The 72,089-nt window shown below is 34.2% G+C and overlaps 3 protein-coding genes, 1 long non-coding RNA gene, 1 other non-coding gene and 1 pseudogene across 7 annotated transcripts in view; 2 read left to right on the top strand and 4 right to left on the bottom strand.

Annotated features, from left to right (window-relative positions):
• The window catches only part of LOC132190847 (wall-associated receptor kinase-like 1), a 4,151-nt pseudogene extending 2,810 nt beyond the window's left edge, over positions 1-1,341 (bottom strand).
• Positions 1,342-13,144: 11,803 nt separating this feature from the next.
• On the bottom strand, positions 13,145-17,751 carry LOC132190848 (wall-associated receptor kinase-like 1). 2 transcript variants are annotated; one of them, XM_088510387.1, is made up of 5 exons: positions 17,587-17,751; positions 16,937-16,944; positions 15,903-16,666; positions 14,766-14,918; positions 13,145-14,325 (listed from the first exon to the last, which is right to left on the bottom strand). In XM_088510387.1, exons 1-5 carry the CDS (start codon positions 17,740-17,742, stop codon positions 13,145-13,147), a joined length of 2,262 nt encoding a protein of 753 aa, XP_088366513.1. In that variant the 5' UTR covers positions 17,743-17,751. The 2 variants fall into 2 exon arrangements, with proteins under 2 accessions (XP_088366513.1, XP_088366512.1); XM_088510386.1 differs by lacking the exon at positions 16,937-16,944 and having other exon boundaries at positions 15,903-16,709; positions 17,583-17,748.
• A 10,368-nt stretch (positions 17,752-28,119) lies between these two features.
• LOC132172064 (uncharacterized) lies at positions 28,120-30,883 on the bottom strand. Of its 2 annotated transcripts, none has more exons than XR_015909121.1 (4): positions 30,636-30,883; positions 30,242-30,523; positions 29,199-29,452; positions 28,120-28,729 (listed from the first exon to the last, which is right to left on the bottom strand). It is a non-coding gene; the product is annotated as an uncharacterized LOC132172064 (long non-coding RNA). The 2 variants fall into 2 exon arrangements; XR_015909120.1 differs by having other exon boundaries at positions 29,199-29,496.
• A 13,970-nt stretch (positions 30,884-44,853) lies between these two features.
• Positions 44,854-44,926, top strand: TRNAR-ACG (transfer RNA arginine (anticodon ACG)). Its single transcript has one exon. It is a non-coding gene; the product is annotated as a tRNA-Arg (tRNA).
• A 320-nt stretch (positions 44,927-45,246) lies between these two features.
• On the bottom strand, positions 45,247-48,518 carry LOC132190285 (sequence-specific DNA binding transcription factor). Its single transcript, XM_059605227.2, has 3 exons — positions 48,337-48,518; positions 47,219-47,789; positions 45,247-45,896 (listed from the first exon to the last, which is right to left on the bottom strand). The coding sequence occupies exons 2-3, from the start codon at positions 47,697-47,699 to the stop codon at positions 45,439-45,441; spliced, it is 939 nt and encodes a 312-aa protein (XP_059461210.2). The 5' UTR covers positions 47,700-47,789; positions 48,337-48,518; the 3' UTR covers positions 45,247-45,438.
• Positions 48,519-71,288: 22,770 nt separating this feature from the next.
• The window catches only part of LOC132189659 (gamma-glutamylcyclotransferase 2-1), a 3,340-nt gene continuing 2,539 nt past the window's right edge, over positions 71,289-72,089 (top strand). The window contains exon 1 of the mRNA XM_059604420.2: positions 71,289-71,547. The gene's annotated coding sequence lies outside the window, so the exon portion shown is untranslated. The remainder of the gene's footprint in view (positions 71,548-72,089) is intronic.

Genomic DNA, 72,089 nt, shown 5'->3' on the forward strand with positions numbered 1-72,089 from the left:
TTCTAAGTATGACAAAATTAATTTGAGATATATGTGCTTGTTGATCCAACATTACAAAATTTGTCTTCCATTGCAGAATTATGCCAAGGATTGGCAAAGACAAAAAAATCAAAGACAAACTATCTTATTGATAGATTAATTCGTCTTATTTTGACTTTTTCAGTGTTTACAGCAACTACCAAACGACCATTTTCAGCAATAAAATTTGTTAAAACATGACTTTACAACAAAATGGAGGATGGTTTTTTTTGCAAATAATTTTGTTCTCTATATTGAAAGGGAAATTGCTGAGAGTTTCAATTTAGATTCAATACTTAATATTTTGTACTTCTAAGAGACCGTAAAGTGCAGTTCTAAACTTTTTTTTTTTTTGTATTTCTGTCTTTCTGATATAGTGCCGACATGTTATATTTCTAATATATCAATTTAAGTATACATTTATGAACATTTATAGATATTTTTTTGTGATGCATATATTGTGTGAATTATCAAATTTTTAGGGTGGAAAAAACTTTTTACGATGCCAAAATAATTTTGGCGCGCGGCACCCCCAATATAAACTATCTGGCTCCGCCACTGGTTGTCGTAACATTTGTTTGAAGAACTTGTTCTTCAGTTTAATCTTCCTCCTTTTCTTTACCCCTTTGTAGGACCACCATCCACCAACAAGTAGAATTAATAGCCCAAGGCCACTACTAATACCTGCTAAACACAATGTAATAGGAAAAGATTACTCATTGTAGTAAAAGGTTATAGCAATAGTGTTGAGAACGTTGAATTCAAGACTTATAGTAAAAGATTGGGATGTGAGCATGCACTTTAAGGTATAGGAGTATATCTTAGTGCCATAAGTTTTAGAAAATGTAACCATGTGGAGCCCATTTTGATCCCTTTAAATTTGTTCGAGAAATGTAATATAAATGTTTTTCTCAAAACATGCGTTTTAAAAGTTTTCTCCAAAATATAATATTAATTATCCTAAAAGAAAGTATATCCAAAACAAGTGGAACCAATTAAAACAAGCAAGGTGAAAGAAAATCAATCAAAACAATGTGGGACAAAATATGAGATTTCTTGTGTGCATGGGTGGTAGTTTTTGGAAAGAAAAATAAAACAGGAAGCTAAACACTCCTATCCAAATAATATAAACATACCTATAGGTGGGGTCAACTTCCCGACTGTGGGGTCAATTATGGTCAACCTAGCCGAAGGCTTGGTGGGGTCAACTTCCCGACTGTGACACAAGAATGACCCATTAGTATTTTCACAGTATATACTCTCAGATAATCCATTATTGAAACAAGGTGACTCTAGGCTCTCGCATTTGTTAATATCTGGCATGTAAGAAGATAAACAAGGTTAGTGTCTAATAAATCAATAGAAAAAATTCATAGTTATTATTAAATCTCTAATTATTTAAAAAACAAAATTAAGAAAATAAGAAACTTAATCATTTAAATTAGAATTATAACATTTTTGTGGGTTCAAATTCATACTCAATAAGCAAAGTTTGACAATGTCGTGGATTATTCCAAAAGTTTAAATTAATAAAAATAAGAAATTTAATCATACAACATGTGTTGCACATGTAGCTATTTAGCACGGATTGGAAATGATCTTCCCGGATTTCATTATTAGAATTTAAAGTTGATGCATCTAATGGTTTAAATGATTTTACATTATTTAAATTTTTAAAAGATGTATTAACATTGACTTTATATATATAGTTAAATGTATCAACTTTAAATCAATTTCATTTAAAATTGAAAGAATCATATTCCATCTAATATATATATATATATATATATATATATATGGATAGCAAGTGGTTGGAAAAAAGCAAGGAATTGTTTTTAAAAGGGACCATACGTAAAAAAATATATATATATATATATAGCAAGTGGTTGGAAAAAAGCAAGGATCCGCCTTTTACGTAATAGGTTAATATCTAGTTCTTTTCAATACATTTTGTACTTATCTGAAAAATAAAAAATAAAAAATAAAAAGACTTGTAAGATATTTAATGATAAAACATAAAATAGGAAAAAAAAAAAAAAAAAACAATAATTAAGTACAAAGCTTCCCTTTGTCTAACTAAATTTCAGAATGATCTACCAAAAAGATATTTTATTATATCATCAAATTTATACTTGTGGTCTGCGCACAAGGCACATGTATATATGCGGGGACATTGCTGTGAGCATGTGACGCTTACATCATTACATGCACACGTACGTGTTGTACAAGTGTTAATTAATTCATAGAATTAGCTATTTAATAAACACACATAAAAACGAAAAAAAAAAAATTTAAGAGATAAATAGAGTACGTGGTACAAAAAAGTTTACCTTGGCATCCATGAAGAAGATAGGGATTTCCCGTAAGAATTCAATATATAATTAAATGCTAATTGACAATAAAATTAGCAGCGGAATGAATAATTATATAAATACCTCTAGCCATGCTTTGCTCAAGCTAATTGAAGAACAACTTCACAGAAACAAATCTGGAAAATGAAAATAAAAATATTGAGAGGTTCTTCTGACCTATGCCTACCAGTGAGTGCCAATTGATGGAATAGACAGGCCTTATTTATAGGTAGGTCAGGGACCCTCAATTAGAGCTGTTACCTTAATTATTCCTCCCATCAAGGAATAAAAATTAAATAAATATAACTAATTGATTCCACAAAATAAAATCAGTAATGAAATCAAATACTTATTCCATAAGAATTAAATCAGCAATTTAATTCAGAATATTTGATTGAAATCAAATACTTGTTCCCCAAGAATTAAATCAGCAATTTAATTCTGAATATTTGATTTCACATAATAAGCTTTAATTGGAATAAATTACTGAATACCGTAATACAATAATATATGTGACATAAGGGACATACTTTAATGGAATTTCTTACATTCTCCCACTTGGCCCTTATGACACATAAATTCCTTATGGTGTTCAGTTCTATGATATGACTAATACTTTATTTATTCCAACCATTCATGGAATTCTCCCACTCACTCAAGGAATACTACACACGAATCATGGCGGTAAAGCTTTTATATGATAAGCCGTCCCTTCCATGTATCACGATGTGTAATACCTCCCTAAATGAGTACTTTATGGATAATGTACTTTATGAATAAACTTCCTATAAGTCATTCGGGTCCAACTTTAATTTTATCCCCACGGATAAGAATAATATATGTGCGCACAAAAATCTTTATAACATAACCTTTATGTCTATAGACCAATTAAAGAGAAACTAAGCACAAATGAATTAATGAATCCTGTATATTCCACATGACTTTATACTTTCTTTACCGGTAGACCTTTAGTCATAGGATCCGCAATCATTAATTCAATACTTATATGCTCAATAGACACTTATTGTCACTTAATGCTCTCTTTCATAGTGATACTTTATGTCGATATACATACTTCTGCTTCTACTCAGTTTATTCTTAGAAAAGATAACTGTAGTAGAATTAACTCAGAAGATCTTTATGGGTCTAACTATAAAATCGACAATCTTGAGACCTTTAACAAAAATGTCTCAACCATAATGCATGTGTAATTAATTCATAGCATGTAATGACTTTTGCTTTCATGGTAGATGTAGCAACTGTAGTCTGCTTACTGCATCTTCAGTACATATGTACTGAAGTTGATTATCTACTATCTACACATTTAGCAAAAATCAAACCTGAATAAACACCACCAAATGGTAAGTGTATCTTTAGGTTAAACTGTAGTTCTTGGTTCATTGCATATTCCATAATACTATATTGACCCAATAGTCCAACTGCTATTTCAATGTCAAGTCTAATGTAGACCTATGCATACATATGGAATATTTTTCATCTGTCTTTGTTCCAATACATTTTGGGACATTATCCCCTTTAATAATAGGTGCTACTGAAGATTCATAGTTCTTCATTCTGAATCTCTCCCAAAACTTTAGTGAGAGGAACTTTATGTAGCAAACCTAAATTAATGCTTGCAAGCAAAATATTATCTATATACAGGACTAAAAGAAATGTAACTTTACTCCCATTGACCTTAAGGTATATTCAATGATTAACAAGGTTCTCAATAAACCTATGTGAGGTAACAACCTTGTATTATATACCACTAGTGAGAGGCCTATCTTAGTCCATTAATAGATATCCTTAATTTGCAAGCTTTCTGACCGTTATTAATAAAACTCCTTAAGTTGTCTTATGTACATCTCCTCCTTAAGATCCTTATTCAGGAAAATTGTTTTTCACATCCTTTTGATATAGCTCTAAAACAAAATGAGCTATTCATACCATGATAATCAATGCCTTCCTTTTGAGTAAGATCATTGGCTATAAGTCTAACTTTATATCGTTCAACATTACCCGGAAGCATCCTTTTAGGTTTTATAAACCCATTTGCAGCCTATGGCTACAACTCCCTTTGGTAAGTCAATAAGATTGCAGACTTGAATTTTAGCCAAAGATTTCATCTCCTCCTTCATGGCATTGAAACACAATGTGAAGTTATCTCCACCCAAAAAGATGTGAAAACAAATTTTGGATCGTCCTTAGGTCCGACATAAAAATCAGACTCCTGGAAGTATACAACATAATCACTAGAGATTATTGGTTGCCTTATTCTAGAAAATCTTCTTAATCCTACTTCATTTACTTTTGACAAAGTCTGAGTAGGTTCATTTGGAACTTGTTCCTTATGAGTTGACTGTTCTGAAACCGATTGTGGTTGAAGATAATCAATTTGATTTTTCTTAAGCACAATCAAACACCCTTCATGTGAAGGGGCTTCAGTCAACTCTTGTGCTTCCTCTAATTCAATCCCTTGAGGATAAGCACTTCCACTAAGTTTAGCGTCCTCTAGAAATTTTGAATATTAGACTCAACAATTCTAGGACTAAATGAAGAATAGTAAAGCCTAAACCCCTTGGAGTTTACTGTATAACCTATAAAATTCCACTAGTTGTCCTTGAAGCTAATTACCTTAGGTGTGGATTATAAATCCTCACTATAGCAAGACAACCTCATATGTGTAAACAATTTGAACTTGGTTCCATTCATTCTTTAATTTAGGTGTCTTATGGACAATCCTGAATGGAATCGAGTTAAATGTATACACAGCGGTTTTCAAGGCTTCACTCCATTAGGAGAATAGAATATTAGTATTACCTTTCACGTCCCCTTTTCATGTATCTACCATAATACTATCTACCTCTATCAGATCTTACGATCTTGATTTTCTTTTGTTTTGTTTCTCTACTTCTACCTTATAGGTACTGAAAGCATTTAATGCCCCAACCTTATGATTTAGAAGATAGAGATACATAAACCTTATATGGTTATTACCGAAAGAGATAGGATATCTCTAACCATTTAGGCAAGAAGTATGGAAAAGATCTACACTTGTACATGATCTCAAGAATCTCAAAAATCCTTTTGTTAGCATATTTAGTGGTATAGTTGGTCTGCTTTTCCTTAATGCAGTCCACATAAATACCAAAGATAGTAAATTTCAAGAGTCGTAAAAAAACTCTATCATTTATCGACATTTTATTCTTTATAGAGATATATTCCAATCTCCAATGCCATAACATAAAGGATTTCCTCATTCATAAGACTCTGCTTTATGTCAACATTTATATGCAGGGATTAGTTTTCAAAAAATTGGGATCTAGATCAATTTTAAATAGACCATCAATTTAATATTCTACCCCAAAAATTTTCAATAATGTTCAAACTTGATTTAATAAACTAATATAGAAACTAAATTTTTAAAAGAATTGTGGAATATATAAAAAACATTATTAAGGTCAAAATAACATAACTGAATTTTTTAAAATTAATTTATAGATCCCAACAACCTCCAATTGTAAACAAGTATTATTTAGAAAACCCTGTATTATGTTGACAACGTGGACCGCTAAACCAAATTCAATCCACACAGTATTTAGAAGAGTCAATAAAAGAGATTCATGACACAGTAGATGTATGAGATCACCTTTATTTCAAGTCATTTATGATACTTTATGCAATCATTCTTTATATGCCCATAATTTTTCTTAGTGTAAGAGAAACAAGTATCTTAATTGCCATAACACTTTGTTGGCACCATTCATTAAGTATTGGACATGATTGCCTATCAAGGTCTTTTTTTGTAACATGAGTAACTTCTGGATTCTCATGTCTTAATCTCTCATCTTCTTGAACACACGTGATCAGAAATTTCTTTATTGACCAATTATCCTTATGTGTGCCACAAGATATTTTGAAAAAATACCATATTTAGATGAGAGAAAATAAAATTGACCAAAATGACTCAAAATCTCAATATTTAGAGACTTTATAATGAACTGTTATGTCCTTCATTTCCATAATGTGCTCAGGCACATTTTGAAACTGTAAAATGTTTTACTTTAAAGCTTTTCCATTAGGGTGCAAGCCAAAGCCTTATTGGAACTCACTAAATGTTCCTCAACGACCTTTCTTTGGCCCTAAAACATTAAGGAATAAAACCCTAATGCTTTCCTTGATATGAGATTTCATGAACGTTGAAACTTAAGTGATTTAAATCACTACAATCGTTCATGTTTAATAATCTCATGTGGCGTACTTGATTTTTCATCCATACGAATGGCCAATTCAGTCTCCAAATACCCCAAAGTGAAAAGCATATTTTCTTTTCAGTCATGAAAGATTACCACTAGGAATTATTGGAACATAAAATACTAATAATTAAGGCAGTAGTAATACATCCAATAACCAAGAAAAATAATATACTTTTAATGCTATGAAATAACCTTATTTAAATTAACCAATGTTAATTTAATAGTAAATTTCAACCTACCTGTGAGCAAAGGTTGCATCACGCTTGAAATTTACTCTTTATTAATAAGACTAATAAATTTAGCATTAATAAATAAATTTTTCCGTATCTATGAGCCTAAGAGAAATTTTATTTTCAATGTTAAATTTACTATCTTATTCTAATTAAGTCATAAAAATAAAAACGTCCCTGTGGGGATTGGCAAATTAAATTTATGAATTAATTACAGCACGATGTTAATTTTCTTTATGAAGTTCTCATATATAATCTTGATGTAATTATCATTATAAAATCGGGATGCTGAGGCTCTCCCAAAATTATTATGATAATTACGACTTCATTAACATCGAATTTATTTAAATTAACCAATGCTAATTTAATAGTAATTTCAACCTACCTGTGGGCAAAGGTTGCATTACGCATGAAATTTACTCTTTATTAATAGGACTAATAAATTTAACATTAATAAATAAAATTCTCCGTACCTGTGGGCCAAAGAGAAATTTTATTTTTAAAGTTAAATTTACTATCTTATTCTAATTAAGCCATAAAAATAATAACGTCCCTGTGGGGATTAGTAATTAAATTTATGAATTAATTACAACATGATGTTAATTATCTTTATGAAGTTTACATATATGATCTTGATGCAATTATCATTATAAAATCGGGATGCTGTGGCTCTCCCAAAATTATTATGATAACCACTACTTTATTAACATCCAATAATTGTATAGATGCCAAAATAAAGTTCGTAAGAATAAAAGACAAAACCAACATGTCAGTGGATAAACAGTATTTTTCCAAAGTACAACCGGATAGTGTCCCAGGTAAGTGAGGGGGTGCACAACGGCACACTTAAGTCCCAAGACGCCTTGCCAGAGCTTTCCGATTGCAATTTTGGATAATACCATAAATATTCACCAATATATGCGGCTTAGTTAATTATTCTCAAGTTCAAGCATCAAACAATTTATATTGAAACAATTAAAAGAATAAATCTATCCTTAAGTTCATGCATTAAAGAAACAATAATTTAATACCGAACAATTTAAATCATAAGATAAATAAAAATGGAACATTGAAACATAATAAACTGCATAGCCTAATGGTCTTAAGAACCCAAGTTCTAAACCCAGATGAGCCCCATTTTTTTTTTTTTTTTTTAAAATCCGGATGGGCCACTTTAAATGGATTGGGCTTTTGGGTCAGCCCACTTAATGACCCAAGACACTGACCCGGTTCCAATATGGGTTTGAAAACCCTACCCGGATCCTTAACTCCCCAACCCGGAAATACCCCTAACCTAGCCACCGCCCCTCCACCTTCCTCATGTGCCGCCGCCGCCCTTTAGCCTTCCTCATGCGTCTGCCACGCAGGGCCGCCGCTCAATGGCCAAACGGCCACGGTGATCGGCAAGGGGGCGGCGTTCCGTCCAGCACCACCGCCAAAAACAACGCTGCCGTCGCTCACGTGCATCCGAACTGTGATGGGCTGCCGGCTTCATGCGGCAGTCAATCAGGACTGCCGCACAGTAGCCCCAGATGACACTGACCGGCGGGGATCAGTGGCCCCGTCCAAACCCACAGGCAGCCCGTGCAGGGCTGCCGTTGCTTTGAGTCACAGGCGGCCCGATGTGGGCTGCCGCTCACTTTATGCGGCCAACGCCGCTGCAGGAGGGTAAAAAACGGTCCTTTATGCGGCCAACACCACTGCAGTGAGGAGTCGGCGAGCTCCGGTTCCGGTGGGCGGTGGGCAGTTTTCTGGCTAGCTTGTCTCTCGGTTCCCAAGTTGTTTTGTTCCAAGATTCACAGAAACAAGAAGGAGGGCAATTTGGTCACAAATAAATCAGTAATTGGCTATGGCCTTTCAATTAATTTCAATAGAAGCAAAACAAAAATATATCAACATGGCCGTGGGTTACATGCTTTATGCTCCTCACCATAATTTTGTTTCAATAATCGAATAAACAAAATAAAATATTATTGAAACAAAAAATTAAAATTTTATAACTGGCATATCACAAAATTAAACTGAGCAAATATGGCCTAAAGGAGGCTCTGATACCACATGTAAGAATTCAATATATAATTAAATTCTAATTGACAATAAAATTAGCAGCGGAATGAATAATTATATAAATACCTCTAGCCATGCTTTGCTCAAGCTAATTGAAGAACAGTTTCACAGAAACAAATCTGGAAAATGAAAATAAAAATATTGAGAGGTTCTTCTGACCTATGCCTACCAGTGAGTGCCAATTGATGGAATACACAGGCCTTATTTATAGGTAGGTCAGGGACCCTCAATTAGAGTTGTTACCTTAATTATTCCTCCCATCAAGAAATAAAAATTAAATAAATATAGCTAATTGATGCCACAAAATAAAATCAGTAATGAAATCATATACTTGTTCCATAAGAATTAAATCAGCAATTTAATTTAGAATATTTGATTGAAATCAAATACTTGTTCCCCAAGAATTAAATCAGCAATTTAATTCTGAATATTTGATTTCACACAATAAGCTTTAATTGGAATAAATTACTGAATACCGTAATACAATAATATATGTGACATAAATGACATACTTTAATGGAATTTCTTACATTTCCTTCGAAGCCTTTTTTGAAAGAACATGTATAAGTCCAGTTCCAATTATAACGCCATGACCAAGAATCGTATTGAGTAATATTAGAACAAATGTAGCATGGGGAGCTATTATTAGCTGTGGAGGCGAAGCCATTATTGGATATTGGAAGTGAGTAGAATGATGCATCAGGAATCCTCCATTCCAACACCACAAGAACGTACAACATAATGGAGCTCATATTAATTGAACCACGTTTTTTGAACCACTTTTCTTCTACCAAGAACGCAGACTCGCATCTTCCGCCGTCGTAGTAAAAGTTGGTATTTACTGGTCTCATACTTGTATTGAAGGCATTGAGATGTGAAGGAATTGTGGTTTGGCAGCAGTTGATGCCATTGCAGCTACTTGCATTTATCACTTCACTGTAGTCATCGCCACAAATTGGCATGCCCCCACCAATAATAAATTCAATAGGCGAAAAAGTTGTATTTGGACCAAATGCGTACACTATTGAGGCAAAGTTGTCGCACTTTGGGTGTTTATTAGGTATATGTAAAGAGGGTTGTCCTCAGTTTGGTTGCTGGGAAAAGGAAAAGAAAATTCACTTCGGAATCGGTACTGTTTTCCTTTTATATTGTTTTTGGATATGCCTTATGATTTCGAATAGAGTAAAAGTGAAGTCGTAAGGATAGATGGTTGTATTTTTGGCTTAGTTGAGTGAGGGATTATGAATATAAATTAGTTTTTATTTTTACGTTTATCAATCCTCTATTTTGCTTGGAAATATTAATTTCAGCATTGGTTTTGGCCCTAGTATGCTGTTGAGCTGAAGAGAATTCTCTTCATCTTTGAAGCACACCTTTCTCTGCGTTTTGGTTGATCTTTGAGTCGGTGGATGTTCAATTATCAACTTAAGTAAACCTGTCTCTCTAAGCATCTAACTGGTGTGGAAACTGTCTCAGATATCTGTCACATTATAAAATGCACATGGATATCCACATTTGATAATGTTTCTCAAGATAATTATCTCTTTACTCAAATGGTACTTCCTCCCTCTGTAGCAGGTGGAGGGTGAACCATGAGTTCAAGTCCCACCGAGTGTTTGTGTAACTTACAATTATTAAAAAAAAAAAAAAAAAAAAACATTTGTGTCGTCGTCTCTAATTGGCAATTCAATTTAGGTGTTGGTGGTGATGGTTGAATTTTAGTGATTGCTGCTCGTATTGGAAGGCTTGGTTATGGATTTTCTTTTTGGTGCTTAGTCGTAATTTCCAAATATTATGTCGAGAAAAGTTATAGGTGTTTGGTATGGATTTGCTGTGTAGGTGTTTTATATATGTAGGGTTCACTCTGTTGTGATGATGGGCTGAAATACTGCAGGAAATAAGGAGAATATCCAGAAAACCTCTCTATCTAGGTTTAAGCACGATTGTGGTTCTACTTTGAACGTTTTGGTCCGTATGGAAGGACCGGTGAAATTATTTAAGTGGTGTGTGATGTATTTAACCAAAGGTGAGGACCTCATGCCCTAGAGCATGGGATCTGTAATTCTTGTGTTATTTAGATTGCAGTTTGATTCTTGTCTTGTTTAGATTGCAATTGGTAGGGCAGGTTGTTGGTATGTTGTAATGGACGAGTAATGTTTGAAATTACATATTTATTTCATACCTATCTCACAATATTGACATGGCACTCTGAACCAATTCTTAGATTTATTTTTTTACAAGTGATCCAAGGGTTTATTGGAACCGCCATGTCAGTATTGTAAAATAATTGTATAATAGAAATGGGTGTGCATCTATTTATATTAAGTCACATAAGAAGGGTCCAAGACACTAGATTGTTAGAAGCTAGTTTTGTTGAATGAAGGGGAACACATGATGTGTGGACATGTTTACCTGGTTACTAAGAGATGTTGATCTACTTTGCATCAGACTTGGTTCTAAATTGGGTGAGTTTCGAATGGCGGTGGGAGTAAGAGTGCTTGCCAATTTTGTGTGACGATATATACAAGAAGGAAAGGAGAGAGCAAGTTCAAGTAATTATCATTGCCGTGTAAATGGGCTTTGGACGCCTACACTTAAGAAACTTCTGTTTTTAATTCAATATATTTATTTTTTATTTTTGAAAAAAGTAAAATTTTGTTGGAGTTCTGCTACAAGTACCGTACAATTTACTACAAGTCTTGTAAAAATTAAATATTTTGTTGGAGTTTTACTAAATTTATGTACAATGATTGGTTGTTTGTGTACCCATAAAGATGGTAAGTAACTTAGGATAGTGAAATTGGGGTCTAATAATGGTTATGGTACCAAATAAAGCGATGTAGCCTACAACATTGCATTAAACAAATACTGATTCATACTGATTGAGAAGATAATAATGGTTGGGCTGTCTACATATGAGTTTGACATTGTTGATGTTAGAACATCCTCCCATGGCTCATACATTTATACTCAAACATATTCAATCTCTTCACAATTTGGCTGAAGGTTAGAAGTTTTTTGCAGCATTTGAATTGCCTTCAACTCTATTGCAACTTCTTTCACTGTAGGCCGTTTCTTCCCATTTAAGTTAGCACATTTTCGCAAGGTGGTGACCGCAATGATATCTTCTTTCTTGCCTTCTTTCAAAAATTTCAAACCAATTGTTCTCTTCCAACAATCGAATGAAATATGTAGTCTAGGACTTCTTGTGTCTTTGTTGAAGAGATCACTTTTTTGCCAATTAACAGCTCAACAAACTTTTGCTATATTTTACTTGTATATATGTGTATAGGTAATACATCACGTTAATTAATTTGGAAACAACACTAGTAGCACTTCAAAGTACCTCCAATTAATTACCATAGCTAATTCATTTTGGGAGCGTTACATGAGTACCCCTTTTAGTGGGGGAGGCTTCTGGTCCAAATTGATAGCATGGATTCCAATAAGGTATCTCATTAATGACCATGAGTGTAGATAGTTTCCACTTGGGAATAGCATCCTCTCCCGTTCATGGCTAGGATTTCTTCTTAGAAATCCTAAAGTCACAAATAGGACATTTGTCTCACTAACAAAAAATAATAATAAAATATTATTTCAAATTTTTTTTAAAAAAAAAAATCATAAATTAATAAAAAAAGTAAGAGATGGCAAGCCACCCATATTGGCCATAAGGGGTGGCTGGACCACCGCATTTTAGCTGGGGGTGGCCTGAGAGCCACCCCCAATGGTCGGCCAAGGGTGGTCCGGCCACCCCATTAGTTTTTTTTTTTTAGTTTGGCACTATGGGATGGCCGACCACTCCTTAAAATATTTTTTAATTTTTTATTATTTTAGTTTTTAATTATTTTTAAAGTATAAATAATATTTTATTATTATTTATATTAATGGGGCAGATGTCCCATTTATAGTCCTAGGATCTCTCTAGAGATATTTTGACCATTAACTGGAGATGATCCTATTCCTTCAACTTGGTAAATATCATTGATTTGCTTATCTTATAAATGTGGTTGTGATATGCGAGTCTAGTACTAGGGTGATTATTCAATGTATCACCAACAACAAAATTATATCCTTGAACATGGAGCTTTCTACTATCTTATACTATCATTAGAATTGGATATGGTTAATCCATGTTCTTAAATGATTTTTGAAATTACAACGTAAACAGAAAATTATTTAGCCTATAAAATGGCATCAAACAAATACTGATTCATGCAAATTAAGAAGGTAATAATGGTTTGGCGTCTACAGATGAGGTTGGCATTGTTGATGATGGAACAACATCCCATGACTCGTACATTTTTGCTTGGACATATTCAAGCTCTTTGTAATCTTGTTGAAGGGTATGAGCTTTTTGCAACACTTGAACTGCCTCCAACTCCTTTGCTACTTTTTTCATTGTAGGTCGTTTCTTCCCGTTTAAGTACAAGCACCTTTTTGCAAGGTTCGCAACCGCAATGATCTCTTCTTTTTTACCTTCCTTCAAAACTCGACTATCAAGAACATCAAACAAATTGTTCTCCTTCACAGATTGAATGAAATATGTGGCTAAACTTCTGGATTCTTGCGTCCTTGCTAAAGAGATTGCTTTTTCGCCAGTTAACAGCTCAGCAAGGACAACACCAAAACTATAAACATCACTCTTTTCTGTAAACTGACTTGACTGGAAATACTCAGGGTCCAAGTATCCAAAAGTGCCATGCACTAGGGTGGTTAAGTGAGTTTGATCAACAGTAATGGATCTTGAAGTCCCAAAGTCAGCTACTTTAGCTCTGTATTTTTCATCTAAGAGTATGTTTGTAGACTTAATGTCCCGATGATAAATGGGCGAGGATGCTCCTGAGTGTAAGTAGAAAAGAGCTCCTGCTACTTCAGTTGCAATTCGTAAGCGCATATCCCATGTTAGTGGAAACTCCTCTGTTTGGCCATTGACGTATTGGAAAAGAGTTCCGTTAGGAACGTATTCATAAACTAGTAGAGGAACTTCTGTCTCCAAACAACAGCCAATTAGCTTAACCACATTCCTGTGATTAATTTGTGAAAGAATGACAACTTCATTAATAAATTCTCCAAGTTTTCCTTCATCAATTACCTTGGACTTTTTCACTGCAACGATTCTTCCATCTGCTAACATGCCCTTGTAAACAGTGCCTTGTCCTCCCTGCCCAAGTATTCTATTTACACTAAAATGGTCAGTAGCCTTCTCCAAATCTTTTGAATTAAACAATTTGGTGTGCTCAACATTGGCTTCATGTGAAGATAATTGTTGTTTTAACAATAAACCACCATTTCGTTTGAAGAACTTGTTCTTTAGTTTAATCTTCCTCCTTTTCTTTACCACTTTGTAGGACCACCATCCACCAACAAGTAAAATTAATAGCCCAAGGCCACTACTAATACCTGCTTAACACAATGTAATAGGAAAAGATTATAGCAATAGTGTTGAGAACGTTGAATTCAAGACTTATAGTAAAAGATTGGGATGTGAGCATGCACTTTAAGGGATAGGAGTATATCTTAGTGCCATAAGTTTTAGAAAATGTAACCATGTGGAGCCCATTTTGATCCCTTTAAATTTGTTCGAGAAATGTGCTATAAATGTTTTTCTCAAAACATGTGTTTTAAAAGTTTTCTCCAAAATATAATATTAATTATCCTAAAAGAATGTATATCCAAAACAAGTGGAACCAATTAAAACAAGCAAGGTGAAAGAAAATCAATCAAAACAATGTGGGACAAAATATGAGATTTCTTATGTGCATCAGTGCATGGGTGGTAGTTTTTGGAAAGAAAAATAAAACAGGAAGCTAAACACTCCTCTCCAAATAATATAAACATACCTATCGCAATTATGGTCACCTTAACCGAAGGCTTGGTGGGGTCAACTGCTACCTGACTGTGACACAAGAAAGACCCCCTAGTATTTTCACAGTATACACTCTCGGATCCATTATTCAAACAAGGTGACTCTAGGCTCTCGCATTCGTTAATATCTGGCATGTAAGAAGATAAACAAGGTTAGTGTCTAATAAATCAAAAGAAAAAATTCATAGTTTTTATTAAATCTCTAATTATTTAAAAAGTAAAATTAAGAAAATAAGAAACTGAAATCATTTAAATTAGAATTATAACATTTTTGTGGGTTCAAATTCATATTCAATAAGCAAAGTTTGACAATATCGTGGATTATTCCAAAAGTGTAAATTAATAAAAATAAGAAATTTAATCATACAACATGTGTTGCACATGTAGCTATTTAGCACGGGTCGAGAATGATCTTCCCGATTTCATTATTAGGATTTAAAGTTGATGCATCTAATGGTTTAAATGATTTTACATTATTTAAATTTTTAAAAGATGTATTAACATTGACTTTATATATATAGTTAGATATACCAACTTTAAATCAATTTTAAATATTTTAAATCAATTTCATTTAAAATTGAGAGAATGATATTCCATCTAATATATATATATATATATATATATATATATATAGGGATAGCAAGTGATTGGAAAAAAGAAAAAGCAAGGAATTGTTTTTAAAAGGGACCATCCGCCTTTACGTAATAGGTTAATATCTAGTTCTTTTCAATAAATTTTGTACTTATCTGAAAAAAAATAAAAAATAAAAAGACTTGTAAGATATTTAATGATAAAACATAAAATAGGAAGAAAAAAAAAACAACAAAAATTAAGTACAAAGCTTCCCTTTGTCTAACTAAATTTCAGAATCATCTACCAAAAAGATATTTTATCATATAATCAAATTTATACTTGCATGTGGTCCGCGCACATGGCACATGTATTTGGGGACATTAATTGCTGTGAGCCTGTGACGCTTACATGCATACGTACGTGTTGTCCAAGTGTTAATTCATAGAACTAGCTATTTAATTAACACATACAAAAACGAAAAAAAAAAAAAAAAAAAAAAATTAAGAGATAAATAGAGTACGTGGTACAAAAAAGTTTACCTTGGCATCCATGAAGAAGATAGGGATTTCCTTTAAAGCCTTTTTTGCAAGAACATGTATAAGTCCAGTTCCAATTATAATGCCATGACGTCGACGAAGAATAATATTGAGTAATATTAGAACAAATGTAGCTTGGGGAGCTATTATTAGCGGTGGAGGCGGAGCCATTATTGGATATTGGAAGTGAGTAGAATGATGCATCAGGAATCCCCCATTCCAACACCACAGGAACGTACGACATAATGGAGCTCATTTTAATTGAACCACGTTTCTGGAACCACTTTTCTTCTACCAAGAATGCAGACTGGCATCTTTTGCCTTTTTTGGAATAGTACGCGTCGTTATTTACTGGCCTCATACTTGTATTGAACGCATTGAGAACGGAAGGAATTGGGGTTTGGCAGCAGTTGATGCCATTGCAGCTACTTGCATTTACCACTTCACTGCGAGGGTCACAAATTGATATGCACCCACCAATAACAAATTCATAATGAAAAGTTGCTCTTGGACCAAATACGTCCCCCATTGAGGCAAAGTTGTCGCAACCGATGACGAGGAATCTGTTCTGGGACTGGGAGAAGATGAAAGGGCTTGTTGCTAACTCCGTATTTAATTGGCTCCATGAACCACCAGGTCCAGAATCAGTACACTTAACAAATGTAGGATAGTTGATGCGAACTGTACCTCCTAATAATGAAATGTTGAGCACCTCCAAGTCGAGCTTCTTCAAAACAGGTTTGGGAGAGGCCCCATAGTCGTTGAAGCTCCTCAAGGAAGGTTTGGGAGGGCTGGAAGAGTTGTTGCAAACTACTTCTGAAAAATTCTAAATAGATAAATATCACAATTTTATGCGGAATTAACAGATATATATCAAAACAAACATTCACCAAAATATGAATAATCACACACAAAGATTTTGGTGACGAAGAGGAAACCTTTTAGAAAACGTTCTAAAAGTAAAACCTCTCCGGGGCAGCCAAACCCAGGAAATCACTATCAAAAGATTATCTAGAGATTACAGACACTAGGAACACTTACAACCCTTTGCAAGACCTTGACTCTGTAAGATCGACAAGCCTACAACTCGTCTCCACGCTCACAATCTTCTTCAACGTGATTCTCCTTTACCGGACCCTTCCGATAGACTTCTCAACCGTAGATTTATCAAAGGAATAATTAAAACTCTAAGAGATTCACTTTAACGCTCACCACATATGATCTCTCTTAGCACAGCCTCCGACGAACTCTCTGGGGGTGAAAATTCGTACTTCTATCTTCTATAATGATGTATATATACCCCCGACAAAACCCTAGACTTAAACCACTTAAAATCACGTTTTTGGGCCTCAAACTTACGGGATGTCCGGACATGTTAATGGGCTGTCCGGACACGGCTTTGCGGAGCAAAATTTGAGTTTCTGGAAATGAGGTCCGGACCCGGGGAAGGCATGTCCGGACATGGGTGAAACAGCATTCTGAAAATGCTGTCCAGTCTTGATCAACAGCCCCGATCGATGGGCGTTTGTGGTCCGATTGAGCTGAAATTTTGCAGGGGCGTTCATAACACATGAATCTACATTATGAATGGTGGAGATTGGATTCTGAGCATTCTATATCAGTGTTTGAGCTCGTGAACAGTAGCCTCTGCATTTTGGAACTGAATTAAGCCAACACAAGAACTAACAACTTCAAACCACTCATCAACGAAGCAACCAGCTCCTATCCCAAATGGAAATGGGATATCGCTAACATTCCCACAGCTTCTTTGACATGAACTATTAATTGCTTGAACAGATATTGCATCAATTGAACACAACAGCAAAAGGATCTGAAATACCATTTGCAGTTGCACCACCATCTCTCTCTATGATGATGATGGGATTGTGAAGCAGCTATAAGCCCAAGCCCCCGCCTTTTATAACCCCATTACGTACACCGTCCTTTTAAAAGTCGCCGAGAAGACAATGGGTCTGTATACGTAACAAAACTCATTTCATTTTTGTCTCACTCTCACCTCCAAGGATGAAAACCTTTTTTTTAACCAAAACATTAAAAAATTGTCTTTGTCTTCTGTGCATGAATCTAGTAGCCATCAGCCAGTATTGATCTCCCCTAAATCCCATGTGCATGGATTGTGGATGGTGCACAACTGTGACTTTTTGGGCGCCTCCACTTACTCTGCAAATTTACTCTACATTTTAATTAAAAAATCACTTTTATTTTTTTTATTTTTTTAATTACGTTTTTAAAAATCACATTTTTAAATCGTTATTTTTAAATCACAATACTTTTTAAAATCGCAAACTCAAACGAACCCTAAATCACCAACATCTAGCTCAATATTTTGTTATTCACTTTTACTATTCTATTTAAATATTATTTTTCAATGATATCTTTATTCTTACTATAATAATCATATCATTCATTGAAAATTTGTCTTTTTCAATGGTCATATTTTTTTAAATTTGTTTTTTTTTTCTTTTTAACCGTCATATAGAAATAATGAAATAGAGAAAACAAAAAAATTGAGAGGAAAGAGAATGTCTCGTATTTTCTTTATGCTTTACTTTTACATTTGGTGAGTTGATAGCACTGTTCACACTCAAAATATTTCAACAATTTGGTGAGCCTACTACAGAGCATTTTGGACCAATTTGAACATTTTGGCTAGTCAAAATAAACTTTTAGTTATTTTAGCAAACTTGATGAGAATGCTTTATATCCCCAATAGCAATTAGAACATTATTAGCAGTTTCACCAAAATAATCAAAAGTACACCTTTTCTTTTCTTTTTTTTAATTTTAACTACTCACTTTTTTAGAATACCTCCAATAGCCTCACCATTATAACAATCAACTTTTACTATTCTATTTAAATATTATTTTTCAAAGATTTGTTTATTTTTCTCTAACTATTAACAGATGAGAGAGAAACAAAAAACAAAAATGGAATGAGAGAAATTACTTTTTTATTCAATAGGTGAGTAAACAGTACTCACAATTAAAATGGTGAGTACTCTTCACTCACCTTTTTTTTTTCTCATTAAAATTGTGAGGCTGAAAATGGGAGTTTTTAACCACTTTTACCGTATTGCCTCACCAAATATAACCCAAAAATGGTTTTGGTGAGGCTACACCAAATTTACTAGCCAAAAATAGCTAAAAAAAAAAAAAAAAAAATCATATTTCTTTATATATTTTAGCTATTCACTTTTTTTCAAAGCACCCATAGCCTTAGCATTTTAGTTGTACACTTTCATTATTCTATTTAAATATTATTTTTCAAATATTTCTTTACTTTCTCTAACATTCATATTTTTAAATATTTTTCTTTTCCTAACGGTCATATTTTTGGAAATTCATCTCATTATAATGTCATATTTTTGAAAAATTTTGTTTTCTTGATAGTCATTTTTTTACTATTTATCTTATCGCAACAATGATATTTTGTAAAATTTGTCTTTTCCTAACATTCATATTTTTCAAAAATATATACATTTTCCCAACGGTTTCAATATAAATAATACAATTTCTCCTCAAATTTTCATTGAAATAGAGTATATGTGAATAAAGAAATTAAAAAAAAAATGAAAGAGAGGAGTTTTATTGATTTTTTATTGGTTTGTGAGTGAATAGTGCTCATCAAAGTTGCTTAGCACTAAGAACACTGTTATATTGGACTTAACAAAATAGCTAAAAGCTAACATTGTAGCAAAAAATGCTCTACATTAGACTTAACAAACTATCTAAAGATTTGCTGAAGATTTGCTGAGCTGTTCCAGTACTTAACAAATTTGTTGAACATTGTAACTTAACAATCTATAATTTATATTGTTTAATTTATTCGGCTTTGTTACTAAATTGTTAGTGTGGTGCCTTCTAATTGATATTGTTTAAAGCATAACATTTACAATAACCTCACCAAAATAACTTCTTTTCTTTTTCTTTTTTTTTTTGTTAACTTTTCCGTGTTTTCCACAGATATTGGATTTATAAGAATGAACTTTTCGTCCAACGTCTATTTGATCCACAACGCTGTAATAGGAGTATAAGATGGTTCCTTTTTATGTGATACATATCTTATGGAAAGTATTGAGTGAAGGTATAGAAAATACCTTGTCCATGAGCCAATAGCCAAAGGTTGGCATGTACTGCACCGCATACATAACAGCAAGCACAGGCTGCACGAGATAACCAAAAGAGTTGGGTTTTTACATAAACAAAAAAAAAAAGAAAAAAAAAAGAAGCCTGTTATAATGACAATGTACAATCATTTGGTTGAATATTCTAACAAAGAAGAAGAGTATGTTTACTATACTTGTTATAAAAAGCACTAAAATAAGGAAATTTGGAGTACCGTGCACAGCCAGTCTTGTGGTTGCAATCAGAAGTTAATGATTTCATATTTTTGAAGTATACTTTATTGTTATCTAAATGCTCATATTGGCCATTCATCCAATTTCAAGATTAAATTATATTCAAGATAGAGGTGATTCAGACCCCCTAAAACTCATTGCATTGATGAAAAAGTCTAATCTCCAAGTCTTCGTAAACATCGATCCTATAAACCAAAAAAAAAAACGAACGACCTCGTTTGGTAAAACTCTACACAATTCCCTCGTCCTATCAAGATGGGGATTCTTTACTTTATAAATTAACTCAGTGCCATACGGATTCTACCTTCTTCTTTAATTAATTGCAAAGCCCCATGCCCATAAATGATGTTTTCGGTGTTGTTTGTTAAACAACATCCATTACCATCACACTCTTCATCTCATTTTTTTAAAAAAATTAACATCAAAATATTCTCACTTTTTATATCACATTATTCACTTTTTATATTATATCATTTATTTTTTACTATTATTTAAATTAAAAAATTACTACAAACCAAAATTTTTCACTTTTTAATACCACTATTTTACTTTTCTATACCAATCATTATTTTATTTTTTAATTTTTTAAATGTAAATAGTACATTGGAAAAGGCCTTGTTGTTTAACAAACAAGGCACTCTTTTAATTTTGCACCTCTCGGCGTTCCTTTTCACTTTTTTCATTATTTTTAACCCCAATATTAGGTAGATTTTTATTTTTTATTTTTAAATAAAACTCTTTGATTTTATCATATGTTTAGAAATCCTAAAAGAAGAACTATAGTGAACTATTTCTTCGGATCCTCCACAATTTTTTTCTATCTGGGCCGGATCCTCTAGAAACTAGTAGAAAAATTATTCTCTATGAATTTGCTAAGAAGGATGAAATATCCTAAAAGTTCATGAACTTGCATAGCAACTCCTTTCCTTCTCCCTTTTCTGCTTTCCTTATTTTCAATTTTTTTTCAAAAATCAAATCAACATCTTTTCAGAACTTTTCTTTTCTCTTCTTAAAAATCAATATCTTATTTTATTTTTATATCACATCAATTATATTTTATTATTATTAAAAAAAGCCACAATAAATTTATCTGTGAGCATGTGAAGCTCAACTGTCAAGAAAGTAGGGCGAACAGCCTGCAGGGAAGGAGGTCAAATGAAAATTTTTAAGTGAAAAAGTTATTGAGGCTGGTGGACCTCATAGGGTAAATTCATGTCGGTCATCCATGTCACGCGTGCATTGGCTTTTTAGTCACGAAAATGCCCCACCTTCGCTTCTTCGCAATTTCGTAAACATCCTATCGGAAAAAGATTATCCTAGACCGCATAAATGGTCATAGACAATAACTAATGACCATTTACGACCACAAATCCTCGATATTGCCACTCTGGTCATCATCAAAAAGTAAAAACCACCTTCATCGTGAGCTACACATTGTTGCTAAAAAGAAAGAGGAAAGGGGAGCGGTCAAGTGCTCATCGACCTCATACTTTATCTCTCACTTTTATGGGTTTGTGGAGGGGGGTATGCGCTTTTGAGAATAAAAAATGAATATTGAAGATAGAATAAATTTTTTATGGGTTTGTGTGTGTTACAAAAGAAAATAAACTCCATTTATCTTTTTCAACTCATGGGCGAGAGATTCAAGGCCCGATGGTTGGAACAATGGCATGTGCCACAGGCTATGGATGAGATCTCGGCCCCCACTCCTCGGATCGTGAAAGCAGATCAATATCCGTTTCTCAATATATCTATCTTGAGAATAAAAAATAAAAAATGAATATTGAAGATAGAATAAATTTTTATTTAAATAAAATATAGTACAATTTTAAAAGTTTATTATTTACTATTTTTGTCTTTTGCATAACTGTTAGTTAAACTAGAAAAATTGAGTTTTTAGCCAAATTTTAATTAATTAATAAAGAGTTTATTGATAATGCTCTTAGCGACAATTCTTTGCGGTTGTAATTGTCATTGCATTTAAGGTCACAAATAATTAATTTGTTTAAAATACTATTTTAAATAGTAAACGAAATATTCATATATAAGTTTATAAAATATTTACAATGCTTCACTATTTAATTAATATTTCACAATATATCATTGTAACGATTACAATATTGTCCAGCAGAATATATATATATATATAGAGAGAGAGAGAGAGAGAGAGAGAGAGAGAGACTACAGTGGGTTCATTATCCTGATAAAAAAAAAAAAAAAAGTCAATGACTTAATAGAATAATTCTATAAATCACTCTATCATTCTCCTCCCATGTGCCGATTCTATGTAGCACATGATCGAGGGATGGGAGGAGGATGAGGAAAAGGTGTCTAAAATTAATAGGGTTGAGTATGGTAAAACCGTGAAAGGAAGAATAGGGTGAGAGATATGGGGAGTTTCAGAAGATGGAAGGAAGGAGACACAAAAAAATTTATTGAAGATAGAACTGAAAGGAGAAGGGAAGACTGTTGACAGGGGGCGTAAAGCTTGATGAAGGGAAAATGAAGGGCGTGGATCAAAGTAGCGTAAAAGAGTTGTCATAGCTAGCAGCAGTTAATGTGGCAGGTGTTCAAGGTTGTTTAGACATTCCTATAATTGTTCTAGCATTAAAGGGGTTAAATGAATCAATGGTTGCTCGAGTATTTTAGAAAGCCACAAAAGTTAATTAATTGGTATTTGGTAATAAATCTTTTACGTAGAGAAAAGATGAATACCAAGTTAATAACAATTTGGGGTCAAAATTAGAATTTACAAACCTGAATGAACTTTATTTTCTAATTCAGAAATCTGTTTAAATGTAGTGTTGTTCACCTTCTATTATGCATCAAGCAGTATCATTAAAAATGTCTGATAGAGCCGCAACAAGAAGCTCAAATGCATGAGCTTACCTCATCAAAATCAAGTTCCCATTTCGAAATACTAGTTAAGTCATTTTTGTTCTTTGGATCTATTGGATAGGCATAGGCATACCATCCTACAAGATCTTGATCTTTGAATCCTCGGTAGCTAGCATTCATATTTTTCTTCTCCCTCCATTTTGAAAAATTTACTACAATAATTAGTTGTCTATATATGGAACCCAGAGGATGGGTAACTGAGATAGGAGAGTAAAATTGGGGTCTAATAATGCGTATGGTACCAAATAAAGCGATGTAGCCTATAACATTACATTAAATAAATACTGATTCATACAAATTGAGAAGATAATAATGGTTAGATGTCTCCAGATGAGGTTGACATTGTTGATGATTGAACAACATCCCATGGCTCGTACATATCTGCTCGGACATATTCAAGCTCCTCGTAGTCTTGTTGAAGGTTAGGAGCTTTTTGCAACATTTGAACTGCCTCCAACTCCTTTGCGACTTCTCTCATTGTAGGTCGTTTCTTCCCATTTAAGTACAAGCAGCTTTTTGCAAGGTTCGCGACCGCAACGATCTCTTCTTTTTTACCCTCCTTCAAAACCCGACTATCAAGAACATCAAAAAAATTGTTCTCCTCCATGGATTGAATGAAATATGTCGCTAAACTTTTGGATTCTTGCGTCCTCGTTGAAGAGATTGCTTTTTCGCCAGTTAACAACTCAGCAAGGACAACGCCGAAACTATAAACATCACTCTTTTCTGTAAATTGGCTTGACTGAAAATATTCAGGGTCCAAGTATCCAAAAGTGCCATGTACTAGGGTTGTTAAGTGAGTTTGATCAACAGTGATGGATCTTGAAGTCCCAAAGTCAGCTATTTTAGCTCTGTATTTTTCATCTAAGAGTATGTTTGTAGACTTAATGTCCCGATGATAAATGGGTGAGGAAACTGCTGAGTGTAAGTAAAAGAGAGCTCCTGCTACTTCAGTTGCAATTCGCAAGCGCATATCCCATGTTAGTGGAAACTCCTCAATTTGGCCATTAACATATTGTATAAGCGTTCCATTAGGAATGTATTCATAAACTAGAAGAGGCCAATCACCTTAACCACATTCATGTGGTTAATTTACTAGCCAAAATAAATCATATTTCTTTATTTTAGCTATTCACTTTTTTTCAAAGCACCCATAACCTTAGCATTTTAGTTGTACACTTTCATTATTCTATTTAAATATTATTTTTCAAATAATTCTGTACTTTCTCTAACATTCATATTTTTAAATATTTGTCTTTTCCTAACAGTCATATTTTTGGAATTTGTCTCATTATAATGTCATATTTTTGAAAAATTTTGTTTTCTTGATAGTCTTTGTTTTACTATTTATCTTATCGCAACAATGATATTTGTAAAATTTGTATTTTCCTAACATTCATATTTTTCAAAAATATATACATTTTCCCAACGGTTTCAATATAATAATACAATTTCTCCTCAAATTTTCATTGAAATAGAGTATATGTGAAAAAAGAAATTAAAAAAAAAAATGGAAGAGAGGAGTTTTATTGATCTTTTATTGGTTTGTGAGTGAATAGTGCTCATCAAAGTTGCTTAGAGGTGATGTACGAACTCCAACCATTGCAGAAACAAACTTTGGCGACACAAAGGAAGGACTCAAATTATTGTTGGGAGAAAATGAACGACTACTGGAGGGTGATGAATGAGGAGAAGCCGTGACAGGGAGCTTGTATAAGCCACCATCATTCCGGCCTTGAAGAAGAATTTTCCCCGACCCTTGTTCCTTCACAAAAAAAATGCCATGGATGAAATTCAATGTAAGTATTTGTTTCAAGAGTGAATTTGTGAACAGAAAGCAAATTTTTGGTAATTGAAGGAACATGTAAAACATTGTGTAACAAAAAAGAGGCTTTGGGAGATGAAAGTAGAGTGTCACCAATATTGTGGATGTTTAATCCTTTACCATTACCCATGTGAACTTGGTCAGATCTATTGTAGTTTGATGAACGGAAGGTCAAGTTTTTGAGATCAGATGTGAGGTGATGGGTTGTTCCTGAGTCAGGGTACCAGTTTGGATCTAGGCCACTAGACGGTGCAGAGAAATAAGCCTGCATTGGTTGATCACGGTTGGAAGGTTGATTAGGATTGGATGGCTGATCATCATATCGTTGATAACAATCCAAAGCGACATGGCCATTTCGGTTGCAGATTTGACAAAGGGGCCGTGTAGTGGAAGAACCACGGCTTGATGATCCATGACTAGAATATGATGAATATTGTCGCCCCCTGCCACGATAATTTCTAGATGGGCCGTTGAAGTGGGATCGGCCAGATGAGTGGTAGGAGCCACGTCCACCACGTCCTCCACGATGGCTGGAATTTCGAGAGACAAAATTCACACCAGCATCGGAGATGTCAAGAGTGGGCTGTATCTGTTCTAGCCGCATCTCATGAGCCAGTAAATGGCCATAAATTTCCTCTATAGAAAGAGGTTCAACTCTGGTTGTAACAGAGGTGATAAATGGATCATATTCGGATCCAAGTCCTCCGAGGAGGAATGCCTGTTGCTCCAAGTCAGTGAGCGGTTTATTCACGGCAGCAAGAGCATCACTGAGCGTCTAAAAATAGTGATAATAATCAACAATTGACAAATTTCCTTTCTTCAAAGTGGATAATTTTAATCGCACTTGTAGGAGACGAGCATTGGATTGAGACTTGAACAGGGTTTCCAAGGTGGTCCAGGCATGCTTGGATGTGGTGCAGCGCGTGATGTGAGAGATCATCTTGATTGAGAGGGCAGAAGTAATAGCCCCAAGAATGACCTGGTCTTGCATGTTCCAATGGAGAAATGCTGGATTTGGTTCAGTGGAAGAAACTCCATCTTTTGTAATGGTTACAGTAGGTGGTGGGCAGGGAATGGTGCCATCGACATAACCAAACAAATTGCCACCTTTAAGATGAGGGACAATTTGAGGTAGCCATGTAGGGTAATTGTCTTGAGTGAGCTTAATGGGGTTGAAATTTGTGAAGGTGATAATGGTAGAAGTTGTAGGAACAGTGGAAGCCATGAGAGGTGAGGTGTGCGGAAGAAAAGAGAAAAAAACAGGAAAAAAATTTGACGTTGGTCTTTTAGAGCTCTGATACCATGTTAAAACTCAAGAATTTCTGCTTTGCTACCTTACCTTCAATTGGTATAGGCAGTTTTTATATATAGATAAAATCTGTTTACAATGTAACAGCATGATTACAATCGTATCTTTAACTAATTACAAAATGATATTATCTTATCTAAAGAGGTTGTATTTAAACACTCCTCTTATCTTGTGTATCTTGAATATTTAAATTCAAAACTGTTGATGAGGGATTATCCTTTACACTTAGCACTAAGAACACTTTTATATTGGACTTAACAAAATAGCTAAAAGCTAATATTTGTAGCAAAAAATGCTCTACATTAGGCTTAAAAAACTACCTAAAGATTTGCTGAGCTGCTCCGGTACTTAACAATCTATAATTTATATTGTTTAATTTATTCAGCTTTGTTACTAAATTGTTAGTGTGGTGCCTTGTAATTGATATTGTTTAAAGCATAACATTTACAATAACCTCACCAAAATAACTTTTTTTTTTGGTTAACTTTTCCGTGTTTTCCACTTAGACTAGAGTCGAGTGATTTCCACAGATTTTTTGAAAGTTTGATAAACATTAAACAGCCAATTAAGTTGATGATATTGGTCATTCATCCAATTTCAAGATTAAATTATATTCAAGATAGAGGTGATTCGGACCCCCTAAAAGTCATTGCATTGACGAAAACGTCTGATCTCCAAGTCTTCGTCAACATCGATCCTACTTAAAAAAGAAAAGAACAACCTCATTTGGTAAAACTTTAGATGATTCCCTCATCCTATCAAGATGGAGGATTCATTACTTTATAAATTACACAGTGCCATACGGATTCTTCCTTTTTCTTTAATTAATTGCAAAGCCCCATGCCCATAAATGATGTTTTCGGTGTACCCATTACCACCACACTACTTATCTAATTTTTCAAAAAAATCAACATCAAAATATTCTCACTTTTTATATCACATCATTTACTTTTTATATTATATCATTTACTTTTCACTATTATTTAAGTAAAAAAATCACTACAAACCAAAATTTTTCACTTTTCAATATCATTTTTTACTTTTCTATACCAATCATTATTTTATTTTTTAAATTTTTAAATGTAAACAGTACATCAAAAAAGGCCTTGTTGTTTAACAAACAAGGCCTTCACTCTTTTAATTTTGCAACGCCCCGGCGTTCCTTTTCACATTTTTCATTATTTTTAACCCCAATATTAGGTAGATTTTTATTTTTTATTTTTAAATAAAACTCTTTGATTTTATCGTATGTTTAGAAATCCTAAAAGATGAACTATAGTGAACTATTTCTTCGGATCCTCCACAATTTTTTTCTATCTAGGCCGGATCCTCTCGAAACACTACAAAAAAAAAGGTCATTTGGGTCGCCGCTAATGAGGTAAAAGTGGCCGCTATTTACAAATAGCGGCGACAAGTGGCCGCTATTTAGTGGCCACAAGTAATTGGCCACTGATGCTAAATAGTGGTGACTTCTAGGGTCGCCGCTAATGACTTTTTTTGTCGCCGCAAAAATAGTTTAAAATGGGCTGTGGATTGCCGCTAATGAGAGGTCATTAGCGGCGACATGGTGTCGCCACTAATTCTATGTCATTAGCGGCGACCATGAAGTCACCGCTAATGGGCTATCATTAGCAGCGACCTTAAGTCGCCGCTAATGAGATAAGAGAATTAAAAAAAAAAATTAAAAAGATCAATAACAGCGACCTAGAGTCGCTGCTAATGATATGAGAATTGAAAAAAATAAAATAAATAAATAAATAAATTCAAAACAAAAAAAAAAATTTTTGCTAATAATATTTGCAAATTGATAAAAAAAACAAATAGCTTTTATTATATATAAATTATCGGAAATCAAAATAATGTTCATGGAACACACTGATCCCCCAAATAGAGGTAAATAATATTAGCAAGCACAAACAATGGTGCTAGCAACCAACTATCAATATCCAATTGTGTATGGTAAAAGAGAAATAATAAGCATCCACTGCAATTCTGCATCTAAATAATAAGCATACCAACTACCAATATCATATTTCATCACAAAATACCTCGTCACATTGGTAAATATTGAATTCCTCATGATGTACCAATAGATTTTAACACACAATGCCCACTTCATAAGCAGGTAAGCTACAATTTCTCAGCAATTTCAGTATGTAAAAATGCATGAAGAATCTACAGGACTTTAAGCGAACAACAAAGAGTGAGAAATTCTTGTACCTAATATACACCACAAAACTAAGAGTTAGGAAGACAATACATAAAGAAAGAACATCATAGAAAGTACCTTGCCCATACTCTAAATACAGCAGTACTCAAAGCAAAAAAGATATGCTGTTCCTGAACAGAAGTTCAAGTGACTTCAAGCATATATCTTTGTTCTTCTTCTGTTTACTACCAACATCTGATTGCATTTTCACCTAAAACACCATGGAAGCAGTCGTTTAGTCATGAGTGTGCTGCCACATCAATGAAACTAACTTATGTGAATAATCTGGAAAAAGACATGTTACCACACTCTCACACTTTCTCTGAACCACTATTCAATTCCACCCAAAGCCTAAATTGAACCATAAAGCACTAATATGCTTAAACTGAATAAAGCTCAATAAAGCCTAAATTGAACCATAAAGACATGTTACCCATTAAAGCTCTAGCCTAAACTTAACTCCCTCCAAATCATGAGAGTGCATCTTTCCCTCCAATCCCACCAAAGAATACCCACGAAAACTAGTTCACTCTCCAGATCAACCAAAACCTGAGATTAAAACCAAAACCCCGGAAAGCATGACAATCCCAAAACAACAAAACCTGAGATTCAGACCCAAATTCAACCCATAAAGCAGAACAATCAAACCAAAATGACTGAGATGAAGGATTGAGAAAAACCTGAGATTCAGAAGCTTGCAAGTCTCGTTGATGTTGGTATCGAGTGATAAAAATACGAAGAGCAAGACTTTGTATCAATCTCAAGTGCTGAGGTTGACTAGCTTAATAAAGTCACTCGCCAATTCTTCAATCCCAACAATTAGGAACAATAGGTCTGGCTTCAAAGGAGATCATGTGGCTCTCTTATCAAATGCAATTAGGAACAATGTTTGGCTTCATGCGGCTGCTTCAACATTCTTCTGCTACTTTTTTCCCTGTTTGGCCATGATTTTAATACTAATACTACAACTCTCCTTTCCTAAGAAGAAGAATCTCATACAGCATTGACCAGGATGATAAGAAATTATCAATATCATGAATAGAAGACAATCATGGAAACCATGTTAAAAGCAGGATAATTCCACTACGTAGGATAATTCACAACCGTAGGATAATTCCACTACGAAAACTTTTTAATGTAAATTGCTAGTCAAGAACATGTTGTGGCTCAATGGATACTGAAATCAGCTTAAATGCTCTCCATAATTTTGGTGAAGCATCAATAAACTTGTATACTTTGTATACTTGATTGTGGATGGACAAATTTGCATAATCTCAACAATTTAGAATATGATCAAAATTTATAATCTTTCCAGGCTACCAAATCAACTCAAAAAGAGTGAAAAAACAAAGCTAGTAGTACATATATCCTATTATCTTAGTTTCAGTACCAAGAAAAGCTACCAATACACAACCAAATAAGTTGTAATTGTTAGTGTAGAATAGAATTGAGATGTCAGCGACTTAGAGTTGGCCAGTTTCAAGTTTCAAATCACAAATAGTCCTAATTGTTTGTGTGTTTGCGCAGGCATTTATTGTTTTTCTATTAGAACAAAAAGGAAAAGTTAATATATTATTTATTGTTTTCTATCAGGCACTAACATTATTTGTTGGGTGTACATGTAGTTTTCTTCACTCACAAATGCAGAAGAACGAGAGCAAACAAAAAACAAAAACAAAATCTAGGAAAACCAAACAACAGGAAAGAAAAAACAAAAAGATACCAATCCCGTGTAGAAACCAATCTGGGCTTCGTCCCACCAAACAACGCCAATCGTCCTGTACCGTACAACTCGCACACCATGGTGTAGGGCTGGGCAAAGATCTTGATGAGTGACTTGATTTACTGTCTTTAGATTCAGATGATAGCTGTGAGGCGGTGGGAATAGGAGCTAATTGTTTTTCCTGATATGTGAAGAATCATGATTCCAACGCCCTAGATTTTTTGAATATGCTCCAATTCCTCTGTTTCTTCTGTGCTTTAGCCGGTTCTGCTACTTTTGCATCTGAAATTTAACAACAGAGAAATACTGAGAGAGAAAAATGAAGAAAATAATGGTGAAGAAGGTGGGTATTTAAATTTCTATAAAGGATTAAGATAAAATGATAAGTATATACCTGGATCAATCGAAGAAGCTGGAGTGTTTGAATTTTCACTCTGTCGAGGCGGATGCGACGGAGAGACAGCTTCGCTGGTGGCCGAAGACCTGGCCGGAATGAGAGAGAGGGTGAGCTAGGGAGGGAGAGCAGCGGGACCGAAAGTTGGGAGAGTAGCGGGAGAGAGATCGAGAGTGATGAGGGAGGTGAGTGAGGGGTGTTAGGGATTTTGGCGTTTTGAAGGTTTGGGGAAAAACAGACCCGCTTTACGAAATGTTTGGTCCGAAAATTTTAGAAATTCCGCCACTGGATGGCGCTCTAATTTTCGCACTCAATAGCGGCAACCTTAGTTGCCTCTAATGAGCCTCCAATAGCGGCGACCCAAGTGTCGCCACTATTGAGGCTAATTTTTATTTTTTTTAAAAAAAAATTATAGTTACAATTTTTTAATTTTTATTTATTTTATTTATTTTTGTTTTTCTTTATTTTCTCTTGTAATATGTTTTTATTATTATAATATTAACTAATAATTTCCATTTAATAAATTTTTATGATAAAGATCATTAAATTGATATTTATCTTATAATTAATTATAAGATCAATACAAAGTCCAAAGATAATATAAGATCAATATAACTAATGCACTAAGATAATATAAAAAGCTTATAGTTCAATTGAATGTTCGATTTAACCTTTAATTGTATCCAGTTTGATTGATCAATTGATCTTATCATGATCAATCTAACTAATTCACTAGGATCAATCGGATGTTTAATCAATCAATTGATTCTATTACGATCAATCGAACAAATTCACTATGATCGATTAGATTTTCGATCAGATCTCTGATCTTATCACGATCAATCGAACTAATTCACCAGGATTGATTGGATGTTTAATCGATCAGATTTTCGATTGAACATTTGATTGATCATTTGATCCTATCACGATCAATCGAACTAATTCACTAGGATCGATCGGATATTTGATCGATCATTTGATCCTATTACAATAAATCGAACTAATTCACTAGGATCGATCGGATGTTCGATCGAACATTTGATCCTATCACGATCAATCGAACTAATTCACTGGGATCGATCGGATGTTTGATCGATCATTTGATCCTATCCTGATCAATCGAACTAATTCATTAGGATCGATCGAATGTTTGATCGATCATTTGATCCTATCACAATAAATCGAACTAATTCACTAAGATCGATCGGATGTTCGATCGAACATTTGATCCTATCACGATCAATCGAATTAATTCACTAGGATCGATCGGATGTTTGATCAATCATTTGATCCTATCCTGATCAATCGAACTAATTCATTAGGATCGATCGAATGTTTGATTGATAATTTGATCCTATCATGATCAATCAAATTAATTCACTAGGATCGATCAGATGTTTGATCGATCATTTGATCCTATCACGATCAATCGAATTAATTCAGTAGAATCCATCGGATGTTCGATCGATCATTTGATCATATCTTAATCAATCGAACTAATTCACCGGGATCGATCGGATGCTTGATCTATCATTATCAATCGAACTAATTCATTAGGATCGATCGGATGTTTGATCCTATCACGTTCAATCGAACTAATTCATTAGGATTGATCGGATGTTTGGTCAAAGATTTGATCCTATCACAATCAATCGAACTAATTCACTAGGATCGATCAGATTTTGGATCGAACATTTGATCCTATCACGATCAATCGAACATTTAAATAATAATAAGAAATAGAAAACTTCAACAATATTATAAAAAAAATTAATTAATTTTTCTAAGCGTTTTAATTTAATAGTAAAATTTGTTTTATTTAAAAGAAAAAAATATATATATTTATTTTTATATAAAATAAGAATAGAAAATAGAAAAAAAGAACAAATTCACCAATAATTAATATAAAAGAAATAATGACATATTATTGAAGGTGAATTTTTGGGAAATAAATTTTTTCTATTATATATGTAGGGTCAATAGCATCACCCCAATATTTATTTATTTTTTTAATTAATTAATTAATTAATAATTTTTTTATTTTTTATTTTTTCAGGGGTCAATAGCGGCGATGATAAAGTTGCCGCTATTGACCACTCATCAGTGGCAACTCTCAGGAGTCACCACTATTGACCCTCATTTACGACGACTTTATAGTTGCCGCTAATTAGCTTTTTAATTTTTTTTATTATTTTTTCTCATGTCAGTAGCGGCGACCTTAAAGTCGCCACTATTGACTACTCATCAGCGGCGACTCTCAGGAATCGCCGCTGTTGACCCTCATTAGAGGCGATTTTATGGTCGCCGCTAATGAGCTTTTTAATTTTTCTCATGTCAATAGCAGCAACCTTAAAGTCGCCGCTATTGACTACTCATCAGCGGCGACTTTCTAGTCGCCGCTAATGAGCTCTTTAATTTTTTTTTTAATTATTATTTCTCATGTCAATAGCAGCGACCTTAAGGTCGCCACTATTGACCACTCATCAGCGGCGACTCTCAGGAGTTGCCATTGTTGACCCTCATTAGCGGCGACTTTGTGGTCGCCGCTAATTGTATCTTATTAGCGGCAACAATAGTCGCTGCTATTGATGTTCAATAGCGGCAACTCCTTTGAGTCGCCGCTAATAATGGTCAATAGCGGCGACTAAGGGTTGCCGCTATTGTTGTTGCTGCTAAATAATATTTGTTTTTTGTTTTTAGCGGCCACTATTCCAATGAGAGGTCATTAGCGGCGACTTCTAAAAGTCGCCGCTAATGACCCCTCAATAGCGGCGACTTTGGGGTCGCCGCTATTTGTTTGGTCGCTAAAGACTATATTGCTTGTAGTGAAATGAGTAGAAAAATTATTCTCTATGAATTTGCTAAAAAGGATGAAATATCCTAAAAGTTCATGAACTTGCATATATATATATATATATAGCAACTCCTTTCCTTCTCCCTTTTCAATTTTTTCAAAAATCAAATCAACATCCTTTCAGAACTTTTCTTTTTGGGAAAAATATAAAAAAGCCCCCCAAACTACCAGCCGTTTTCGATTTAACCCCCTAATGTTCCAAAAGTGATAAAGTAGCCCCCTAAACTACCAAACTATTGCATTTTGGCCACTCCGTTAGTCAAAACCGTCAGTTTGGACGGAAACTGCAAAACGACGTCGTTTGTTACAGGTAAGTTACTACAATGCCCTTTTGGGAAAAATATAAAAAAGCCCCCCAAACTACCAGCCATTTTCATTTTAGCCCCATAATATTCAGAAAGTGATAAAGTAGCCCCCAAACTACCAAACAATTGCAATTTGGCCACTCCGTTATTCATTACCGTCAAATATGATGAAAAATTTAAAACTACATCGTTTTGGCAATGGTAAGTTACCAAAATGCCATTTTTGGAAAAAAAATATCATATTAAAACAAGCAAGCAAAACGACGCCGTTTTGCTTGAAATTAGGGTTTCCTTACACTTACCAAAATGATGCCACTTTGGTAAGTGTTAGGAATTAAAAGAAAAAACCCTAGACCCCACGCAGGTGACCCACGAAAAAACCCCCAACCCCAGTTTATCTTTCTCCCCAAAACCGCCGGCCACCACGTCATCTATCTCCGACAGCCTGTAAATCTTACCCATAACTCAATCTTTTTATTGTATTTCATGGTATAGCTGTCGGATCGGTGTTGTTTATCTACGAACGTGATTTTTCTGTTTGATTTCTACAATGGGTAAGAATTTTTCGGTGGCGCTTCGTAGCTAGTGGATGGTGTGGCCGGCGGTGATGGATGGTGGTGGCAGGGGCAGTCGTTTTGAGAGAAAGAGAGAGAGGGGCGTTGCGTTTTTTTCACTTGAGGGAGAAGGTTGCCGGAGATAGAACGATGTGGTGGTCGGCGGTTTGGGGGAGAGAGATAAACTGGGGTTGGGGGTTTTTTCTGCGTGGTGTCTAAGGTTTTTTCTTTTTATTCCTAACACTTATCAAAACGGCGCCGTTTTGGTAAGTGTAAGGAAACCCTAATTTCAAGCAAAACGGCGCCATTTAGCGTGCTTGTTTTAATATGATTTTTTTTTTCTAAAAGGGCATTTTAGTAACTTACCATTGTCAAAACGACATAGTTTTGAATTTTCCATTATATTTGACAGTAATGACTAACGGAGTAGCCAAATTGCAACTGTTTGGTAGTTAGGGGGCTACTTTATCACTTTCTGAACATTAGGGGGCTAAAATGAAAACGGCTGGTAGTTTGAGGGGCTTTTTTATATTTTTCTCAAAAGGGCATTGTAGTAACTTACCCGTAACAAACGACGTCGTTTTGCAGTTTCCGTCCAAACTGACGGTTTTGACTAACGGAGTGGCCAAAATGCAATAATTTGGTAGTTTGGGGGGCTACTTTATCACTTTTGGAACATTAGGGGGCTAAATCGAAAATGGCTGGTAGTTTGTGGGGCTTTTTTATATTTTTCCCTTTCTTTTTTCTTCTTTAAAATCAATATCTTATTTTATTTTATTATTATTAAAAAAAAATCACAATAAATTTATCTATGAGCATGTGAAGCTCAACTGCCAAGAAAGTAGGGCGAACAGTCTACAGGGAGGGAAGTCAAATGGGAATTTTTAAGTGGAAAAGTTATTGAGGCTGGTGGACCCGACGTCTTCATAGGGTAAATCCACGTCGGTCATCCATGTCATGCGTGCATTGACTTTTTAGTCACGAAAACGCCCCACCTCCGTTTCTTCGCAATTTCGCAAACATCCTATCGGAAAAAGATTATCCTCGACTGCATAAATGGTCATAGACAATAACTAATGACCGTTTACGACCACAAATCCTCAATGTTGCCACTTTATGGTCATCATCAAAAAGTAAAAACCACCTTCATCGTGAGCTACACGTTGTTGCTAAAAAGAAAGAGGAAAGGGGAGCGGTTGAGTGCTCATCGACCTCATACTTTATCTCTCTCACTTTTATGGGTTTGGGGGTGGGGGGGTTGGAGGGGGGTGTGCGCTTTTGAGAATAAAAAATGAATATTGAAGATAGAATAAATTTTAACCCTGATAAAAAAAAAAAAATAAAAAAAAAAAATAAAAAATAATTCAATGACTTAATAGAATAATTCTATAAATCACTTTATCATTCTCCTCCCGTGTGCCGATTCTATGTGGTACATGAAATCGGGGATGGGAGGAGGATGAGGAAAATGTGTCTAAAATTAATAGGGTTTAGTATGGTAAAACCGTGACAGGAAGAATAGGGTGAGAGATATGGGGAGTTTCAGAAGATGTAAGGAAGGAGACACAGAAAATTTAGGGATACAACTGAAAGGAGAAGGGAAGAGTGTTGATAGGGGGCATAAAGCTTGATGACGGGAAAATGAAGGGCGTGGATGAAAGTAGCGTAAAAGAGTTGTCATAGCTAGCAGCAGTTAATGTGGCAGGTGTTCAAGGTTTTTTAGACATTCCTATAATTGTTCTAGCATTAAAGGGGTTAAATGAATCAATGGTTGCTCGAGTATTTTAGAAAGCCACAAAAGTTAATTAATTGGTATTTGGTAATAAATCTTTTACGAAGAGAAGAGATGAATACCAAGTTAATAACAATTTGGGGTCAAAATTAGAATTTACAAACCTGAATGAACTTTATTATTTTCTAATTCAGAAATCTGTTTACATGTCGTGTTGTTCATCTTCTATTATGCATCAAGCAGTATCATTAAAAATGTTTGATAGAGCCGCAACAAGAAGCTCAAATGCATGAGCTTACCTCATCAAAATCAAGTAAAGTTCCCATTTCGAAATACACGTTAAGTCATTTTTGTTCTTTGGATCTATTGGATAGGCATAGGCATACCATCCTGCAAGATCTTGATCTTTGAATCCTCGGTGGCTAGCATTCATATTTTTCTTCTCCCTTCATTTTGAAAAATTTACTACAATAATTAGTTGTCTATATATGGAACCCTGAGGATGGGTAACCGAGATATAGGAGAGTAAAATTGGGGTCTAATAATGCGTATGGTACCAAATAAAGCGATGTAGCCTATAACATTACATTAAATAAATACTCATGATTCATACAGATTGAGAAGATAATAATGGTTGGACGTCTCTAGATGAGGTTGACATTGATGATGATGGAACATCCCATGGCTCGTACATATCTACTCGGACATATTCAAGCTCTTTGTAGTCTTGTTGAAGGGTCGGAGCTTTTTGCAACATTTGAACTGCCTCCAACTCCATTGCGACTTCTCTCATTGTAGGTCGTTTCTTCCCATTTAAGTGCAAGCACCTTTTTGCGAGGTTTGCGACCGCAACGATCTCTTCTTTTTTACTTTCCTTCAAAACTCTACTATCAAGAACATCAAACAAATTGTTCTCCTCCATGGATTGAATGAAATATGTGGCTAAACTTTTGGATTCTTGCGTCCTTGTTGAAGAGATCGCTTTTTCGCCAGTTAACAGCTCAGCAAGGACAACACCGAAACTATAAACATCACTCTTTTCTGTAAATTGGCTTGACTGGAAATACTCAGGGTCCAAGTATCCAAAAGTGCCATGCACTATATATATATATATATATATATATATATATATTATTTTGTGTCTTGCGAATATTTTAAATGTAAGGCTTTAAAGAGCATTGAATGAAAATTGTCACACATTGATTTTGTTGACATTTATAAGGCCCAACAAACTCAAGCTATTAAATGAGCTATGCTAGGGTACACCCTAGTGCATGCTATAGTACGTTGTGAAGCATTGGACGCACGCGCGCGCGCATGGCATGTGCTGTAAGGCACTAGTGGGGCCTTGATGACGCACTTGGCACTTAGCTCGGAGCGATCTGATCATGACCATTCATTTTTGGATGGTCAAAATCGTTCGATCTAGTGGTTTGATTTAAACCATATGATGCTTCTTAAGTAGATCCAGTGGTTGGATCTACCAAACTGTTGATCTACAAATTGAGATTAAATAATTAAGATTTAAGATTGAGATCTACTAGATAATTATTTAGTCTAACGGTCATATTTAAGTGTCAGTTGGATTATCAATTTACAGCAATTTATTTTCGAAATTCAAAACAGCAGTTTATTTTTGAAATTCAAAACAGGAATTTAATTTTGACAAATATTTTCGCAAGGAAAGTGACTTCGTAATACATCTTAGGAGCTTTTTCGTTTTCAGTATTATCCCATATTTGTATAACAATCTTAAGAAAATATTTTTGCTTCAATGGCACCACAATCCCTAAAAGAACTTGCTGCTGATTTCACCAAACTCGACCGTTGTTGTCTCGAATACTACATAAATTAATGGGGAAAATGCAGTTTACCCCTCCTGAAGTTTCAAAAATTTTTCAATTTTAACCCCAAAGTTCAAAAATTGGCAATCTATCCCCCTGAAGTTTCAAAAATTGGCAATTTAAACCCTCCGTTTAATTTTTTCGTCTAAATGGACAGAAATCTATGAAATTACATCATTACCCTTAGGCTTTTTTTAAAAAATTTCCGTCCAATTTAACGGAAGGTTTAAATTGCCAATTTTTGAAACTTCAAGAGGGTAGATTGCCAATTTTTGAACTTTGGGGTTAAAATTGAAAAACCTTTGAAACGTCAGGGGGGTAAACTGTATTTTTCCCTAAATTAATAGATAATAATCGGTACGTTTTAACTCTCAAGTGCACAAGATCAAAACAATCGTATAGGGTGAGATCATTCCCACGAGGATCGTTGATTTTGTTTGAATTGATTTTCTAAATTAAAATATCAAAATTGTCACGAAATTGATATAATGAAAAGAAACAAAAATAATGAAAGTGTTAGGGTTTCGACAACCACCACTAATCAGACTAATTAAGATAACAATATGTCAATGCGCCAATCATACCGATATATTTAATGTTTGCCAACCTAAAGGAATAGATTTCTATAAGTAACGAATTAGGTGTGGGAGTATACTCTAACTCTTTTCCTTCTTAAAGGATTTAGCATGGGTGTATACTAAGTTGTTCTTTAAGAAAGCATAAATCTATGAAAATTGACAAACACATGGAGCCTAGGACATGGGTGTATACTCCCGGTTTTTCATGTTGATTATTTCAAGAACCTGTGGGGAGATTATTTTGTCACTTTATTAAGCCCAGGACTCAATCATCCAAATTGACTTATATAACTAATCCATACCACATGCATATGTTGATCAGGCACATTCATATGAGGAATTCAATTAAACAGAAAATAATCAAGTTAAATATCCCAAAATATGATTGTAACAAAGGCGCCAATATTGAAATCCTAAAAAGACATTATTATGGCTTCAATCTAGCCTCTAACTAAGAGTTAGTTACACATAATTTAAATAAAACTAAAAGAAAAAGGGAAAAAGAAACCGGATAACAACTCTTGGAAATAGCCTCCAAATTCTCCTCCCCAAAGTAAGTCTCTTTCTATGAGGCTTAGGGGTCTATTTATAAGCTTTTGGAAGACCCTAGAAACCATAGTAAAATCGCAAGTCTAAGTCCTATTACAACTAGGACTTTGAAGTCCTATTTTGGAAAGAAAAATGAGTCTTTGGCCGCATCAGATTTTCTTCCAGCGCATGAGTGCGCTCGATCGCACACCTGCGATCGATCTCTGTTGTTGGGATCTGCTCTCGAGCCTAGGTGTAGTGCGCTCGAGCGCTAAACTTGAATACTTGCTCTTGGTCCAAAACTTCTAGCTTTTCTCAATTTTGTCCTTTAAGCCTGATACTTTCTAAATTGCTTCCTTTTATCCAAAAACCTAGAAAATAAAAACAGAAAATAAAAAAAGGAAATAAAATAGCACAAAATAACAAGACTAAGAAATTAACAAAATATAAATTAAGGGCTAAAATATGTATATTTTGGCACTTATCAACCGCTTTTATGGAATTTCCTTCAAGAGGTGGCAGAAGAAGATGCATTTCCTCCTTGCTGGAATTAGGGTGGCTTACGTGCTAACAACTCCGAAGCCAGTAGCACGTGAGAACAAGACGATTGCTGAGACTCAAGCAAGGATGAAGTGGGAGCAGGATGACTGCATCTACAAGGGCCACATCTGCAACGCTATGGCGAATTCTCTGTTTGACATCTACAAAAGCAAATGGACAGCCAAAGATGTTTGGGATGCACTCGAGGCTAAGTATCTTTTAGAAGATGCTACAAGTAAGAATTTTTTGGCTTCTAAATTCATGAATTATAGAATGATAGATGCTAGGCCTATTGTTGAACAATTTAATGAGATTCTGCATATTTTGAGTCAATTTAGTCAGCATAACATGAAGATGGATGAGGAATTTGTTGTCTCATCCATCATTGACAAACTTCCTTCTTCCTGGAAAGATCAAAAGAAAATTTTGAAACATAAAAAGGAAGAAATAACTGTTGATCAGTTAGGCCAACACTTTCAGATTGAGGAAGAATTGAAGAAAAAAGACAATGAAGAACAAGGGTTTCTGTCCTCGAAACTGCATATGGTGGAGGAAGGTTCTTCTTCAAAGAAACCCTTTTAGAAGCAGAGGATGAATTTTTAGAACCAAAACCAGAACTAGAAACGTGATAAAAAAGAGAAATTTGCTTGCTATCATTGCGGTAAACCAGGACACTTCAAGAAGGATTGTCGTTTTCCAAAGAAGAAACAGCAAGCTTTTGACTCGAAAGAGTTTGTGGCCATGATATCCAAGAATTTTATGCTCAAAGAAGATGGACGAATTTCCAGAACCAAAACGAGAACCAGAACCGTGATAAGAAAGAGAAATTTGCTTGCTATCATTGCGGTAAACTAGGACACTTCAATAAGGATTGCCGTTTTCTGAAGAAGAAACAGCAAGCTTCTGACTCGAAAGAGTTTGTGGCCATGATATCCGAGAATTTTATGCTCGAAGAAGATGGTTCGTGGTGGATAGACTTATGCGCTTCAAAGCATGTCTGCAAGGAGAAGAGTCTATTCAAGACCTTTGAAGTAGTGGAGGATTACTGTGTTCTCTTCATGGGAAATTCCACCATTACTGTTGTGAAAGGAAAAGGAACAGTGAATCTGGAATTCACTTCTAGGAATGTTCTTACTCTTACTCATGTTTATTATGATGTTCCTGAAATTAGGAAGAACCTCGTGTCTGGGTGTCGTCTTAATAAATTTGGATTTAAGTGTCTTTGAGTCAGATCAGTTTGTGCTGACCAAAGGCGGTACATTTGTTGGGAAGGGTTATCTATTTGAGGGTGTGTTTAAACTTTATTTGATTAATAAAGTGAATGTTTTTGCTTATATGATTGACTCTATATCTTTGTGGCATAATAGATTAGGACAAGTTGATACTAGAAAATGGCATGATATGTCTGTTTTAAATTTGATTCCTCATTCTATGAATGATATGGTTGATCAATGTAAAGTTTGCTTGAAAACGAAGATTACCAGAAAATCTTTTCCAAAAATTGGTAGATCTTCTATTTTATTGCAACTTGTGTATAGTGATGTTTGTGACATGCATAGTAATCCTACAAGTCAATGCCATACTCCTGATTGAACCCCTTAGCCATAAGACATGCCTTGTATCGCTCAATAGACCCACCAGATTTTGTCTTAATCTTGTATACCTACTTGCACCTTACAACAATTTTGTGTGAAGGTAAATTAACTAAGTCCCAAGTATGGGTTTTGGAAAGGTCATTAAGTTCTTCGGACATAGCATTCTGTCAAACAGGGTTAGTATGAGCCTCACGGAAAGAATGAGGTTCATGTAAAGTAGCAAGAGCAGAATAACAGTGATAATCATGAAGATGGGAAGGAAGAGCTGTTACCTGAATAGAACGACGAGGGAAAGAGAGATCAAGCTCAAGAGTAGATGGATCAACAGGCGGGGTAGGGGCATTGAGGTCAACCGTCGTAATGTCGTCTGGAGAGCTTCGAGACAACATTAGAATTTGCATTATCCAACATGCCAACACTGGCCAACTTCATCAGACTGTAATAGTCAAAATATGGTGGTGAGCGGCAAGTGGATGGAGAGGGAGGAGCAGGAGGAGGAAAAGGGTGAGGACACGAAGTGCGGGAACACTCGCTGGGAGGGAGAGAACATTGCACGTAGGTGGGACTCCAGGTCGTCTAAGCCACCCATGTGTGCTCGAGCCTAGTTGCTTGCGCGATGTGGGCTCGAACCCAGTTCCGCTAGTAGCTTCTCAAAGTGCGTTTTAAGCCTAAAATCAATAGTATTTCTTGTATTCTCCCTAAGAACCTGAAAACACTAAAACAAAACAAAATCAAATCGATAACAATGCTAAAGAATTAACATATATGAGTTAAGGGGCTTAAATGTGCAACATTCAGCGCTCATCAATTATGTTTCTCATGTTGAGTGCACCTAGTAATTAATCAGTTGGCCATAGAACATTCGCGACCATAGGTGATGTCAAATCCCAAAGGTTGGAAATGCCTATGAGGCATAATTGTATGTAAAGCCATAATAAAATAGAGAAGTAAAGCTTATTGAGTTCAAAAAAGGAAGTTTTAATTCAGAGTAACTTAATTTATGTTGTATATTAAATTATGTTCTCCCTTAGTATTTTCATCAAATGAATTTAATCCTTTGATTGGGAGTATTACTTGCTAAGCCTTTCACTTATTTTTGTTTTTTTTCTTTCCCTCTTAAGTTATAAAGAAAATGTAAGCTATGGGGGCCATTTATGCATGTTCAGCCTTATTTTCTTTAAGTATACTTTTGGGCTAATTGTCTTCCTCCCGCTAAACTAATACTCATTTACACATTACCCCCATGAACTACCACATGTCACACTCGACGACCTTAAACTACAATTTTCTTACAAAAAATCCAACCATTAGTCAAAATCATTAAAAGGACATGAAATGACGACAATACCCTAAGTTAGAAACTAAATTTACTTAAATATCTTTAAAGTTAAAATTTAAAAGAATGGATATTAGAAAAAAAAAAAAAAAAAAAGAAGCAACCAAAAGGGGGAAAAAACACATATGGGTGGCTGAACCACTCCTAACACTTGAGGGGTGATGGTTAGACCACCCCTAGGTGGTTCGGGGTTGGCTGAATGCTTGAGGGTCAGTGGCGGAGCAAGACAATTCATATTGGGGGTGCCGCTAAAATTTTTTTAGCATCCTAAAATTTTCTCCATGCCAAAAATTTGGTAATTCACACAATATATGCATCACAAAAAAAAATATCTATAAAAGTTCATAAATATGTGCTCAAATTGATATATTAGAAATGTAACATGTCGACACTATATATATCAAAAAGACAGAAATACAAAAAAAAAAAAAAAAAAAAAAGTGTCTAGAACTGCACTTTACGGTCTCTGAGAAGTACAAAATCATCAAGTATCGAATCTAAATCGAAGCTCTCAGCAAGTTAAATCAATCAATTCATAAACCTAAAGTTTATTCATGAACCTAAAATTTTCAAGTTAAATCACGACCTCATAAGAGACAATCAAAGTTTATAAACATTAAACAACAAAATAAACAATCATATGGATATTAAAGTTTACCATGCATATGTATTAAATAAGGATTTTTTTTGGTTACCATACATATGTATTAAGTTTCGGTATTATTAAAGTTTACCATACACAGCAGCATTCAAGGAATTTTTTTATTTATTTTTTTAATTTTTGGGAATTTTTTTTTTTTTTAAAAAAAAAAAAAATCTTAAAGGCCTATGTGGCTCCGCCACTGTTGAGGGTAGCTTTGCCACCCTTAGTGGTGCTTCAGTGACCACCCCTGTTCCTTTTTAAATTTTGTTTTTCTAATATTATATTTTTTTTATTTGAGGGTTTCTCTTGTTACATCTAAAAAAATGCATATTTTGTCTTATTTAATGATCTTGACTAACATAGGGATTTTGTTATTGCCCTAAAATGGTAGTTTAAAATGGTTGAGTGTGACAAATGATGGTTCATAAGGATTAAGGACAATATGTAAATGAATGGTAGTCTTGGAAGGAAAAAGATAATTAACCTTATATTTTTAGTTGTGCCTTGGGACACTATGATGACATTTATGACACTATGTTTAATTTTTATTGACCTATAAGGTTTTTATGTTGACCTTACATTTTCGCATTTAATGTTTTTCATACTACCATTTACTTGTAGCAAAGATTAAGGCTCCGTTTGGTTTGTGAAATAGACCCTTGAATTTTTTTTTTTTTTTTTTTTTTTGACATGTCCACACAAGGGAAGGGGGAAGGGGGATTCGAACTAGTGACATTCGCTTCATTAGGCGTGGTCCACAGCCGATTGAGCTACCCCTTGGGGACACCCTTGAAATTGAATGACTATTCATATAGAATAGACATTTTTTTATTTGATAGGGACATATTCCTAAGTATTGTTATTCTGGTGAGAATAACAATTCCCTTATGAAAAAGAATAGATTGCATTTGCCAAAAATAACATCCATATTATTTTTCATTTGTGACCACCCCCAGCCAATTTTGTGTGAGTGGTCAACCACCCACTTTATTTTAAAAGTTTTTATTTTTATGTTTTTTTTTAAAAAAATTGAGTTGGAAAAAAGAAAAAAATAAATAATGTAGAGTTTTTAGTAATTTGATTCAATTCCAATTTTAGATCATGTGTGTTGTTATCAAACTAAGGAATACGAAAAACTATTTCATTCCATTCTTTTCTATTCCCAGAAATAACGATTCTCTTTCCTAATGAAATACTCATTTCGCTAACCAAACGGGGCCGTGACTTCATCAATCTACTCTTAGATGCTCTTATTATTAAAAAAAAAAAAAAAATCGTGAATTGGTAATACCACATTATCCTACCATAATGAAATAATGGTAGGATAATGAAGTGGTATATAGCATTTCTTGGCTCTAAATGATTTGGGTCTCCTTATGTTCCTTTGGACCAATAAACCTAGCACTTACCGAACTAAAATTGATGTACACCTATCATGATAACATTCTTGTCTCGGTTTCTACTTTGTGTTCAATGTGGGTAAAGATTTACAAATCACTTGGTCGCAGAAGACCAGAGAAAGAGTAAAGATTTGACAGAAGATGTAAAAAAAGTTAGGTCACCGATGTCAGTGTCACAGTAACAGTACTCTACCATCGTACCTCTATCATATTTCAACCGAGTAGTCCATTTAAAGAAAAAAAATTAATAACAATAGACTCACTAGCTTTATATTAATATTTATTATTTCCAAAATCTTTCAAACAGATGACTTCATGGCCCAATGGATAAGGCGCTGGTCTACGAAACCAGAGATTCTGGGTTCGATCCCCAGTGAAGTCGCTTAATTTATTTTCACAGACATTTTGAAAGCTTTTGGGATGAGCTGTCACTCCTCTCAAATGCGTTTGCATTTTATTTTTATTTTTTAAAGGGACTTGCATTGCACTCACTATGTTGTGGCAGACTTTTTAACAAAGGAAATAAGAAAAGAATTTACTTTAATCCTGGAAAGAGGGGGAAAACACACACAAAATAGATGCACTTTTTTTTTTTTTTTCCTAAGCAAATGGAGAAAAAGGTTACAAGGGAGGATAAAATAGATGCACATTTTAAACGCAAAAAGCAAGCCCAATGGAGACAATGAGTCTTGAACTACACAAATTAGCAAGGCCAGAGGAGGGAGGAGCAGAGTATTCACTCATTGGTGCTGATTTTGTTCTTCCCTTGCAAGTAACAAGGTAATGGAAGCAAGCTACTACATCACAACTAGCATTTCATTAGAAAAGTTAAACGTCAATTTCTTAACTAAAAAGCTTTTATATTTCACTTCTCAATGCTAACAACTATTCACATTATTGAACAAGATCACTGAACTGATCAAGGGTGTTTACAATGTCTCTGAGGCATTTGATAAGCTTGTCTCCTTGACGTCTTGCAAAATCAGTTTGGCAGTCCTCAACATTCTTCACATCAGCAGCAGCCCCTAAGTCTACATTTTCAGAAACAATGGCTTCAATGAGTTCTGCATTCTCATGCAATTTCATAATCATCATCTGCTCCTGTTCTTCTATACTCATCGTCTCCTTTTCTTCCACATGATCTTCTTCATGGCGTTTCTGGTACTTTTCTTTGAAGCAACTTTCCTGAGGATTTTCTTCGGTTAGGCCATTCACAGGATCTTCTAGGAGTTTTTTCTGAGGCTTTTCTTCAGTGGGGCTTCCCGGAGGCTCTTCCCTTTTGTAGCTTATCAAAGGCTTTTCCTCTACACAGATTTTTGGAGATGTTAACCGCCTCCTTTGCCTTCTGGACCCTGGTGACACAACATTTTAAGAATACAGGTGGGGCATTCAGCAACACAAGTTCTAACAAGCAACTTGTGTTATTAAACGTTTTATTCGTTCCGAACAGAAGCATAACAATAATCAGATTTTGCAATACAAATGGTCATTCATTCACAATCCCCAAACTGAGGGACACCTACCTAAGCAAACTTGCTACTGCATCTTATGCATCTTACAGCCCACCCACTGAAACAGAAGCTATTTAAGAAAGATATGAAAATAACTGTTCATCTGGAGAAATCATAGGAAACAGAATAAAAGCTTTATCAGTTCTGTTATGATTTGGTCTTTCAGATGTCTCACAATTACTATTGTACTGCTTATCTATTTATATGCCTGTAAACTAGAATCACCCATCCATAATAAGAATGATTTCTGAGTAATTTATTAATCATTATGCTATGTATTGGAGGCCAGATCTGCCCCACCCACTTGAGCCATGATTTCTATATTGACAAATCGATGAAATCCCATCAATCATTATAGTTATCATACTTATCCCGCATTCTCTTGAATCCTTGGAGTTGTTTGTGTGACAGTCTAATGTTTCCTAGCTAGGTCTGAGCCCATTCATGGGCAGTTTGGCTCATCAGCAGCCCTCTATATGTGTGTAAGCCAAGCTGCCCATAACAATCAGCAAACAGAGCTTCAAATCCAGATATATCCTTTGGCCGGAAAAGATATGGGAGACCATAACATGTGGAACATAAAAACAATAGATGTTCAGGTTGAGGGAAAACAATTCTTGAAAGGACTCGATTCCTCTTCTCAACAAGTAATCTTCTAATTTTATTTTTCTTGGTATTCATATTGCATGTAAAAAAACAAATACAAAGCAAATTTCACGAAACATGTGTCTGTAAGAGACCATCTACCCGTCTGACTCCTACACAGAATTTGGGGGAGTTAGTTAACAGAAAAAGATAAATCTTCTCTACCATCAATGCAATATAACAGCAATAATCATGAAATCCTTTTTCTTTTTTTCTTTTTTTCTTTTTTTTTTTTTTTTTGTGGCTAAAACAGCATCATAAATTACACAGCATCAGGTAATAATTGCAAGTCACAGCCTTGTAGAACAATTCAGTGGACATCAAGAAAACAATAGGCAATTGCTAACAAAAGGAGACAGCAGAACTAAAATTTGCTCAAAATTCCGATATAATAAATAATTATCAAAACATATCAGCTAGATATTATCCATAAATGCCATTCTTGGAGATAACTATTTACAAACATTGAAGCAATTTTATTGGAAAACACCATTCTTGGTCTTGGAGATAAACCATACCTAGTTCTGCCACTACATCAAGCACCTCGATCTTTGCTTCTGGATCACTATCTGAGTCTGTATCCGATTTCTTCTCCTGTGCCCTTACAAGATCATCAACCGCTTTGAATAGCTCACCGTCAAAATTTTCTGGAAGCCCACATTCTCTTCTCCTTTCACTTTCCAGAGACCAATACAAACCACTCCCAGACTGCAACTCCCACTGCTTGATCTTGTTGTACTCAGATACCAAGGAGTCCCACTTCCTCCGGCACTGATTCAAAGTCCGCGGTTTATCCAAAGCAGTGCAGTTCGCTGCTATTATATTCCACATCTGATAGCTAGACAAAGCATTCAAGCAATCTGCTTCAACAGCAGCAATCTCATTCACAAGAATGAGTGCAGCCTCTACAGGCCACTCTGGAGCTGCCTGTGACCGAGTGCGTCTAGAGCCCGAAACACATAATTGTTTGCATTTTTCACTTTCCATTTTATGCTTCATGTCCTTCTTCTTAGGTCTCCTTTAGTTTTCAAAATTTTCAGCCTAATGGGTTGCTTTCATTTATTTTTCTCATTCAATCCAAGTCAATGCCTGTCATATAAAAATAGAGGACCAGTTTTTTTAGAAACTAAAATAGTTGATGAATCCCAGCAATGCTCAATTTAAAATCAAATAAAATAAATAAAAAATAAAAAGCTCCTTTCTTGAGCTTTCCATAGTGAGAAATGTAAAGCTTTCCTCTCAAGCCTCAACTAAGTCTAAATTAATTTCAGTAGTTTGCTTCTTAATTAGTAAATTTAGTGATTCATATCAAAAATCCAAAAGGCGTAATTATTTACAATTACTTTTTCTCTCCTCCTTTCCTCATCTTTCTCTGGGAATATCCATAATAGAACCTCATCGAATTTGATTACAAGAAGTCTAAGGATATAAGTAATGCAGCAATAATAATGAAAACAGTGATAAAAATGAGAATCAAAACAGCAATCAACGAATATAATCATCCAGTTAATATCTCTAGGCCAGTACCATTACTCGAAGCCATCAAACTCTTACCAAAACTAATGGATTCAATGGAAAAAAGCGAAAATGACAACATTTTTCAGAGAGATTCAAGGCAATCGGAAATCGGCCTTACCAACGCACAGCCCCATTCAGCAATAAGCCATCTCTGTGATCCTCAGCTTTGGGACTAGATGTGTCTGTGACTTCAATGGCAAACGGAAACGCCTAGAGAGAACGACATCTTCGTTCTTAACGTCGATTCTTGATGGGCTGGTCTGTGGGCTCTCAGTGATGTTTGAGGTTTGTCAATGTGGGCTGTTCCTAAACCGGTTTGATCTTTGCCCGCTCTTGAGCTGAGCATGTAGAAAAACAAAACAGGCTTTATTTTATAACTTTTTTTTTATAATTAAAATATTAAGAAAAACTCAAAATATAAAACACTCAAAAAAAAGTTTATTTTTATATTACATCAAAACACCTTTTTTTCAAATGAAAAATAAAAAGCACCCCAACCTCGTAGAAAATTTTTCAAATTAGACTTGATTTATCTGGAACAGAATGATCGTAACATATCACCATACTACATCTACTTTGACCCACTATATTGAAAAATTGACCCAATGAAATTTCTCTTTTGAGGACTCCACTCATTTATTAGTGTGGCGGTTCCACTCATATCTCAATATTTTAATTCAGCCTAAGACTGAAAAGGTAATTACGGTTAGCGATTATTGCTCTAATTATTAATTATAACCGTCATAGGCAGTTTGTCTAAATTCTTAACCGCTTCCGCATTGCCTTAGGCTGCTTTTATTTCCTATGTTGAAAAAATTTCACCCATATTGACAACACCAAAATAAAATAAAAATCCACAACAAATCTAGTCAAATGTAAGGATATTCACAAGGGTAAAACTTGTTCGAATGAATGATTTCCATTTTCTATTCAGGCTTTGAAGAAGCGTCTTCAACTTTTATTCATTCTAGGGGTGTAAAGGCGGTTACGGTTAGCAGTTAGTGGCAATAACCACCAACCATAACCACCTTAGCGGTTAGTAGATTTCACTAACCGCAACAGGCGGTTAGCGAAATAGATAACCGCCCGCTAACCGCTTTTTAAAAATTTGGCTTTTTTTTGGGCTTTTTTTTACCCTCATTTTTTTTTCTTGTATTTTTAATATCTTCTTGGGCCCAATTGCTATAAAAGAGCCCATATTGAAAAATCAAAAATATTTGACCCAAAATTTACATTTACTTGTACTTTAAAAAAATTTCCTTAAATATTAAATCATAACCGGTTAACCTTTTTTTTTAAAAAACAAAAAAACAAAAAAAAAAAATCAACACAACCTACAAAAAAAAGTTCAGAATTTAGACAATTGTCATAACATATAAAAAAAGTTCAACACAAAGCATATAAAATAAGTTCAAATAAAACATTAAATGATACAAATAAAACATTAAAACTTCATCAATGGTTAATTTGTAACAATTTTAAAAAAATTGTTACAAATGGTTCAAAAAATTCAAAATTGTTCAAAAAATGGTTAATTTTTTTTTTTTTTTTTTTCAAAAAATGGTTAAATTTCTTTTTCTGAAAAATGTTCAAAAAATACATTAATACTTCAATTGTGATTATAAGTAATACATTGTTGAATATAATGTCAATTACTTAATTTGATATTATATAATGATATAGTCTTATTAAATTATATGATATGATTCATATGATTAATTATTTAAATTCTTATCATATTTACTTATAATCTTTTTTTTTTTGAATTGAACTTAATATCTATTGGTAAATGGTAATGTTCAAACTCCTAAATCCTAAATTCCTAATGTATCTAATAATACTTTAATTAAATTGTAGATTTGTAGTTATAAGTAATATATTGTTTAATTGAATTAAATCAATTGTGATTATCATTGTACATGAATCATATGATTAACTTGTAGACTTATGACTTATGAGTTATGTCATATTATATATGTATTATTTATTATTATATAATCATATGATTTAATGATCAAGTCATCATGTGATATAATCATATCAATTATAGTAATAATATATAAATTACTAAAATTATAATGATAATACATTAATACTTAAATTGTGTTTATAAGTAACACATTGGTCATTGTTTAATCCAATGTTAATTACTTAATTTGATATTTTACGAATCATATCATCATTGTACATTAATAATATGATTCACTTGAAGTCTTGAATAAAGTATTTGAATTGTCATTAAATCATATGATTAAGTATTGATATTATACATTTATATTATTCATATGCATATATAGACTTATAACATATATAGACTTATAAGTTTATAACATACATTGAAAATAAGTCTCTAGATATTTAATTGTTGTATTAGTATGAATTGGTATACTTATGAGTTATGTCATATTATATATGTATAATTTATTATTATATAATCAAATGATTTAATGATCAATTGATCATGTGATATAATCATATAAATTATAGTGATAATATATTAATACTCAAATTGTGATTTAATTATTTTTAAAAAAAATTGTGATTTAATGATCAAGTGATTATGTTATATGTATAAATATTTTTATAATTATAATTATAAAAATATATTATATAAAAAGGCGGTTAGCGGTTACGGTTAGTAGACCCAATAACCGCTAACCGCTAACCGCTAGGCGGTTATAGCGGTTAGGCGGTTAGTGGTTAATGCGGTTAAGCGGTTAGGCGGTTAGAAACCGCCCGCCTTTGCACCCCTAATTCATTCCATTGCCTTTAACAAAACATCCCATCCCCCAATTATCCTTCATTTTTGGTTGACATAATTAAACAGCTGTTAATAATCTTTGGAAACCAAGAGTTATTTATTAAATAAGAGAGAAATAAAAGAAGGATTACAAGTTAACAGTCCAACCAATTGACCTATAACGTGAATATAATGCCATAAAATCCAACCAAAAAAAAAAAAAGCCATAAAATCCATTGAATAATATAAACAAAAACAAAAGGCTGAACAAATTGTTTTTTTTTTTTTTTTAAATTTTTTTATCTTTTCCTTTTTCTTTTTTTCTTCTCTCTCTTGTTTTGTGGGAAGTTAGAAGCTAAATTTACCACCACCTGTTCACCTCCGCCGCACGCACACCCCTCCATTGGCCTCTCCGCCTCCAAATTTACCACGAGTTACATCAAGCCGCTCATTCCACCAGCATGTATGGCCCATGTGCATGCCCTCTCCACCGGCCTTTTGGTCAAGGACCCATCCCAACCTCCATCGATAAATCAAGAATGATTCGCTCTTTTGTTTGAAGCTATCATAGAGCATGATCTTGTCCAAGAATGCGAGAAAGGTGACTCCATCGATCGCCTCATTGTAGTCGTCATCAATTCACCATCTTTTCAGCATTCCATTCATCACATTGCAACACATACCACCATCATAGTAGCCTTTTTCCTCGGCCTTTTGGTCAAGGAATTATGGGATTGAATCTGATTGAATCTATTTCCCGTTTTATTTGTACTTTTATTTTTTTAACTTGTAATGACTATTTATGGGGTCCTCCAACCTTATCTTTTGTAAATTTTTTCTTTTCTCTTTTAATGTTTTAAAGGAATTGGTAAAAATAAAAAATAAAAGATGGGAGTTCAATTTTTTGAATTCAAGAATGACTTAAAAGGCTAACGTAAACCCAAAAGTAAAATAAATAAATAAAAATAAATAAATAAATAAATAAAAAGGAGAAGAAGAACATCATAACATGGCTTGAATTGAATAGTGGGACACCATGGAGAAATTTTGTCGTCCTAGAATATTCATATTATTTAGAGGGTTGTCTTGAGGAAGATTTTGTATAACCCCCGAGGTTTAATAAAAGTTAAAAGAAGAGATATGTTAGAATTTAATAAAAATTTTATATTTTGCCCATAAAAGTCCATGTGGCAAGATACTATATTATTATTATTATTATTATTTTTTTTTTTTTGTCTTCGTCCTTCCAAAAAAAATGATGTAGCATCTTGTCATGTGGACTTTTATGGGCAAAATGTAAAATTTTTATTAGATTCTAACATTTCTCTCAAAAGAAATTAAAAATTAGAAAATAATAAAATAAAACAATGAATCGAAATATGTTTTGGTGGAATTAATGTAATGCCCCACATGATAATGTCGCAATATATATCTGTGAGGACTCAATCATATTCTGGATTATAAATGTCTCTCTCTCATGGGTAGAGACTTTTCATTCATATATAAATAAAGGCATACGCACACAAGTAGGACTGCTAGATGAATAAAGTTACTCATAAGATACTTGGGTTCGACTTGATTAAGCTTGATTCGAGCTCGAAATAATTATTAAGTAGGCTGTTCATGAACACAAAATTATGATCGATAGATTATTAAACGATACAAACTCGTATAAACTCTACTTAACTCGGTTAACGTTCGTGAAAAAGCTCGTATAAGGCTCGACTTATATATATATATATATATATATATATATATATATATATATATATATATATATATTACTTATTAAGTAAAGAGAAATGTTACACACCCCAAAATTTCTTTTCAAAAGTTTGTTTTTAAATGATATGTCACCATCCTATGAGTTGATAACACACTTTTTCAAAATAATAAATCTCATCAGATGGTGACACATCATTTGAGAACTAGCTTTTAGAAAGAAAATTTTGATGTATAGCACTTCTCGTAAGTAAAATAGATTTAAGCTTGCTTTTTTTTACTTATGTTGATTGAGTAAACCCATTCAATATTTTTTAATACTTCTCTCAATAGGCCTATCCTAAAAGGGATGCTAAGCTTATAAATAAAATTTTACAAAATGATGTGGCATAATATGATTGAAAAAAAAATAAATTCAACTTTTGAGAAACTCAATTATATTGTGTCACATCATATTATAAAATTTATTAGTAAACATATCCTTTTTCTAAAAAAGTTTTTCAAGATCTAGAAGCGCGTTTTGGGTCTACTCCAAGGGAAGGAACAAGTTGGTGGTAGAATAGTCAAAAAAATTTATTTGCACATTTTTTTGGCGTCTTCTCCTTCCTTTAGTTTTCTTCTTTTCCAATCTTTACCCTTTATTTTCTTCTTTTCCATATTTTACTCTTTTCAATTCTGACGGTCACATTTCTCAAAACTTGACAACTCACATTTCAACGTTCAACGTTCCCTTTTACTCTTTTCTTCTCTTCACATTTCAACGTTCTCTTTATTGACAACTCCACATTCCCTACAACATTTCAATCTCTATCTCCTCTTTCCTTCTTCTTTCAACGTCTCTCTTCTACGCAACATCTCTCTCTTCTGTATTTTTTTCTTCTTTCCTTCTACATCACACACCCATCTACAGCATGACCGAATGAAGGAGAAGAGACCAAAGAAGGGTAGTGATGGTTCCAACCCATGAAACAACGAAAGCTTGAGGTGCTTCCCAGAACGATGAAGCAGAGGAAACAAAAACCCAAAATGGCCTCAACCTTGGTGGCACCAAGCAGCTGGTGAGTACTCGAGCTTGAGCCCGGCTCGATTTGGTTAGTATGCGAGCTCGAGTGAACTCGCACAAGGTTTACCTAGGGGTGACTGCAAATCGCTAGTCTTTTATTTGATAATACTTAAGGGTGGGCAAATTAACCAGTTACCGATTACTGGCCGTCTACCTATTTCGACCGAATTGATATTAACTGTAACCGATATAATATATTCTTATTGGTTAAACATTTTATACCGATATTCTTATCGGTCCGGTCCAATCCGGTTAACCACTTGTTTTCGGTTAACCATTTTAACCGATAAGAACCGGTATGGGGAAGCCTATTAACAAAGCCCGCCTAGTTTAGTTGGTAGGGCACTAGAGCACAAGGCTCTTAACCTTGTGGTCGTAGGTTTGAGCTGCTATGGTGGCCATTTTTTCTTAACAAAGGTAGTCTAAATTTCATTTTTCTTTCTTTTTTTTAAAAAAAAAAAAAAAAAAAATTTATCACTTGGCCAACAGTCCTGACACAGCTTACACACTCTCCACTTAATCATTTCTTTTCTTTTCTTTTCTTTTCCCAATTCCCTAGCCACATATTTCTTTTTTTTTTTCTCCTCCCATGCAGCCACACATGCTGTCTTTTAGACTCTTTCTTCCTCATTTTTTTTTTCTTTCTTTTCCTTCTCACCATAGCAGGAGAATGGGTTTCTTCCCCATTTTTTTTTTTCTCTTTCCAGTTCTCGCAACATCCGCCCCCCATCTACTCTCACAGACCTCTCTTTTAGCATCGACGATTCAATTCAGGTAAGAGTTTTTGCCTTTTGGTGCTTGGGAATTAGAGAAGTAGAGAACACTGAAGAAGGTGAGATTTAGAACCGGTTAACCGGTTTAACCGTATACCGTTATAACCAATAATTTCGGTTAAAATCCTTATCGGCCTGGTATCGGTTAAGAAATCGTTTAATCAAAAATTATTGGTTAATAACCGATAAGAGCCAAAATCGGACCGTTTTGACCGATACCCACCCCTAGTAACACTCTATTCTTGGGAATAGTCTATTCCCATGGGACTTTAATCTCATACACACAGGCTTAGCTAAGCCACTCATTTTTTAGTGGCTTAGCTAATCATTTCCTGTGAGATTAAATTAATCGTGTAAGTTGACACAAAAAACTCCACTTGTGGGATTAAATTTTGTTCTCTCTCTTTCTCTATCTCTCTGTTTCTCTTTTCTCTGTCTCTATATTTCGTTCTCTCTCTTTCTCTTTTCTCTCTGATTCTTCAGTTTTTCTGTTTTTTTTTTTTATTATTTCTTTTGATTCTCTGTACCGTTTCTCAAATTTTTTTTTTTTTTTTAATTTCTTTGACGGAAAATCAGAATCTGCAAGGTTTTTGTAAAATACAAATATATAATCTGTTTTTTGAATTTCTTTTGATTCTCTGTACATTCTCCAACTATATATATATATATATATTTTTTTTTTATTTCAAGATTGAGCTTGATTCTGTTTTCTCCAACTATATTTTTTTATATAAATAATTTTGTAGCATAATTGCAAAAAAAAAAAAAGAAAAAAGAAAAAGCCACATACGTGACATAATTAAAAAATAAAAATAAAAATAAAATAAATAAATAAATAAATAAAAATGAGATTATAGTAAAGTCGTTTATGTTTAAAAAAAAAATGAATGAAAGTCCTTAATAATATATATTGTATATGTATTATAAGGGTATTTTAGGAAATTTAATCACAATATGATTCCATTCACCAACATATTACATTGTACTAAATGAAGGAATAGGATTAGCTGGTATATATATTCTAGCATTACAACCAAACAAAAGAATATGAATAGCCAATCTATTCCACACTCTTCTATTCCCAGTAGTAGCTAATCATTTTTCAATGGACTAGACACTCTACGAACCAAACGAGGTCTTAAAGTAAAAATGATTTACGAATCTCATGCAATTAAGAAAAGAAAAAAAAATAAAAACAAATCCCCCATCGCTAAGAAACCAAGTGCACACCAAATTGGCAAATCCCCTTTTTAATTAAAAAAAAAGAAAAAGAAAAGTGCACACTAGCCCCCCAACCCCAAGTCCAACAACTTGTCCCACCCCATGCTCTTCAACATTCATTATCTATAACAAGGATGCTTTAGCCTTCCTTTATGAAATCAAGTGGAATGTTGAGTAGGTCCAGTAGGATCAAGGCTCAAGGCTTAAGCCTCAAGCCATAAATTGGCTGGGTGCAAGCCCATAGATAAGTTGGCTAGCTGTTTTATTTTATTTAAAATTTAAGTTTTATTTATTTATTTTTTAAAAAAACAAGGAATTCTCCTTAGTGAGCGACTTACGGTTAGTGGTTTTAGCCAATAACCGGTGATCGTAACTGCCTTTTCACCTCTAGTTTACCCCTTGGTGAGTTGAGCTCAAGCCCAGTTTCTTAGTTTGTCACAAGCTCGAGCTCGAGTTTGTGTAAAAGTTAAATGAGCCGAGCTCGCATTACTCACTTAACCTTTGCTCGTTAACAGCCCTATACACAAGGCATATATAAAGGTAGCCGCACTAGCTACTTGAATGCAATGAATACATCTGCAGTTCTTGACTTTTAGAATTCTTGTAATTGTTGGTGGCAAGCGCACTTCTTAACTTTAGTGTTGGAATATTTTATATTTTCTAAATTAGGTTTATTAATATTTTCCTTAATAAGTTATTTCTCTTTATGTTAGAATATTTTTATTCTTCGTTATTATATTTCCTTGTAAGATTTGTTCTATTCCTTAATTAGTTTAGGCCTACTACTTAGGGTTTCTTGCTCACTACTCATTGCCTCTCTATAAATAGAGATCTATGTAATAGTTTAAGATAAATACAAGAGACAATAAATATACAAGATATAGTCCACACGTGTCTCTCCACTTCCGCTCTTTTTTTTTTTTTTTTTTTTCTTATTTTATTATTTTATGGGTTAAATACCTAATACCCCCTGGGGTTTCATTACTTTATTTTTTTTCCCCTATGGTTTGATTTTTATCACAGGAGATCCCTGTAGTTTTGATAAATGACCAAATTAGTCCTTCCATCCGTTGACTAACGGAAGTCCAAGTCACTAACACTTGGATCAATTAAAATTTGACACCTAGCATAAGGGTTACGTCATCAGTATTCACACTGCCACCTAATTAAACAAAATATCAAATTAATAAATTGAAAAGGCTGAAATTTGTTTTTTTAAAACACCTAATTAATCAAAACACCTAATTAAACAAAACAACTAATGATATAGTACAACATCAGCCTTCTCGATTGATATTCACGAACAGATAAAGAAAAAACTCCAACCCAAACCCTAGGCTCCATCCGGCTTCCTCCCCAACCCAACCCCAAGCTTCCACAGCGAAATCTCTGACGAACCCCACTCTCTAGCAACAGACCCAGCGCCCCTATCAAAACACCTAATTAAACAAAACAACTAATGATATAATACTTATACAACCATGACGATTGAAACTGAGGAATTTCGAAAATGTATTTTGAGAGAACGAAGCAGCCAACAGTTCACAAGAATTCAACCAAACACTAGTCTCCGCCCAACCCAACACCAGTCTCCGGCGTCCTCCCCAACAGTTCACCAGTCTTCACCCCAACCCAATGCCACACCAACCTCCGGTGACTTTGCTTCCTCCCCAACCCACTGTTCGGCGACAAATCCCACTCTCCAACGATAGACCCAACGAATGCATCTTCTCCGAGCCCATTTGCATACCTTGACTCGTGGTATGATATTTTGGGTTGCTTTTATTGGTTTATAGTTAAATAGTGAAGAACTACACATGTATTTGAATTGTTGGTAGGGCCTCTACTGCACGTGTTATTTGATTGTTGTTTTGGGGTTGCCTAACAATGAATACTTTTTTGGATTGTTGTTTGGTTGGTGGACACATTGAATACTTTATTCAATGTGTGTTATGTTAAGAAATACTTTATTCAATGGTCTTACTGCGTGTGTTAAGAACTTTTGTTGTTTTCTGCATGTAAAGTTTTTTTTTCTTGTCTATATTATCTTGAATTTTGGAATTTTGTTAACAACTTTTATGAGTAATTTATTCAATTGGCCTACTATATGCATTTGTTAGGACCTTTTATTGTAGATTGAACAGTATACAATTTTTTATTCTTGTTTGTATTATCTTGAATTTTGGAATTCTGTTACAAACTTTTATGAGTAATTTATTTAAGAAACCAATTACTGCATGCATGTGTTAGAACCTTTTGCTGTAGACTAAACAGTATACAGTTTTTTGTTCTTATTTGTATTATCTTGAATTTTGGAATTCTGTTACAAACTCTTATGAGTAATTTATTCAAGAAACCAATTACTGCATGCATGTGTTAGGACCTTTTGTTGTAAACTGAACAATATAAAGTTTCCTATTCTTGTTTGTATTATATTAAATGTTGAATTTACTGTTTAACCGTTCCTAGGGTTTAACATGCACGTAAGAGTCCAGTTACAGAAATGGCTAAAATACTCATTTGTTGTCAATGTACATAAATGGCTGCGTCTATTGTTGATCTTTTCATTCACCATCATGGATCCTTTAGTGAACCGGATTTGGAATATATGGGAGGTGATGTGATGCCTATAGAAGGTTTGGATGCAGACAGCATACATTTGGGGGATATAACCAACATATTGGAATTGTACCTGGAGTACAATTATAAGGACATTCCAAGGCTGATGATGTACTACAAGTTTGACAATGAAACCAAAGACTACATACGTGGGCTTACTAACGACAAAGACATCATGAAAATGCTCAAAGAAGTTGCTAGTGGGAAGAAAAACAGATTGCATGTATTTGTGACTGATACTATAGTTGAAGAAGTTCCAACTAAAGTCAAGTCTCCAGTGATGATGATTTCTCAGTCACTCGCACAAGTTTATGTGGAAGAGCCTCCACAAGAATATGTGCAAGAGCATCTAGAGGAGAATCAGGCTACAAAGGAGTAAGCTGCAAAGCAAAAGGGTAGTAAGCAAAAGTCTGCAAAACGAAGAGGTGCCTAAAAAACTAATTCACACTGAGGAGGGAGAGCATACGGGCTTGAGTGACTTTGAAGTAACGGATGGCGAGGAAGAGGACATTCTTAGAAAAGGATGAAGAATGTATACGTCAAGCTAATGAGGATACAATGAAATGGTTTCACTCATGGTATGAAACAAAGACATCTAAGAATATTGAGGATATTTCAAACAAGCCGAATGAAGATGATGGCAATAGTGATGGTGGCATCTCGAGCATAGATAATGATGATGTGAGTGAAGGGTCACCAAGACATGTTAGGAGGAAATATTCTCAATGGATGGAAAAGGTTGACTTGAAAGAATTAATAGAATTGTGTATTTGGCAGGAGTTTGTTGACCCCTGTTAGTTTAAAGATGCATTGCAACTGTTTGCAGTTCAAAATTCTTTTGACTACACCTACTTACGCAATGAGAAAACAAGGGTTACTGCCATTTGTAAGAAAACTTGTGCATGGAGAATACATGCATCGTGGTCGAATGACAATGGCTGTTTCCAAATCAAGAGTTACATTAAATAGCATTATTGTGGGGCTCACTACTACAACAAGAGGGCATCAATTAAGTGGGCTGTACACCGATATTTGGTCAACTTTAGGGACCAACCAAATTTTAAACCAATTGCATTGAAGGAAATGATCATAAGGGATTATAATGTCGATATGACTTTGTTGGGTTGTCATCGAACAAAGATGATGGCATTGGGTATTTTGATAGGGAAGAAAGGTGAGCAATATAAACATGTACGAATGTATGTAAATGCATTAAGGAAGTGGAAAACTGGCACATCAGCTTATATACAATGGGATGGAACTTTCTTCCAACGAATGTATGTGTCATTAGCAGCCTGCAAGAAGGCTTCTTAGAGGTGTGTAGACCCATGATTTGTGTCGATGCTTGCTTCTTGAAGAGCGAGTTCGGTGGGCAGCTACATGCAACCGTTGTGCGGGATGCAAATGATGACATTTATCCATTAGCATATGCTGTATGTGAGTGTGAAGATCAGCATTCATGGACATGGTTTCTGAGCTGTTTATTGGAAGATATTGGCAACCTGCGAGTACACACTTGGTCATTCATGTCTGATCGACAAAAGGTATAAATTAGTTGAATATTCTGTATTGTTTGTATTTTGTATGATAAACAATTAACATGTTTTATTTTGTATTGGTAATCAGGGACTACTCAATGCCATGGAGGATTTGATGCTTGGTCTGGAACATCAATTTTATCTCAGGCACTTGCATGCAAACTTTAAGAAATATGGGTTCAAGGGCAAGGCATACAAAGATGTTTCGGATGGTGCAGTTTGGGCAGCTAATGAGTTGCAAGTCCAACACTACGTGTCGATCATTAGAGATATGAGTGAAGCTGCATTCGACTACATTAGCAAGATTGATCCATGGATGTCGTCAAGGCATGCATTTAGTGATTATAGTTGTAATGATATATTAATGAACAATATTGCTGAGTATTTCAATGCGTGGATCATAGAGGCAAGAGATAAGCCTATATTGGGATGGATGGAATTAATAAGGCAGAAACTAATGGCCAGGTTCAATCAAAGAAGAGTTGTAGCATAAACTTCAAAAAATGTGATTTTCCTTAAGATTGTGAAAAAATTGGAGAGAAACAAACGGGAGTCAAGAAACTACATTTGCCATTAGAGTAATAGATTGTAGTTTGAGGTCGACCATAATCATGAGCCTAGGGGGATTGTTGATCTAGGGAGAAGAACATGTGGTTGTAGTAGATTTCAACTCAATGGTATTCCATGCCCTCATGCAATTGGTGCAATTTATGTACATAAGCAAGTCCCTGAGCAGTATGTCAGTGAGTGGTATTTGATGGATAATTTTAGGAAGTTATATGCCCCTGATATATATCCGATACCATCAGATTATAATGAGTGGCCTATTGATTATGATATGGAACCTATACTACCCCTACACCAAAAAAACAGAGAGGTAGGCCTAGAAAGGTGAGAAGAAGAGGAGATGATGAAAATGAGCCTATTGAAACGACCAAGGTAACTCGTAAGAGGTATGGTGTACGTTGTGGGAATTGTGGTCAAACGAGTCACAATGCTAGGAATTTCCGCGAACCAGACAATCCAAACAAGAAGAATTGGCCTAAAAAGGTTGTGAAGACAAAGCAAAACAATGAAACTGGGGTTAGTTATTTGAACAAACTATTAATGTTGCCTTTATTTAAATAGAGTGTGTATTTATGACATTATTTGTTCATATGATGTAGCAGTGAGAATCACAAGATGCAGGAGAATCCACCACCGCTATCGACAACACAGGCCAATTAGTCAACCAGTAGGGGTGAGTAATGAATTCAGTATGCCTTTAGTTTTTAATGTCTTTAGTTTTAAATGTTTCTTGTTGATATGGATGTGTATGCATTTTAAATTGGAGGATCACAAGTGGAAGGACAATTCAACGCAGGATCACATTTAGGACAGTATAGGGCAACTCAATAGATTATTGGGTTTTTGAATGGTTTTAGATGTTTGGATAGTGGGTCCAATGTTTGGGATGGATGTATTTTGGATGTAAGTATTTTGGATTTATGTATTTTGGATGTATGTACTTTGGATGTATTTTAGATGTACATTTTGAAAATGTTGGAGTTGTTTGGGATTGATGTATTTTGGATGTACATTTGTGAAACACTGAAACTGTTAGAGTTATTTGTAATAGCTGTATTATGGAACGCTAAAGGCAAATTTCACATCCTTTCTAGTTTTGGAGTAATCCTTAGTTTTGCGATTTTGGATTTGTTCTGTTTCACTTAATAAGCAAACCTCTTGCTAGAATACTCAATACCAGAGAAGTTGCTCTATTTGTTTGTACATCCTCCTATTTAGCCATACATGATACATGATGAGCTTTTATGCAAGGGTTTTTTGGATGTGATGAAATCAGTTTGCTACTTTCACAAATTTACTTCTCTGGTTGTTTGTAGATCCTCCTATTTAGCCATACATAATATAGGGATGGGCTTTTATGCAATGGGTTTTTTGGATGTGATGAAATCAATTTGCTACTTTCACAAATTTAGGGAGACAGAAGTATCGTTGTTTTGCAGTTTTTGGTTGTTATACAACAAGATGACAATTTCAGAAAAAACAAGTTGTTCTAAATTAAGAATATGCAGACAGATGAACTCAGTTCAAAAAAGCTTACATTTCATAAGTGGGGGTACATAATCATTTTACATTAATTAAAAAGATACATCATTACACAAAATTCATTGAATAAGTGCAACACAAACAACCAACAACATCATACACCATGACAAAAACAAAGCATACATAAGAAATTTCTCTCTTGCTCTAAATATGGCATTTTTCTCTTCAGCTCTCGAATCTTTTCCATATGTATGACACTTTCATTCTGGATTTGTTTAACCCTTGTTAAGTAGTTGTTATTTTCATTCAACAGATCTTCAACCCTTGCCATGCAACTGTCATTTTCATCCTCCAGCTCTCTAACCTTCTCAAACAAAGCAGGTAGAACCACCATACCCCTCTTACAAGTTGATTTGTCGTGCCATTTGAAAAATCTGCGGGCAGCATTCCTTTGCGTAAAAAATAAAAAAATAAATAAATTTAATAAGTTATTTTATAACTATAACCATTTACAAGTGTTAGACAAGAAAGTGAATGATCTTCTCTTTTCCAGTATTTTGCCCCTATATGTTCAAACAACAAATCTTTATGCAGATACATGAACGCATATTTTATAGGGTAAAGCAAGAAATTCGGTAAAGGAGCCCAACCATATTTTTTTTTGCCTCAAGTTCTGACAATTTAAACAAAATCATCCAACAAAGGCAAACCATTTGCTAACTACTAAGGCTCAAATCCAAAAAGGGCAATGCGGGAAGCAAAACATTGAATAAGACAAGGTAAAGCTATAGGAAGCAGCCTCATATATTGAGAACACTCTAATCCAAAACTGAAACAAATTATCAAAGCACAAAGTAACACGATCCCATAAGAAAGAAGGAAACAGAACAAATGATAACAATGCAAACAATGTTTTCTTCTCCACCTGACAAAAATGGTTCCCAACAATTGTTTATCTTCTCACATCTTCCTTAATTCTTAGGACAATAGACCCTAATATAATATAATCCAAAAGATCCTATATTCTAACAATTCCAGTTTAGAAGCTTGCTGAATCACGACCACACATAGCAGGAATTGGAAATACTCATCTTCTTGAAAATAACATGGAAGGAAACCTAGCACCTTAATAAATCGAAGGCCAATTCATGCAACTTGTACGCTTTCTAAAAACATCAAACAACTCACAAATTTTAAACAACCAATTGCATCCAAACTTGAATGTTAATTACATTAATTCATAATGGATTTGTAGTGGAACAAGATTGCTTACACTCAAATCGTAGGTGTCGCTGCAACCCCAGAATCGTCTGCCAGGGTTGTCCGGAGTCATTGAAGTTTTCAAAGGTGTAGGTAAATTGCAATAACATACAAAGGACATCTCACTACAGTCCACTGACGAAGATCCAGCAGATGAATTCGTCTGCATCAAAATAAAACTGACAAAAATACAAAAAATAGAACTAACTTAAAATTCAAGAAATAAAACTGATTTAAAATACTAGAAATAAAGTTGACTTAAATTACAAAAAAAAAAAAAAAAAAAAAAAAAAAGAACGAAAAAAAACAATGAGAAAAAAATTAAAATTTGCAAAATAGGTGCAGATTTTTCTTAAAATTTGTAAAAGAAAAACAAGGTGCAGATTTTTTGTAGAATAGACCTTCTCAATGCTGCAGGAAACTTCCCTTCGTTTCGAGCCGTACGTCCGACTTGATGCCATCACGTATATAGATCGGGCAGCAGAAGCAAACTTTGGTTCTGAGATTGACGGGATCGTGGGTTTCTCGGATGGGCATTGGGTCTGTCGCCGGAGAGTGGGGTTCGTCCGAGAAGATCTGTCGTTGTTGATAGGGGCGTTGGGCCTGTCGCCGGAGAGTGGGGTTCGTCGGAGATTTCGCCGTGGAAGCTTGGGGTTGGGATGGGGAGGAAGCTTCGTTGCCGATTCGTGGAGATTTGGCTAGAGATTGGGGTTGGGTTGGGGAGGCAGCCTAATGGAGCCTAAGGTTTTGGTTGGAGTTTTTTCTTCATCTGTTCGTGAATATCAATCGAAGAGGTTGAAGTTGTATTATATCATTAGTTGTTTTGTTTAATTAGGTGTTTTGATTAATTAGGTGTTTTAAAAAAACAACTTTTAGCCTTTTTAATTTATTAATTTGATATTTTGTTTAATTAGGTGGCAGATTATGTGGCAGTGTGAATAATGATGACGTGGCCTTTATGCCAGGTGTCAAATTTTAATTGGTCCACGTGTCAGTGACGTGTACTTCCGTTAGTCAACTAACAGTCAACGGACGGAATGACTAATTTGGTCATTTATCAAAACCACATGGACCTCCTGTGATAAAAATCAAACCTTAAGGGGAAAAAAAAAGTAATGAAATCCCAGGGGGATAATCGGTATTTAACCCTTATTTTATATATATTTCAACATTTAGCAATTCTTCTTAACTGTTAGAATGATAATAAACTTTGTAACATCCAATTTTACTGCTATAGAAGACATTTGGAAAGCAGACGTTTATTGTGTTCTTACATGCTCCCTCAAGATCAATGGTAAGGGACACATGTAGAGGTTAAAATTTAATGAAGAGAACCAAGCAATAGTCGATTTAGTAAAAGCATTTGCCAATTAATCCTTGCTTCACAAAACTTTGACTTGAAGTTTTTGGAAGCGACTTTGTCACAGACAAAATGATAATCTATATTTATGTGCTTTGTACGTGGATGGAAGGTCAGATTAGTTGTAAGATAAGTTGCACCAATAGTATCACAAAATAGTATAAGAAAAATATGAAGAAAAATTTCAAGTTCTCGAAAGAGAGATTGTAGCCAAACAAGTTTCACAACCATATTAGCTAGAGCATGGTATTAAGCTTTCATGCTTGACCAAGACATAGTTGATTGCTTTCAAGGATGACCATGAAATTAAATTGTTACCTAGAAAAAAACAATAACCCGTTGTGGATCTTCTATCATCACGACACCCAGCCCAATCAACTTCTAAAAAGGAAACAAATTGTGGTGTGAAGAATATATGTAGAGGAGGACAGTGATTGATGGTATGCTTTAAGTATCTTAAAATTCTTTTAACAGCAACCTAGTGAGAAACATATGGATAATGCATATATTGGCAAACATGATTGACAACAAACGCAACATCAAGCCTTGTGAGAGATAAATACTGTAATGCTCCCACTGTACTCCTGTACAATATAGGATCCTCAAAATTTGGTCCCTCAAATTTTCTTAAGGAAGTAGTAGCTAATATTAATTGGAGAGTAGCTGACATTAATTGGAGATGTGACTTGTTTTGCGGTGAGCATGTTAGATTGTTTAAGCACATTATAAATGTAGCGTTGTTCAAACAATAGCAACCCACCATTGGTCTTGATAGCTTCGACACCAAGAGAAAAAATGTAATCCTCCCAAATTTTTAATCGAAAATCATCGTAATTGTTGAATGGGAGTGGAAATTGTATATGGATTTGAGTTTGTGACAATAATATCATCCACGTTGAAAAACGCTATGCCGACTACAAAAACTTGTTTATCACAATTTATACAGAATTAATACTATGAAGCAATAAACAATTTAATCACCAAAAATATATAAAGCAATAAAGAGGCAGACACAGATATTTTGGTTACGAACTTACTGATCTAAAAGTAAAACCTCTCCGGGATAGCCAAACCCAAGAAATCACTATCAAAAGATTATCCAGAGATTACAGAAATTAGGAATACTTACAACCCTTTGCAAGACCTTGGCTCTGTAAGATCGACAAGCCTTCAACCCGTCTCCTTGCTCACAATCTTCTTCAACGTGATTCTCTTTTACCGGACCCTTCTGATAGACTTCTCAACTATAGATTTATCAAAGGAATAACTAAAACTCTAAGAGATTCAATTTAACGCTCACCACATATGATCTCTCTTAGCACAGCCTCCGACGAACTCTCTGGAGTGAAAATTCGTGCCCCTCTCTTCTATAATGATGTATATATATCAGTACATCAAACCCTAGATCTGGGCCCACTAAAAACACGTTTTTGGGCATAATAGGTACGGGGTGTCTGGACAGGTTAATGGGTTGTCTGGACAGGGCCTTGCAGAACAAAAATAAAGTTTCTGGAAAGCCTGTTCGGATAGCCTAGCATCGTGTCCAGACATGGCCTGTAGTGGGGAAAAACAGCATTCTGGAAATTCTGTCCAGTCTTGATCAACAGCTCCGATCGATGGGCATTTGTGGTCCGATTGAGCTGAAATTTTGTAGGGACGTTCATGATACATGAATATACATTATGAACAGTGGAGATTTGATTCTAAGCATTCTATATCAGTTTTTGAGCCCGTGAACAGTAATCTCTACATTTTTGAATTGAATTAAGCCAACACAAGAACTAACACACGTAAATCATAATATAAGTTATGAGCATGTTAGTTACAAAAAAGAAGAGTGAGGAACCAAAATTGCTTGCTATGAACCCAAGCTCAAGTAATTTGGTATTGAGGCAAGAGAACCAAGCTCGTAGAGCTTGTTTAAGACCATAGCTTCTATCTTATAAAATCATGCATTTTGGCTACTAAATGACTATTCAGGTTTTCATTAAAACATGGAGACGTTCATATATTCATTCTCTTGGCTGTTTTCAAAACCCATGGTCTTCTAAGATAAAGTAAAAGTGATTTAAGAGGAGTGATGCATATATTAAGTACGTTTAGCTATTTATACGTGTTTTTTTATGAAATTGCTTGACATGTGTTTTCATGGGTACGAAAATATTTTACACTATATGGACTTTGTTAACTAGTAAAGCAGCATGGTCACATTTTCATGGTTCAAATAAAATTTCCTCTACTTAAGCAAAACCTTCACATATAGGTTTAAGCATAACATATTATGTTTTTCAATATTTAAGCAAAACTATCACATATAGGTTCAAGAATCAAGTATAACATAAATGATAACTTTGAAAGATAGATGGACTACAACAATGGTCTGATTAAGAACACTAGGATAACTTAATGAGCATGTCTTATGAGTTAGTGAAGTATATGATGTGGTTTGAGCTCCTAGGAATGAATTGAAAGGAGACTTGAGAGGGGTGAATAGGAGAAGTAGGAAATGTGAGAATGGGGTAAAAATGCAAGTAATGGCCGTGTGTCTCTAAGTGGGGTAGGTTGTAGTTGAGTTTAAGCCACCAAAAAGTTGAGTTTGAAGTCCAATAAAGCTTGCTTGTCCCCCAAAAGAGTGAAAAAAATCACCTCCTTTTTGCCTAGGTTCTGTCATGAAAAGCATTTCTTTTCTCAAAACACTAGGTGGTCTCTTGCATGAATGATTTTTGATCCCTATGTTGAAAGATTTGAAATGGTTTTCTTAATTAATAAGTTGTAAAACTTTGGCCTACGAAAACAAAATTCAGTACAATCCGGCACCTTAAAGTTAAATTCTTAGTTCCGTCACTGTCGAACGTCACAAGAAGCAAACGTACATGGACAGAGATTCTGAGCTTTCTCTACACAGGTACATCTACACATGATATATATTATAAGGGAAGCTTTCCACCTTCGAAAACCCATTCTCTTTCAAATTCACCAACTTGATATATTTCTCAAAAGAACCATCTTCTGCTTGGGGAAAAGGTTTCATATATATGAAATAATCCTCAAATACAATTATGTGATTGCATGCAGCTTTTTTTCTCACAAGACATGCAATATTCTAAGCAATACTTGGGCCCTTGGTTGAATGATGAAGATTTGGGATCGCTATGGAAGCTTCAGAATCCTCAAGCACTACAAAAAAACAATTTTTTTCTGACTAGAGTTTTCTGACGTGTTGGGGTGTCTGACACGTCAGAAATTTTTTCTGACGTGGCGCTTCTGACGTGCGTCGATTGTCAGAAGCATAGGTGTCAGGAAAATTTTTTTCCTGACGTGCCAGTGGGTAAAACGTCAGAATTTTCTGACGTTCCACTGTCCCACACGTCAACAAAATTTTCTGACATGGTAGTTTTACCACGTCAGAAAATTGATAAATTAAATAAAAAATTAATTTTTCTTTTTTAAAATTTTTTCTGGAATTTCTTTTTTTTTTTTTAATTAAAATTAATTTTCAATTAAATTATTATTATTATTTTGTTTTGGGAATTTCTCTGCACGGTAGTGCAGATCTGCCATGGATCTGCCATGGCCACTCCCTCTCTTCTTTTCTCTTCTTTTCTCTCTCTCTCTAGCTCTCTTCTTTTCTCCATGAGCTCTCCCTTTTCTCCATTTTCTCACTATCTCCCTCTTCTTTTCGATCTCCATGGTGCAGTTCTGGTTTGAGTTTTTGAAAATATTTTCAAAAACTCAAACCGAAAAAATCTTCAAAAAATTAAAACCAACCATCCAAAAATCAATCTGACACACCCAAAAAATCTTCTTATCGATCTTCTCCTCTTCTTCTTCTTCTTCTTCTTCTCTTCTCCATTTTTTTTTTTTTCTTCTTCTTCTTCTTCTCTTCTCCTTTTCTTTTTCTTCTTCTTCCGCTTCGATCTGCTGCATGCTTCTCAATTTTTTCCCTTCTCACCTTCTGTTTTTCTTCTTCCTTAATTTAGAGGTGCCGTGCAGTCGGTGCACACTGCACAGAAGCAGGAAGATTCAGACATGCAGGAGAGAGAATGCACATGTGTGGGGAAAATAAATGAAGAAGAAAAAAGTTGAGGGTGGAAATAAAAAGAGGGAAAAAAAGTTTAAAATCCCGCCTATTTTTTGAGTTTTGTTGGGCCACTTGAGGTGATTTTCTGACGTGCCAGGTGTCGCACGTCAAAAATTTCTGACGTACCACACATGGCACGTCAGGAATCTACTCAAAAAAATAATAAATAATTATCTATATAAATATATATAGCTATATATATATAATTTTGCTGACGTGGCAAACTACCACGTCAGTAAAATTCTGACGTGGTAGGTCTCACCACGTCAGCAATTATATAAATGTTTATCTTTTGAAATCTGAAATATTTTATTGACGTTCAAATATTTTACACGTCAGAAAAAAATTTTCTGACGTTTTAAATTTTAAATGTCAGAAAATTGTTGACGTGGCAAAAAATATGATACTGTAGCCACGTCAGAAAATGCCTGTTTTTTTGTAGTTTTACTTTCTCTTATTCTCTCAAATGTTCCCCATTTGCCATTTCCCCCCTTCTCAATTGGTATTATCAAAACCTTTTCCCCTTTGCATAATCTCTTTCTTCTTGTTTTCAAAAGCTTTGAACTCCATTTTCACACACACACACAGATATATATATATATATATATATATATATATATATATATATATACTTGGTAAATAAAAATATTATCCATTCTTTCTAATTATATTATATCTTCTCTTTTGTTATTACTATTATTCTTATTATGTCATGAATTCACTTCACTTTCTTTTATATATATATATATATATATATATATATATAATGCATTAATGGTGGGTGCGTTATGTGGATGTTATTAAAGGCACATCTAGATAAGGCAACCCAAATCTATATATATAGGAAGATTGCTTAAACCCACCGTCTATGTTTTGTGACGAAATAGCGTCCAGATTCATTGAACCAGAATTCAATGAACCTTTTTTGACGGAAACCTGGAAATCTGGAATCACACGTTTTGTGGTACACTTTACTTGCTCTGATCAGACCGCGACGCGAAAAACGTCGTCATTGATTAGTAAATACGTTCAGGTTCAATGAACCTTATTTTATTTTATTTTTGTTTTATTTTTTATTTTTACAAATTTTAACTCTTCGAGTCTAGTCACTAGTGCGTGGTCTATGTCAACTTGATGGCATGTATGGATGCCAGACATTTTGGACCTAATTTTACGTATTACTACTATTTAATTAGAAAAGTATGCATCCAAATGAAGAATGTGAAAAAAAAAAAAAAAAAAAACTATATGAGATAGAAAAGAATAATCTAAAAACTATATGAGATAGAAAAGAATAATGTTAGAGACTATTTTTTTTTATCTTTTTAAAGCTGATGTAGCTTCTAAAATCATCATTAAATTTTAGATTAATTATATTTGAATTTTGATCTAATGATGAATTTGAAAGTCACATCAACTTTAAAAAAATAAAAAGATGGTGCCTAACATCTTGATAGAAAATTAGATCGGAAATTTGTTGGCCTTTTTGAGACAATTAAATGTAACCATAAATAAAGGACAAGAAATATTAACCTTAATTGGTGCTTTATTTTAATTTTTTGTCCCTAAATTTACACAGCAATGCATAGAGCGATGATAAAGACAATGTACGTTCGGCTGATTTAATATTTTAAAATAATAAAATATTTTATTATATTATTTTAATTTAAAAAATAAAAAATAAAAACAAAATTTTACACCAGGCGTGCATGAATGTCGTTCCCCGGTTGCTGCATAAGGTAATTCGACCATTGGCTACAGTCCCTTAAGCCTGCACTTAGGTTGGCCCTCTTTATTTTTTTTAATAAGGAAAATGTTTTAGTAATTTTTTTTTTAAAAATATAGCTAATTAGTCAACTGACCTTTCTATTCATTAAAGTTGGCACCCACTAATGCATTTTGTAAGACGCAATGAACATTAATAAATAATTTTTTAGCAAAATAGCAACCCTGGGTTGATTTAGCAACACTTTACTTCTTTCTTTTTTTTTTTTCATTATTTAACAAAAAAGTAAAAATATTAATAAATAATTTAATATATAAAACACTCAAAATTACTTTCAAATTTATATCACATTATAATACATTTTCAACCAAAAAGTAATAAAACTGACTATGTATTTTCTGTAGTAAACCATAATTGCCTATTATCTTTAAATTTTTATTTCATTTTCTAATTGGAGAAAGGTTACAAATGAACTCTTTCCCCCTCCTTATTATTATCTTTAAATTAACAAGACAATATTATTCTTTTATTATATGCTATACTTGTTGATTTATTACTATTTTTATTTTGTTTGACCTAATTCATTTTTTATATTTAAATGATGAGTTATTATACAAGCATTATAAGCATAATTTTTTTTCCCACCTTGCAAGGTTCATGCTCATCAAATTTTAAATGTTTTTTTAGTGAGATCAATTTTAAATTAAAGGCACGAGGCAGGACACTTGTCTTTCGTGGGTTGGATAAAAAAAATAAGGAGAAATGATGTCCATCAACATATGTATGTCCCTAAAACATGGATTTTACATACATACATACATTGGGCCTATCCCATTATTCTTCCCTGACGCGTTGGTTTTCAATTTCGCCGTCACTTTATAAATTGCCTCCTTCCTTCAAAGCTCTATCCCCCTTGGAAACCAGAAGAGACACACAGAGAGAGAGAGAGAGAGAGAGAGAGAAAGAGGGAGAGAGAGTAGAGAGAGAAACAAAGGGAAACCCTAATCGCTGAAGCTAAATCATTACCCGTTTGGCTTTGTTTCTCTCTTTGCCGTCACATATTTCACAATACCTTACGATCTTTCATATATCTCGCTTTCTCGCTCTGGTTCAGATCACAAGAGAGTTTCGAAGGACTTGCTCTCTCATTTTCTCCGGAAAATTCGAAGATCTTCTCGTAAGAACTGATTCTTTTGTTTGATTGCTTTTGTTCTTCATATTCTATTGTTTTTCTTGGGTTAATTAGTCGTTTTCTCCTTTGATCCTCTGAGCAATGTCGTTTTGGTGCTTTTGTGAATGTGGATTGTGCTTCTGCATTATGATCTGTGCGCTTTGTTTGGTTGCTGACAAAAACAGGGAGAAGAAAAGAAAAGAAAAGAAAAGAAAACTCTCTAGCATTGTTTTAGTTTTTAGATAATTTAAAACTCAACTCCCAGCTCTCTTGTTTTCTGCATTTTTGGATGTGGTAGAGAATATCTCTGAATGTTGATCGGTACCGTAAAGGGGGAAAGAAAAAAAACCGTTTTCTATTTTGCCTTAATTTGTTTGTGTAGAAAGAAGTCAATGAACGCATTGTTCCAAAATTGTTCCGTCAATAATAAAAGAAATTAGGTTTTGTAAGTGGTTGTATTTAGACTTTGTTGAATTGACCGAGGACTCGATCAACTTCTTGTGGGAACTGTACACATCTGGGATACCTTTCCAAGTCAAGGGATTAAA

The sequence above is a fragment of the Corylus avellana genome, chromosome 9 (genome assembly GCF_965113065.1).
Source record: "Corylus avellana chromosome 9, dhCorAvel1.hap1.2, whole genome shotgun sequence".
Classification (NCBI taxonomy): domain Eukaryota; kingdom Viridiplantae; phylum Streptophyta; class Magnoliopsida; order Fagales; family Betulaceae; genus Corylus; species Corylus avellana.

What these genes read in the sequence shown, in the direction of transcription:
- LOC132190848 (XM_088510386.1), bottom strand. Translation starts at nt 17,742, where the DNA reads ATGGTATTTCAGATCCTTTTGCTGTTGTGTTCAATTGATGCAATATCT. An exon ending in TGAGTGGTTTGAAGTTGTTA is followed by an intron (nt 16,710 to 17,582) that starts GTTCTTGTGTTG and finishes TTTCAGAAGTAG; the next exon opens with TTTGCAACAACTCTTCCAGC. An exon ending in GGTGACCATAATTGCGATAG is followed by an intron (nt 14,326 to 14,765) that starts GTATGTTTATAT and finishes TGTGTTAAGCAG; the next exon opens with GTATTAGTAGTGGCCTTGGG.
- LOC132190285 (XM_059605227.2), bottom strand. Translation starts at nt 47,699, where the DNA reads ATGAAGCATAAAATGGAAAGTGAAAAATGCAAACAATTATGTGTTTCG. An exon ending in TGATGTAGTGGCAGAACTAG is followed by an intron (nt 45,897 to 47,218) that starts GTATGGTTTATC and finishes TTGTGTCACCAG; the next exon opens with GGTCCAGAAGGCAAAGGAGG.